The 72,089-nt window shown below is 37.0% G+C and overlaps 3 protein-coding genes across 4 annotated transcripts in view; 1 reads left to right on the forward strand and 2 right to left on the reverse strand.

Moving 5' to 3' along the window:
* Nucleotides 1-4,425, forward strand: part of sm (heterogeneous nuclear ribonucleoprotein L) — a 173,938-nt gene extending 169,513 nt beyond the window's left edge. For both annotated transcript variants that reach the window (XM_018540945.1, XM_018540946.1), the window contains 2 exons: nucleotides 958-1,217; nucleotides 1,893-4,425. In XM_018540945.1, coding sequence (XP_018396447.1) covers nucleotides 958-1,217; nucleotides 1,893-2,032 — 400 coding nt within the window. In that variant the 3' untranslated portion in view covers nucleotides 2,033-4,425. The remainder of the gene's footprint in view (nucleotides 1-957; nucleotides 1,218-1,892) is intronic.
* A 15,979-nt stretch (nucleotides 4,426-20,404) lies between these two features.
* Nucleotides 20,405-44,719, reverse strand: stum (mechanosensory transduction mediator stumble). The gene is made up of 10 exons (XM_018540865.1): nucleotides 44,432-44,719; nucleotides 43,239-43,532; nucleotides 41,745-42,114; nucleotides 41,169-41,358; nucleotides 39,615-41,069; nucleotides 23,299-23,573; nucleotides 22,312-22,529; nucleotides 21,472-21,598; nucleotides 21,127-21,321; nucleotides 20,405-20,532 (listed from the first exon to the last, which is right to left on the reverse strand). Exons 1-10 carry the CDS (start codon nucleotides 44,717-44,719, stop codon nucleotides 20,405-20,407), a joined length of 3,540 nt encoding a protein of 1,179 aa, XP_018396367.1.
* A 16,123-nt stretch (nucleotides 44,720-60,842) lies between these two features.
* LOC108774705 (uncharacterized) lies at nucleotides 60,843-65,416 on the reverse strand. The gene is made up of 4 exons (XM_018540866.1): nucleotides 65,399-65,416; nucleotides 64,211-64,606; nucleotides 63,955-64,038; nucleotides 60,843-63,258 (listed from the first exon to the last, which is right to left on the reverse strand). The coding sequence occupies exons 1-4, from the start codon at nucleotides 65,414-65,416 to the stop codon at nucleotides 61,249-61,251; spliced, it is 2,508 nt and encodes an 835-aa protein (XP_018396368.1). The 3' UTR covers nucleotides 60,843-61,248.
* Nucleotides 65,417-72,089: the final 6,673 nt, after the last annotated feature.

The raw sequence follows: 72,089 nt of genomic DNA on the forward strand, positions 1-72,089 counted from the left end.
TACTTCGTACACTAATAAAATTTATAATTGAAAAAGTACAAATCTTTGTACTGTAAATTCTAAAAGGAAAGTTTAATTAACTTTATTTATTAATACTGCAAATGCACAAAAGTTTAAATAATAAGCTTTTGTACATGGAAAATATTAATACAGATGATTAAACTTTCTTTTTAGAATTTACTGATACTCCAAATTTAGTGTATCTATACTATCCTATCTAATCATCGTAAAAGTTGGACGAAAATATTAAATGCGTTTTCTATTCTCTTTTTTAAACACTGATGAACGAATCAACTGACATATTGGCTATGATGATAATTTTTTTTATTCAGTTTTTATCAATAATATTTCCAGTTGACAAAAATTACAAAAAAAATATTTGCAACTCAGAAATTTAAATAAAATTTTGACGATAACTCAGTATCCTAAAATGTAATACGCTATTTTTTGTTATGTGAACTTACATTAAAAGGGTACAATTAATTCCTAAAAGTAACCTTGCTTTTGTTTATACATATTTTTAAATAATTTTTTAAACAATTGAAAAGTTTTTCAATATCAAATAAATAAATAGTTGACAAATTTTATTAAAAATTTTCTTTTCTGTGTAAATATTTTGTTTTACTTTGTTTTGTTAGGAAATAATAAAACACAAAAATGAAAATAAACCGACTTTTAAGGGTTTATTTTGTCTGTTTAAAATGCATTTAGTAGCCAATAGAAAATAGCACATAACATAACTAAAAAATAGCATCAGGACATCGTATAACGTATTCCCAAACATTCCTAATTTTTGAATGCTCAAGTTAGGGATCTTTCTTGTTAATCCAAAAATATATATATATATATATATCAACCGAAAAACCGTGTAATTTCTTGATGCAAACGTAATTATTCGATAGAAGCCGCTTTTTTCAATGAAGTCTACAATACCCGATCTTCAATATGTCGTTGCAGATTCCTGAATCCCGCGATGGCCAATAAGAACAGAATACAACCACCATCGAAGATAGTTCACTTCTTCAACACCCCACCGGATCTAACCGAGGAAACAGTGAATCGCGTGTTTGTGGAGCGCGGCATCGAGGCACCGACGACGATCAAGCTGTTCCCTCTCAAGTCTGAACGATCGTCGTCCGGTCTGATCGAGTTCAGCAGTGTTGGTATCGCGGTGGCCGCTATCATGGAATGCAATCACACGGCACTCGAGAACAGCAGTAAGTATCGACATACGATCGCGCACTATCATAAAACTCAGATTTCTCTGGCGCGGCGTTTCTTGGTGAGATAGTAGTCGTGAAAATTTTACGCGATTATGATATCCCGCAGTTGGTCCTGATGCGAATTTAGCGTTTACTCGTCCGATTTAGATTTGGATTTCACTTCTCTCGTTCAGGTTTACGATTCTCTTCGTGCTATAGAAGCTCGCTTAGTTTCCGTTTATACTCCTCTTATACAATTTTTAACGCGATTCGTTTTTATATCGAAAACTAAAGCTAAGGGAACGAATTATTGTGGACATAAAAGTTGTTGAAGAAGTATTGATTTTAAGAAAACTTTTTATATGCATGTATAATATGTATCAGTTTGTTATTCTCCCGAAATGTTTAACTCTCTAATCAATCCCTTGGTGAGAAATATAAACGAGATGATAGTCAAGATTAACAGCGACATCGTAATAATTAATGAATAGGATCACAAAACATAACTCATTCAAAGCTCTGATTTTCTCCAATAATTCTGCTAGCTAGCGAAAACTGTCAAACTCCAGGAACTTGAAAGGAATGTCGTTTGACACTTGAGCGATCTTGTCGTTTCGACAGTCCCTTCGCTAGCGAGTTTCGCAGCCAGACATTACAAGGCGATCCCCTCGCCGTGCTTATCTGTTACAGACGGCAAGTTCCCCTACATCATGAAACTCTGTTTCTCGTCATCGCGCACCATACCCACGAGCTTCCCTCCCAGCAGCGGCAGCGTGTCGAGCAATTCCGCTGGTAATGGCCATGCCAAAATGCAGCAGGACTCGGAATAGAACGGCGAGGTCCAGGGCCAGCAGCGTCAGCGTCAGCGCCAGCGCCCCTCACTCGCCGCCCTGCACCCGTTGTGTGCCCCCGCGACGGCGGGCACGGCCCTGCACCCCGCAGCCGCAGCGATAACGCTGTCCCCAGTCCTACCGCCGCCGCCACCAGTACCGCCACCATTGCCCCCACCCACCTGTCTCCTAATAGCCACTCCAACCCTCTATCCAACCGTACCTCCACCACCTCCGCCTCCATTGCCTACCTTCTGGCCCTACTAAATACGGCGGGCCCACAAATCAGGTGGGTGAGACGAATGCACGTGAGATCGGCCGAGAATGGACTCTCCAAAAATGAGAAGAACAATCGAGACACACATCCCGGCAGCGAGAAGGAAATGCATGTCGCAATGTCGTTTATTTTCGATCGAAAGCAACAGACGGTGAGACACAACCAGTCGTTCCGCGGCTGTCCGCCGAGGTCCACCGGGTTTGGAAAGAGTCGCGTGTATTCTTGGACGCGCTCTTAAAGTCTTCATTCCGACGTGGTCGAAGGCTTGGGACAGTTTTCGATGGTACAGTGTGTAACTTAACGCCTAATAGCACCGTGTTCCACTAGAGACACGTTGTCAACGCGGGTCGGACACGGGACTTGGCGTCTAACGGGAGGTGGGGTACAAGTGCAACGACACGTCGAAGGAAACATCGGAATAGCATTGGTACTGTTAAAGTCGCAGGGAAAATCCTTCGCGGCCGGCTGGTCACGATTTTCGCGGCGTGTCTCGTGGGGAAGAGCGAGACGGGATGACACGTACGCGCCGCGTTCCAATTTTGGAGACTCCTGTAAATAGCTCGGAGACTAGCAGCCTCCGACGCGCATACATATCAAAGGGCTTGGAAGTAAATCGGTACGTTTCACGAGGAACCATGCACGCGATTTTCGTAGAAACTTCTCACTCGACAACTCGGCGCTGATGCTGAACAATTTGAAAAAATGAGAACCGTCTGAAGCAATGCTGCGAAACCTTCTTACAAGAGGAAACGATTCGAAAAAAAAAAAAAAGAAAAAACGATCGGAGGATAAAAACTTGTTGGATGAGAGAAGAAGGTAATACTCCATTAGCAAAGAGAGAGATGGATCGAAAGAGATGGGAATGGCTCGACGATAGTAAAGCTGTCTTGGAAAAGAAGCAGCTCGCAGGAAGTTTAGTTCCTTCGTAAGAGAAATCGTTCAAGAAAGTTTGAAGACACCTCTCGGAAGAGAGTTAAAAATACGATCTATCAGAAAAGGAATGGTCGAGTGGTGATAGAGCTTTCGTAAAATGACTGAAACAAGATGGAATCCATTTCCGGATGGCCATCAAGAAGGTACCATTCTGTAAGATCTCTTTGGTGGTAGCAGAATAGCTCGAGGATGGTTCAACTCTTTCGGAAGAGGAATCGCTCAAGGAGAGGATCGAACCTTTCAGAAGAGGGGGGCAGCTGAGAAGATCGAGAAAATCCTCTCGGAAGAACGCGATTCGTGGAAACTGGAAGCCGTGCCGAGTGCGAAAAGTGCGGAATCTCTCGTGATTGCTCGCGAAGCAGACAGGTGGGCGCTGCTTCCGCGAAGCCCGGACGTATATATGACGTCTCGGCATTCTCACAACCGCGACGAGACGCTCTCTCGTTCGTTCGTTCGCGTCTCATAATCGACTCACCCAAACTCACGGCGTCGCGCGCGCGCGACGCCACGACATTTATTCTGAAGCCGAGCCACGCGCTCCTCGACGACCATACTCTGTGGGATCCAATAAATGAACCGGAGAATTTTTCAGCGACCACTTATTAAACACGGGAATAGAATTTTAGGAGAGTGTTCGAAGGAATCAATCTGATGATCAGAATCAATCGTGCTCCGAAAACTGCGCGCGACCTGCGAGAACGCAGCCAATCCGCTTTGAGTATCACTGCATAACGCATCGCTCTTATCATCGTGATAAGCTCCGGTCCGCGACAAGTGTCGCGCGACAATATTTTTCTCACCGTTTACTGTACATCCGTTTTTTTTTTTTTTTTTTACATTAACGCTAATGTTTTAACACTCATCCGGATAACCTGATTTTGTAATTCATATAATGATTACCCAGTAGAACTCTTTGACAGATTAACGTAGCGATATTTCATCCACTGAAAGGTTTGTCGCAACAATATTGTAATTCACATAAAGCAACTTTTGTACATAGTTCTTCTCTACAATTTTTGAACTTATTCTTTTACCTGTTGTTACTGAAGTTCTTTAATCTACTGTTACAGAACATCTAAAGAACGCGGAGATTTTTAATTAGGCCCATAATTGAATCTACGAACGAATTTAAGCTAAGCACTTACGTACATTACTTTTGCTTTGTGAGTTACCATGCTGTTGTACCAAGTAGTTATATAGAGATTACCGAATCTAATTTTATTTTAATTATGATACGATTGCGATTTTGCTCCGTATCAGAAAATAAAAAAGATTTAAGGATAATTATATAATTATACATATAATTTGTCAGTAATTGTTACATAAAATTATGTATATTTAACATGCATTCATATATTCTTTTGAACTTAAACTTTGTTGCGTTATAGTTTCAGAATTTATAATTTAAAGAGAAGAAAAATAAAACATCACCATTTTTTATAAATGACATTTTTAGTTGAAGAAAATGATATCGATTTTCTTTGCGGGGAAAAAAAAGTTTACCCGCGCGAGAATGTAATTATGTTGACTCCGGTTACCCGGATAAGAGTTAATTCCACGGTCGAACGTTACGTGAGGCAACGTAATTGTTCGTCACGTTGCTGACTTTTTACACTGGGTGACAACGCGAAAGTCTTTCAATTGCTCCTCGGTTCTCTTTCGTGCGAGGCTTTTCGCGGGTCTTAAATGCTATAAAATCGTGTAGACTGCTATCAATTAAGAGGATTAAATCGTTTCCACTGTCCTCACTTACATCTCCGCTTCTCAAATCGAATAAACGAAGGAATCCCCGACCCATCTTCCCTCCCCTCCCATATGAAGCTGTAGTGTTCAGGTTGCGACGAGACGACACGTATCGGTGCTCGCACGCTCGAACGAGCGCCGCGTGGCACTCGTACATTTTTGATCAGATTGTGGACTGCGAATTGAGAATTTTATATACTGAAGCGAAAAAAAAAAGAAGAATAAAAACATACATACACACGATAATAAAGAACAATGAACGTCGACGACACACACACAATATATTAGTGTCCCTCGGTAATATTTTGTCGGGCCGAGGGGCGTTTTTATAAGAATGGTTTTAGATCTCCGAACAAATTTTGCGAAGCGAACCAAACGACTCTATTACTAAACTAAAATAAATAGACTCTTTGACTTCTCGGCCATACGTAACGTAAGATAATAAGGGCCGAAACGCGCGCGCCCTTGAGAGATGCGTGAATATCAATACCCGCCGTTTTGTCCATTGTCCGTGAGAGAGAGAGAGAGAGAGAGAGAGAGAGAGAGGGAGAGAAAGAGTGGGAGAAATAGAGAGAGAAAGAGAGACCTAATGCAAATGAGATATAATTTAAATAAGGATACAAAGTTTATATTCGAGGCAATATTTGTTATAATACGATTAGGGAATAAACTGTGTGTACCATTTTAAGAAAAAAAAAAAAAAAAGGGCTTCGGCCAAGCGAACACCTACGGGGAGGATCCCCACGACGATCGCCGACGGCGAAGAGGATGGCTGAGACCGTTGTCCGTCATATAAGGGACGGCGTATCGGGGAGAAACGCGCGAATGCGAATGCAAAAATACAATGAGCAACCAAGAGGGTACTAAGCTAAAGCGACGCGCGCCACTTCACTTACACGTCGCGTTCGTCGTTTCGTTATCGCACTTGGACTCACGGTTGCGTTCGTGTCTCTAATGATATATAGATTATTTTATCTCGGGCGATACTCGTCTCTCCGGGGGAGAAGCGAAAAATTGTTTTACATCACACATTCTTATATTTTTATTATTATTAATATTACTTTTATTATTATTCTGTAATTGTATGTGTAAAATTTAGGCCGCTCGTAGAGAGTAAGCATCACATTTTATCCGAGGAGCCCTTCGAAATTTTAATTTAGTAAAACAGGACCTAAGACGTAAGGCAAATTAGATTTTAAGCAGATTAGGACGTGTAATCATATCATACAGTTTTGTAGATAAATATATATAAAAATATATATATATATATATTTATGTGATGCGAAGTACGGCGTTTAAATCAAGAGTGTTTGTCGCTGCGTACTCGATACTCATTCGATGAATATTCGAGATGAAATATTATTCTGTCATATAATTTCTCGAGGCTGCTTTCGAGTAAGAAATCCATTCGATTTCAACCTTACATATTTTAGAAAACAATTTATAAAATTCTTTTTAACCTCTCCTAAAGAAACTTGTCTTAAATATAAATCACACTAGTCAAAAATAATTAAGAAAATAGTTTTGTAATACTATTCGCGCAAATAAGTCTCTCTCTTTCCTTCTACTCAATTTAATATTAAAATTTCTCTCTCTTATATGTAACTTATTAATAGAATTTATTATTACTTTACTCGCATTTTTATCTTTACGTGTTTTCATATTTCTTTATTTATACGTAATAAATTAATAAAAAAAAAAAAAAAGCAAGGAAAGAGAGAACATGAAACCAATCGCATCTGTTTTCCCAACAGATACAAGTAGATGTATTTCCAGCTTACTCTTTTTTTTTTTTTTTTTTAGAAAAGAAAGAGAAAGAGGGAAACATATTTTCCTTTTTGAGAAATTGTATAGCAGCAATATCTCGCTTTCCGCGACATCTCGACGGAGCGACACTCTCATGCGATGAGGATTTTGCTCCGAATGGGCGCGCGTTTTAAGAAACGTTCGCTGAACCGAGAGATCGAGCACGTGCAACCGGACTATCGCTTATTTTCTGACACTTTACCCGCGCGCTAAGACTCCGGTAAAGCAAGGAACGTACGTAGAACGTATTTACAACGAACGCTCGCTTAACACGCACTCGTCCCGGTCGCCGCATTTTCGATCCGGTGCGAAAACGCGCAAACGGGGATGGAGTTCCATGTGTGTGTGTCCCCCCTCCTCCCCCTCTTCTCTATCACTTGACGATCGACCTTTTATATTTAATCCTTTTCTGCGTCAGTACATTAAGAACGGAATGCTAAATAAAGAGAAACCAAGAACCGCGGACCGAGTCCTAGACTTGGCGATTTGTAGACGAGGTTGATGATTAGGCATTAAACGAGAGTTACAGATTAGTTCGAAGTGGAGAAGAACAAGATAAGAACAAAAGGACGTAGATAATATCGTAGTTGACGAAAAATATCCTAAGGATAACCTTCTGTTTATGTCGCAATAGTGATTGGCCAGATGGAAAGGGGTTAAATCTAAAGAGATACGCGTAACGTAACATTTAAACAAATATATTGTATACTATATATCATTTCGAGTACTGTGCATCAGAAGATGACGAGCCTCGTGTAAAAAAGGGGGCGAGAAACTCGTGGCTTGCATATCAACCCTCGAACGGGAACACCTACGACGGGTGTTGCAGAACTGATGCCGCAGAATTCCCGGGGGATTATATATCGTACCGTACCGTGATTGCGCGCCGTATTGAAGGAATTACGATCGGGGAAAACGACGACAGATGTGTCCGCGGACGGACAAAACGTGAAGGACAATTCGATCGTTTTATATAACGTGTAACATCAGGGTTTGCGTTTTCGCGTAGTCATCATTGAGAGATTTAATCCTGTCGACGTGGGACGGAAAGTGACGATAGAGACGAACGTTCCTTTAACAGAATTAAATCTGTTTACGGTGCTTACTGAAGAAAAGATTACTGCGCTGTCGCCATAAGGGGGCCCGTCTGATTGATCGAAGCGGTGTAGACCACGAGAAATTTAAACTCGAGCGAATAATATATTCTAAATCCTCGTAATCCTCGGGAGTCTGCTGTTGCAGTTGAAGGCAGAAGGAGGGGAGGGGTAGCACGTAGATAGACATAGAAAAGACATACGTTTACGATATGTAAGATTAATCGCGCGTCTCTTTCTAGTGGACGAATGGATGTACATAGCTTACTCTTGTTTTTTTTTTTTCTTTTTTTTGGTACGAAGAGGACCCCCCCTATTAGTAAGTTCGTGTACTCTCTCTCTCGCGCTAAGTGTCGCGCTTATATAGTGAACCTAATTAAATAAAGCACTGTGGTGGATACACGAGGAACGTAATCGATGCGTTAATCGCGGAGTAAATAAAATACATTGCGTAAATACGATAGTGCGAGATAGATTTCTCGCGGTGACATCTTCTGGTGAACAGGTTCTAAACGTGTACAAAATCAAATTATAATTTGGTAGCCCGTAGTGATCCTGTAAACGGTACAGTATTCCAAGTAGAGAAGTTATACATAGCACTGTGTATGTAAGCACGACTACACGTTATTTCACACAGATACACGTGCGATACACGCGTACATACATAATACACTCACACCGAACTCGAGGTTGTAAAAAGTGAAGCCATCTGTGTCGATAATTAATTGTAACTTTGAGAGGAAGCTATGGATATAATAACTGGTTCTAGATCTTAATAATACATATCCTATCTATATGTATATATTTGCAATCGCATGAGAAATTCAATTGATTAATTATCTCGATAATGTAATTATCATTACCTTTATTATTAGTGTTAACGATTATTATTTATAGTCCTTCGGCCGCGTTGCGAGAGCCGGGGCTGAATAAGTATGTTAAATGGACGTTGCGTTTAAGGCGTTAGGTTAATGCTCGTTAGTTAGATACTTAGGTAGTTGATGCAGCGTAGGTACATATCGTTAATATTGTTATTAATTAATGGTATTGCGAAAAGGTATTAATACCGGTGCGCTTTGATTTCTTTTGTGCACGAAGAAAGTGCCCTTTTAGTTCCTCCAGATCGACCTTGTCTCTCGTTATCGGATTTATTTATTGTTTTGCTTGCAAATAGGGAGCGTTAAAATTTTGCAAACTTATCGATGAAAGCAAGAAGAATATTAGTCTAAATGATTGTTATGATCTGCAAAATGAATAAGAATGACAAACTCATCATTGAAAAGAATGACAGAATAGTTTTTTTTTTTTTTTTTTAAGAAAAAATTATTTTATGATCATAGCATCATGGATCTTAATCGTGTTTTTTGAACGACATATATAATAATTTTTTAAATTCTGTAAATAATTAGATCTTCTAATTATTTCTTTATATATTGCGAAGAATATCACATAATTTTGGCGTTTCGTCCCGGCTTCCACTACTGGACTCATCAGTAAGGCATTGTAGTGGAAGCCTATCTTAGACGCCTGGGTGAGTTATTAAATCGAGATTCTATGTGAAGAGATATACGCGTGTCTCAACACTTACGAGAATTTGCGAATATCGATGGACCTCTGATGGCTTAACGCTTATTTAACAAATATTAAAATCTTTACTAGCTATGATCATCGTTAAAAATCAAAAATTGTTAAAACAATTAAATTCGTGATATTACTGTGGCAGTATGTTTCCAGCTTTATGGCTATCTTCTTCTTGTTTGTGTTTATCACGGTCTTACAAAGATTTTATAAATTATTTTAATTGACGTAAAAATACCTGTAAATCTATAAAAATTTTATTTAATACGATTTTGAATGTCCGTTTTTTTTTAAACCGGATCTTCGGATACACGGCAGATGGTACAGAACAACTCAAAGCGCAGCGGTTTCTAGCCTTTCTAGCGATCCCCAACGAACCCAAGTATTACCGGTGACATATACCTGCTCCTACATATCAGGTTCTAGACACCCCGAGCACTACCATGCGCCATATCAATGTTTCTAAGTGTCCCTTTCCCACCCCTCGGTGTGTCCCTTCGTCCTTCTTTCTACTTTTCGATATCCCGTGTGAAAAAAAATTGGAGGCACGCCGATTATCGAACCACTTGTCTCTTATTACTCCCTGCTCCACCCTCTCTTTCGCGCCCCTTATCCTGTACCTCTTTTTACCCGTTTCCGCCCGACTTTCCCCACCTCGTTATTGTACTAATCGGAGCCGGAAGGGTCTCTAAGCTCTGTCTTCCCATCGCTGCGTGAAAAAAAAACAAAAAAGACAAATTAGATATAATAAGATTTGTTGACTGTGTACACGTATACACATTATTGTAACGCATCGATCATGTGCATCACCAGCATTATACACACGCATCCACTCGCACACGACACGCAGTTCACACCACAACGCGACGGGGAACGCGAAAACGACAGCCGCTGCGTCAAGATAGTCCACCCTGGATCGCCAATGCCGAGATCGCAATTCACGTCCGTTGGATTGATTGCACGTAACACCACGATTCGTCCGCCGTTTAATTTTAATTTTAGATCACGTCGCGGTAGACGACGCGATATTTTATTTAACAGAAGGTATCCCTTCTCTGCATCGTAACGCTCCAAATATGAACGCTATTTCGTCGAACGTTGTAAGTGTCACTTTTCAACAATAAGTGTAGAATTTTTTTCGCGACGAGCTTTTAAAATTCCGACGCGTTTCGCTGGAACGAGAAATGATCGAGTAATCTTATAATACGCAAATTGGATTTTAATTCGCATTAAAAATCATGAGTTAAGATTAGAATTACCTCTATTTTATTTTTAGTATTGTGTCACATATGTATGTGTGTGTGTGTGTTATACGTCGAAGTGTTCAGCAAAATTGTCTATACATGGCCAAACAACCTGCATAGAAAATCAGGCTATACTACTGTGATTACCGATTGAAATTTAAATTTGGTAACTAACCCCCTCATTCATTAGCTCCGTCATTCAATTGATACAGTACGGGTCGCGCTATTATTACATTCGAGGAAGCCACGGAAATTAGTACGGATGCGGGAGACTTAGATTGAACAAGTTTGCGAACTCCTGTTCCGGAAAGCTTGCGTTTAATTAATTTAATTAATTAAGTCCGACACGGAAAGGCGATCGCGGGAACCAAGGTGAGCCGAGACGGAATCTCGCAGCGTATCGGTTCTTCAGCTTGATTTGATTTAGTTGCTCATTCAGGGAATGTGCCCTGCCGTCACACGATATTCCCACGTATTGGCCATAATTTCGAGTCTGGCCACGTCAATCAAGCATTGACCGTCCATAATAGTCTGTCATGTCGCAGCGCGCCGTAACTGTCGTAAGCCACGTCGTGGAAAACGATCTATTCACACCAAAAGTACACGTACACATTCATGCTGAGAGGTACAATAACGTGCAACAATGCTGCCTGATGGACGTGTTCTTATCACATAGAAGAGTATCTCCTTCACTTTTGCATGAAGATGTTCTCACTGTATAAAAGTATTATGAAAATATAGACCTGAATTTTTATCTTCGTTCCCTCCTTTTATCGGTTGCTGTGTATATACAAGAAAAATCTAATAAAATATTCAAAAAGTACTTTATATCGCGAGCTACGATATTTAAATTTTAATCTGACATATATTGATTGCGGAAAAAAGCTCAGAGGAACAAAATTCCAAAACGTGAGAGAGTATCTTGCATCGGGCAACATGTCGGCACTTGTACACAAATTGACACGTACACTCTCAGACACACGGGACACGCTCCAAAAATGCGGTCGCTCCTGAAAAACGAAAACAAAAAAAAACGATGTAATGTGTATATTAATACTTGTATGTCGTACGCTCTAATGTTGTTTGAAGAGTTATTTGCGAGTCAATTATCTGTGCCTAGCAGCCCTGTGCACCCTATCAAATGTACCACCGTTCAGATGAAAAGGAAAAATGCCGAAACGGAAGGGAAAACGGAAGCGAACGGAAGGAGAACGTAAAACAAACACGAATATCAGGCAACACGGAAAGAGGAAAGATAATAAGAATAAATAAAAAAAAAAAAAAAATTACAGAAAGAGATGTGTATAGTATCGAGCAGAATACGACACGACACGTGTGTTTCTCACAAATTGCACCCTGTATACATAGTTCGCACAATGATCTGTTCCTATTTTGGAATCAGTTTTTTCGAATTTGCCAAGAATGTATATCTACAGATTCTATATGAGAATATATATAGAAAAAAAAAAAAAAAAAAAAAACTGGACATGAAATATAAAGTATTGAAATCTAGTTCTGGAATTGTTAACCCTTTCGACCAAGCGTGATTTTTCCGGGGGAGGGCCGAAAACGTGCGTCAGCTCTGTCGCGCCCCCCGGAAATTGATTTCCTTTTTCGGACCAGGTATAGCCTAATAAAAAAGCTTTTTGTTCTTTCACACGATCGGACAACGTGAATGTGCGATCTCTGCTCGTGTTTTGTGCATCGAGAAAAATAGAAATAGCTCCATTAGAGAGAATGGTTGTTACTTTTGTGGAAGAGAGGGAGAGAATGAAAGCGGAAGTGCGTAGAACACGCACGTGAGGGTGATAAACGCCTGGCGAGAGAATTCGACGGGGGAATGAATCGGGTTGAGATTTATCTTGGAGGTTTAAGGGTGTATTTGAAACCGCGGATGTACACCACATTATGTCTTTTATTACTTTTTTAAATAATATAATATTCCCCCCAAAAAATATGTTGAAATAAACACTTCAAGATGAACGAAATAAAATCGTGGATGTTGATTTGGACGCATCGCGTAATTTAAAGATCTATTAACAAGATCTAAATTACGTTGATAAATTCTTTCGCGCGTGAATAACTTTTAATAAGAATTAATATCCCATTGAGTTGTGTATTTCTATAACAACTTCAAATTAAGTAACTCGTAATTTTAATCCGATTTACTCTCTCCTCCGTCGTTTTACGACAAAGTAGAAACTCTCACCTTCACGTGACGAATGTACATCTCGAGGAAATAAACGAAAAAAAATAAATAAATAAATAAAGGCCGAACGATTCAGCGGAATTAATATTAAAAATGTAGACGACAAAGAGGTACGTCGACGCGAAAGACGCGTGGCGAGCATCGCGCGCGCGCTTCCTTTCCGACGCTCACCGCCGGCGGGAAGCAAGGAAAAAGACCGAACGACATTCAAAATCGCATGTACACGAGCTTCGCGACTCAGAACTCTGCTCGCAACGGAAATTATATAGATATAGGATATATATATATATATACACATATTATACCGTCACACACTGAACACAACAGCCACAACCACAACCACTACCACGACCCACGCACATCCATATATATATAAAATATATATATTTATACATATTAACATCTATTATATATATATAAACTTATATTACATCTCTACGAATACGAGAGGGAACTCTTCTCACTCACTCTTAATGTAACTATATCACACTGGTGTACACGCTGTAGGTGTATATGTGGGACGCCTGTATGTGTGTCTAGAAACTATCATCTGCTTCACAATTCTCTGTTCGAGAGGAACACACCAACGATCACGCCGCTTCTCGTCGTGGATTTGCGTCATCGTCCGTGTAATCGCGCCCTTTGTCCCATTGATGCGCTTTCATCCATTTGTACAAATCTCAGAACAATAATTCGCAAACTTGTCCCGGTCACGTCATAATTGTTTCGACGACAAAGCTGTTTGCCAGTTTGTTCCGACATAATTCAACACGATTAATTCCTTCAATGTTGATCTCCGTATTTAACACGATAGCGCTAAACGTGCACGCGAAAAAAAAAAAAAAAAAAAGAAACACGCGTTGAAGTCTCTAGAAGCACTTAAGGTCTCGTCGCAGCAATTTGAATCTTAGTGGATTCATTCGCGAGGAGGCTTTTATCAATTGAATTTTTATTAAGTCGATGTAACTTTCAATAAGCGCAACGAAGATGCATTTTCGAGCGGTCGAAGCAGCGAGCGTGAATCGGCAACATTAATCCTAGAAGTACTAAGCCTTTACTATTTACATTGCCAGAGGTAATATATTTTTTTCCATTCGGTAGTGAGATTGTTGACGAAGCGAGGCGCCCTTTTTCTTTAGAAATATCGAGGTTCGCTGTTACGTGTAAGAATATCGAAATACTTGGAGCGATAACGAGATCGAGCTACGAAAAGAAACTTTCCTCACGAGTTTTGCTTACGAACTTGGTACTTTTAGGATTGAGAGCGACAGATTTACAGGGGATATATAGATTACAGGGAAAGGAAATATATATAAGTGGGAGGAGAGAGTATAACAAAAACGATATACACACTCATCGAGCGCCGCTAGTAAAAGACATGGTAGGCTATTATTATCGCTAAATAGTCGCTAGCCGATAGTGATGTAGTTTATTCTTTAGAGTTTATTTTAAGTTCTTAATTATATTACGCGAGAGAAAAGAAAGGGGAAAAGAAGTGGTTACTATAAACCGACTACTATCGTATCACATTACACACTGTAACACGTCGATTATAATGACATGAATATTTACCTGTGCATATTTGACATATTATGAAGTCACATCATTAAACATATACTACTCAATATATATATTGACAGCGTCAGCGACTCGATTCATTGACACCCACACCATATACCATGGCATAATACCGATAACTCGGAAACAGAACAATCGATCTTAAAGACTTTTCTCAGGTAGTAACGTCATTCGTTGTTATTTTGACATCGAAATGACGTGAAACGTCATTTTGACGTCGAAGTAACAAAGTCCGTTACCTGAGTTTTGTGTACCCGATCTTTTTTGTCTTTTTATTATTTTGCAACTACACAACATGATTAGTTAGCAGAAAGTAACTTTGATGCCGACAATTTTTTTAATAACAGATTTTATGAGGAATATAAACGAATACAAGAGATGCACCACACTTTTTCGAATAAATGGATCAGTTCACGGACTATCTTATGTATAAACGCGTCCGAGGATCTACCGCGCTTTCTTTTGTGTACCGAAATCTTTAATCTTTCAAATTGTGTGTTTTTATGAAACGTTTTAATCTCTCTCTCAAATTGCTTCCTTTATTCTCCAACTTTTTAATATCGGGCATTTTTACCAGCGAGAACTTTTCCTCACAATTTTTTAAAATATATCGATTTGACACTAATTACCTTTAAAATCTGAAACGTTGAAATTTTTGCGAGAGCAGGTTCTGCTTAAAATTCATGATGATTGAGTTAACTCCCAAGATTTTTTATAGAGTAGCTGAATAAAGGGTTTTTGGATAAACCGCGTTAAAATTTAAAGGACTCGCTTCAATGGCTTATTTATTTTTAACGGTCGCCAAACAATTTGTATTGCATAGAAATACATATTGCGACCGATTGTATAATTGCGATTGTCGCAAAGTACGGCGATCGTTCTCCAGAAAAATCGATAATAAATCTACGCGATTCTATATCGGGTATCATTATGCATCTTGTATTACTTTTTCAACAAAATGCTTTTTATAGTTTACTGTATATTTGAACGATTATACGCTCTCGTGTGTAACGTAATTTCGTGCTAAAAAAAATAATTGCATACTTTGCACATTCTTTTTTTACCGTTGTACATCGTTTGATACTTTTATACGAGACTCTCATGTTTTCCATGCCACATTATCTAGTTTAATGAGATTTAATCGCAGGTTAATCGGTATACATGTATACTTTTTCCTTCTTCGAATCGAGATCTTACGAGAATTTCTTTTGTGATTCACGCGACTGAAATAAAATTATATACATCCTCCTCATTATATCTTTCTGCAATCGTATAACGATATTTGATACATTTTTTTCCGATCTTACATTCCGCTCTGAATTCCCTTTTTCTCGCTCGTTATTTGCGTTTGTCAATTATTATATAACAAAAGAATGCTTTTCCTCTTCGTAAGGAAGCACATAATGCGAGCCCGTAATCGATTACAAGTGCCGTATATATCCTCGCTCGATGCATTCGAGATACGAATCTTTGCGTCACATCCTGTACATTGGAGCGACTAAATTTTTCTCCGCGTTCGTGGCGACCGTGGCGAATTGATCGCGCGGCCGGCGTCGTGCTCGTGGCGAAATAACACCGGAGGCGCCGCGCAATTAAAGCCCAGCGATGGGATACTCCCGCACGTAAAACCGGCGCAGAAGTTTATTGCAACGTGCGATCGCGATAAATTGCAGCCGATAAGGCGCGGCGTATATCACCGCATATAGCGGTGCCAAACACGCGCTCCTCCGCGATTTTCACGAGCGAATGAACGAACTGCCGACATAATTGCCGCAAATTCGCGCAACCGTTACCGTGCATGCACTTGTGCATCCTCGCGCGCGTGTTGCACGTTGGATCGCGTCGAATTTCGCGAATTTTCCTTGATATATCCACGCCAGATAGGGATTGAGAGCCCGGGCATGAATAACGAACAACCGCGACACGGCGTTTATCCATGCTAAAGAGATATATTTAACACGACCGACGCACATTTGCGTAGAACGCGCTTTGTGACTCTGAAAATTGATCGCCAGAACGTAAAATATCAAAGGGAAAGAGTTTTGTGTGCACGCCGAAAAGAGAGATTATTTTCAATCTCTGTGAAAACAATGTTTCTAAAAAAAAAAGAGAAATAACGCAGTTTGATGACGCAATGTAATCGATCGCGCCTGGTTTTTTTTTTTTAATTTTTTTAATTTTTCTCCCTTTCATTCGCGATAGCGTTACGTTTTTCACTCCCTTTTGATGTTGATTTTGTTCGCGATAAGATGATGAAAATATATATTCTGTTATACTAATGTCTTCGTGCTGCGATATCTCTGAAGGAGACGATCTGGTACTAAACTCCATGCTAATAGAGTTTATACGACGAACACGATAAGAACGGTTTTAAATGAAGTATCTAAAAATTTAGCTAGATATAGATCTGAAAATTTTGTTGAATAATCTTGTTGAACCATCAAAGTAATTATGTAAGAAATTCGAAAAGGACGATAACGTTGCAAAAAGTTTTGACATTCCATGTAACCAGTTTGATGGTCCAACAAAATTTCTTTCTGTATTTAGATAAATATTTACATGCTTCAACAAAGAAATCGTTCTTTCTGTGCATCAATGACTGCGTTCAGCAAATAAAGCAATAAGTGCTCGATGGTGCTTCATTAGAATTGGTTTGGATGACACACTGAAAAAAAGTACTAAATTTTAATAAATATTTGTTTGAATAATTTTAAATAAATATTTATTAAATGTAATAAACACACATATTTATTTGATATACAAATTTGTTATTTTGATTTAAATAAATATGTATTAAGATTTACTAAATTTTTTTGGCATATTTATAAGTTCGGAGAAGAACTGAAGGCACGGACCAATTATACTAAAGAACCACACTAATTTGTCTGCTGAACACGCAGCCAATGTCACTACTTGTCGGCGCAACGAAATCTATTCCGAAAACTAACGAGACAATTGAACAGTTCCAGGATTCATATAGCTGAAAAGAATACCCGGAATCGGATCGACATACACACAGATCGATCAGAAACAGGCGGCTCGGTCGTCCATCTACACAGATCACACGGACTACATGGACCAACATCTTCACACACGCATGATCGAATTCACGCGTGAAACCGAAGCGCGAACCGGCGAATTCTGTTGGTTCGCGAGGCCTTTAAAAAAAAAAAAAAAGAAAATGACGCGATCTTGATAAGACCACAATTTCTTGCTTGAAATAGAGCTGCTACTTGGGCATGCGATCGATTTGCATGCTTATGTTATAGAAAGGCAGTAGTTTCGCCAGATCCTTCGTATTTCACGAGCATGCGCACGTTTCTCTGAACTTGAGCATCTTGTAACGTCATAATGCGCGAGACGATAACGAACAACAGCGAAACTCTGCCAAATGAGCTTTTCCTCGTAAATCCCAGCTTTCGTTTGCTGTCCTTTTTCCCTGCCACTTTAACTTGTTTCCTCTTCCATTTTAACCAGTTTGCACGTAGAAGGAGAGTTGAAAAATCCAACTGCGTGACGTCCCGTTTTAAAATTAAAAAATATATTGATAAATTTCGCTCGTTTTTTGCAATGCAAGTTAAAATAAATAAACGGTCTATGTCGAGTCTAAATGAATTATTCTCATTTATATTGTGAAATTTAAGATCAACACATTTAATTCATTTAGCTCGATTTAGACCGTTTATTTATTTCAAAAAATATATATATTTATATATTCATACGTGTGTATGTGTGTATATATATATATATATATATATATACAGGGTGTCCCGAATGACCGCAAAATATTTCATGTGCCGATAGAGCGAATTAAACTGAGTTGAAAAGTCTTTTACCATTTTCCAATTTTCGCAATAGTTAATAAGATATTATTGATGTTAGTTACTAAATATCGCCGAATTTTGGTCTTCAATAATTTTTTACTCAACTACTATCAACTTTATAAAAAAAAAAAATACAAGAGACAATTACTTATTTTCTTCTCGTAGAGCTCCAAGAATTTTTTCAGAATTTTTTGAAACCTCTTTTTCTCTCACGTTGGTAAAAATAACTACTGCGAAAATTGTAAAATGGTAGAGGACTTTTTAACTCAGTTTACTTCGCTCTATCGGCACACGAAATATTTTGCGGTCATTCTGGAACATCCTGTATATGTATACATACATATAGCTATGTAGCAGAGAGTAGATAAACAAAATGTACCAGCGAAAAATAATAGCGATCGTAGATATAGGAAGACGAAAGGGGAAGGCAAGAGAATTTCCAAAGGCACGCAGGTGTTACATTAAAAATTGACGTAAGTAATGTATTTTCATATTTACAAGAGTATAAGTCTAATTGGGGTAAGTCTCGAGTACTTGTACATAATGTGTATGTGTGTGTTGCGCTTGTAAAAATATAAAGCGCGTTTTTTCAAAACGTAATTATCCCATCGATATGTCGCTTCGAGACCGCCGTCTCCGGAGATTGCGGTAATCCCATCCCGAGGATCCCAAGCTTAGCTATCCGTACATAAGTCTAATATCCACTCGCGCGCACACCGGAATTCCAATTCGACACTGCGACAGTTTCCCGCCGTCGCCAAATACGATCTATTCCTCGGTAAATCATCCTCATCGACGCAACGAGTACATTTTGAAAGAACGCCTCGGGTTAATGATGCTTTCACTGAAAGCGATTAATCTTTAAGGACGTCTTCGGATTCTGATAGGCCGCGAGCATCACGCGCGGACAACCGCCAGTTTTTACGAGAAACTAAAACCTTTCGTCGACGAGAACGAAGGTTTCCGCTGCGTATAAAAATGCGAGGCACTCGCAAAGTCTCTGTTTATTTTGTAAAAGCATCGATCTTGATTCCTGCGAGAGCAAAATTTTCAGGAATAGCGCTGCAAGAGAATTGTAAAAAAAAAAGAGTCGAGATTCACAAAATCTTTTTAGATCGATGAAGAAGCTCTGAGCTTTTCTTTAACTTTGCTGAAATTACAGTATTTGCGTCGGTTAATTAAATCATTAAGAATGCCAATTATTTATTGAGAGCGAGAAATAATTTTTTACACTAAAAGAAAGATTTACTAAATTGTAATATATGTATCTCTTTGATGTGTACTAAATAAACTTTTACTTAATAAAAAATAATAGTTAAATCATCTGTTCCATCAAATAAATATATATTTACATTAGTAAATATTTACTCAGAACTGTGTTCAAATGAATATTTATTAATATTTATTAAAATTTAGTTTTTTTTTTCAGTGTGTAGAAATAAAACGCGACATAACATACCTTATTAAAATTTAAAAAGGCACAATATAAGCGCCGTAATGTTGACTTCGGATAAATAGAATAGAGACTTTACTAGCATCCTGCACTAGAATCTCGGCGATACTTCCTTACGAGAAAATTTCTCATTGAATTGAAGATTTTTTGATGCAATAACATGCTAAGCCACGCGAGAGAAAGAGTTTTTGTGCGGTACGAGATTCCCGGCTTATACTTACAGATTTTATTATTAGCTCCGATAAAAAGATTTCCCTTCCTTTTAAGAATAACGAAAAATAAATATGATGGAAGGAAAAAGGCACGAGACAGAAACAAAAGGTGCCATTTTAATAACTTGCAGCCTCTTTCGAACTTTACTTCGTATGGCTTGGCATATTATTGTCGCTTCTTAATTGATCTCCATCGCAGCCGAGGGAAGTTCTTATCGACTAATTGTCTTCACAAATATATATGTATATAACCGTTTTTTTTTTTTTTTGTACAAGATGCTTATATTCGCGTTAGTAATATAAATTTCGATTCGGAACAATCGGTATTAAGCAATACGCGAAGACACTTGTCGAACGAGATACAAAATATTTTTTGATAATCGGAGAACGATCGCGCTCTCCTCTTTGTTAAAAATGCGCATCATCGTGCCCTCTCCATCCCTCGCAGGGCTTGACTCGGCACGCCAGGCGGTAGAGCAGCTGGCTCGCCACCTCTGGCCTCGGGATCGTTGTTAGTGGCCTCCGAAATCTTGAACCGCTTATATTTCCCTGTAATTTAATGTCGCTTTATATGTCGCGTCAGGTGCTGTGGAATTTTATTACATTCTAGTCCATAGAATTCCAAAATTTTATCTATGAGATTGCAGAAAGCATAAATTAGCAACGATAATAATTCTTTGGAAATAATTCCCGATTAATTTTAAATAAATATGGCTTTTTTTCTCTCAATAAAAAAGTAATGTTTAAAAAATGTATTAATGCTTAAAATCTCTCATAATCGTAAACCAAATAGATAAACAAAATGAAATTTTATTACGTTCTAGTCTAGAGTTCCAAAATCTTATCTATCAGGTTGCAAGAAGCATAAATTAGCAACGATAATAATTCTTTGGCAATAATTCCCGATTAATTTTGAATAAATATGGCTTTTTTCTCTCGATAAAAAAGTAATGCTTAAGAAATATTAAATGCTTAAAATCACTCATAATCGTAAACAAAATAGATATATATAGAGTGTAATTTTATTTAAAGAAATAGTTTTAGACAATTCAATGCTTATTGTGAATAAATTCGAATACTTTTTTTTGACTAGTGATTCAGTAGTTAGATGGTTTTATTTAAGCTATACCACTGAATGCTTACTAGCTAAGCGGACCATGGTGACGCCCCACCAAATGCTCCAGCCCCATCCAACGAGACAGAACAGAACGGTAAACATTTGGCCCACGCCCACAATGAGATTGACAATCAATGCACCGAGTCGTGATCTCGCTCCGGCGACGGCAGAGAATCTCGGCTGTCCAGTGCACAGATTGAACAGGCCGCTCCAAACGGTTCCTAAACGAATTCGATTAAATTATCAGAGAGAGAATACCGATCGTAAGGGATAAACCACTCGAACATTTGTAGAAAATCGACAATTGCCTCTCGATAGAAGACTCTGCTTTCGAGAGACGGTGGTATCAATTAAATTTAAATTAACCGTACCAGTGCCGGGTAGTAGAAAATTCCACACAAGACAAAACCAAGCGAGGGGGACCGGCAGACAAGGAATGGCGCCTCGCATGACAGAATTGTGTTCCACCAAGACATCCGGTATTTTAGCCTTCGGTTCCTACGACATCGAGTTTTTGTACATAAATAAGAAAAACTGTCCAGAAATATTTTCTGAATCGTTGTCTCTGTCGTGAACCAATGTGTTGCACAAGATGTCTATTTTAAAAATATTGATTCACTCGGTTTAAAACTTTTTGTCTTCGTTTTATACAAGTCTCTGATGTAAAAAGTTTCTAAAAATAATGAAGTAAAAAAATATTTAAAAAAATTATTATATTATTAAAATTATAATTGCAATTTTTGTGACGTTCAAATAATTACAACTTTGCAGAAGAAATAATAGTACTCCAAACAATATTTCAAGAAAATTTCAATACTGAAACTAAACTTTCAAAATCGAATAAACGAGAAGACATAAAATGTTTAAAAAACAAAGAAATAAAAAGGCAATCAAGAGTCCAAAACATAAATGTGATCTAATAATAATGTTTTTAACTGTCAATTCTTTTTTAATTTTAATTTACTTGTATTGTTGTTGTGATTTATTTTACTTAATTTTATGTGATTTCGTTATGTTATATTAAATGATTTATTAGATCACATTTATGTTTTAGGCTCTTGATTGCCTTTTTATTTCTTTGTTTTTTAAATATTAAGAGTCCTGTATATTCTTTCTATTTATAAAACGTTTAGAAATTGAACGATGCAAAATGATGGCTCGTCTTCCTCAATGTAACGATTTTTATTTCAATAAGAAGTATATTCGTGTACCTCCGATAAAGGTGGCGGCGCCACGCTCGTAAGGCTGTGCTTGGCACGTGTGTTTCTTGTGCGTTGCTGTGCGTCCGCGCGTTTGCAGTTGCATTTGCAACAGCTGAATGCACGACGGCAGAGCACGCCGCATCTTCTCTCAGGCGGACAGCAAACGGTAGGCTCGGCAGGAGCGATCCTCGACTTTCTCGTACAACATTTCATCCCCCTGAATCTCTCTCGTAAAGATAAAGATTCTTGATCTCTCGTACGAGCGCATCTGTCAGTAAAATGTTTCACAACGCGATTAAAATTTTGCCAATTTTCAAAATTCTTACAAAGCTCACAGTGACTCTAATTCGATGACGTAACAATAAAAGTTAAAAAGAAATTTCAACGAGTATAATGGTCTCTTTTCTAATTATCGCGTCGCTTCTTGAAAGACATTTAAAAAATTAATGTCTCGTCTGGTGAATGTAAATTTTTACGAGAATATATAACGAGAAACACACGTTTGAATAAACTGAAACTGAAAGATTTCTAAAAACCGAAGTTGCAGAGTGATCCAAATGAAACTAGAAACCAATATGATGGAATATCTTCGCGTGTGATATTTTTACAAAGAATATTTTTTCTAATGCAAATTTTCTGTTGTCATTTTTATCTGACCTTAAAAATGTTCTACTCTTTCGATGTGTAATAATATTCTATACGTATTTATAGAATAAGATAATACGAATTTCTCAAATATAATTTTTAAAGAAATAAAGTTTGAATCGAATTTTCAAAGTTCAAGTTTTACTTCTTCCTCTTTGGTTCCGTTCAATACTCGTCACACAATGAGATCACAGTTGAACAACACCTTTAAAAAATTGAATTATTTTATTTTCTTCGGAATTGTGTACTATATATTATCCTGACACGACCTACGTGACGTGAATGTTATTATTATTCGATATGCGACAAGGACGTGGCGTTTAGACCGAAGTGAGATTCAAGTCTTCAAACGATACCTGCATCGTGCCTTTAATTTCGACCAGCACGACAACGCGTTTGTTGTAGCCGGTGGTGCGTCGAGTACGGGAGTTGCAACAGGCGACGAGATAGCGTTTATCACCGTCGTCCTGTCTTGCTTTCTAGTCCACAGGAGACCCTTGGGATCCCTGCGGCAAGCCAAGCACCTCATACTGGAACAGCACTTGCAGTATTGACTCAAGGATCTCCTCCAACGTGCCAACAATTTTTTACTCTCGCTTTGCTTCTCGTTACTGGATGTCAGGACACTACAACAAAATCGGCCCATGCAGTTGTTTATTATTTTTTTTTTTAGAGTAAAGCTGAAGAGTAAAACATGCATTTAATTTGAATAACTCTGATCACTTAAATCATATTTATTAAAATAATAATATAACATATATAAAAGCTCTATAGAAGTCGAAACGTACAATTTTCATCATAAGTTGATTACTGTTTATAATATAGTTCAAATTAATTTCGCAACATAATAATCTGCGTTTGACTCCTATAGCCTTTTATATATGTATATATTATATTATTATTTTATTGTGTTATATTAAAGAGTTCATAATTTATTGTTATTTATTTATTCACATTTATTAGTTTATATAATGGTATATATGTTCTTTCAAAATATTTAGGCAGGAGTGAATATAATATATGTAGGTACATACATAGATAATTCTTGATAGAGTACAAGATTATAGTATACATTTACAATAATCGATACAAATCAACAAGGGCGATGTAAGAGTCAAAAGATAAAAATTCATTTAAAAATAATAATGTAATGTTAAAAATTATAAAAAATAAGTATACTTTTTTCCCAGGTCAAAAAAACAATGAGCTAATTTTTATAATTTTTAATTTTATATGAGCTGAGAATATTTATTAATTATTGTAATGTTTTAAAGTTTGAAAAGTAATAAAATACAAATATAAAACTAAAAAATATATAATTATAAAAATTACTTAAAATTAATTACATGAGGAACGTAAGCGCTACCAGTTTCGGCTCTATATAGGTTTGAGCCCTCCTCAGACGTTAAACAACAGTGGACAAAATCGTATAGAAATTCGATCGTACAAGTCTTTATTTTACTCCTGTGAGTCTCCATCAGACTCACGCTTATGTTCCTCATGTAATTAATTTTAAGTAATTTTTATAATTATATATTTTTTTTAGTTTTATATTTGTATTTCATTACTTTTCAAATTTTAACAATGCATTATTATTTTTAAATGAATTTTTATCTTTTGACTCTTACATCGCCCTTGTTGATTTGTATCGATTATTGTTATATTAAGGGTCCTTGAATGTTTTCATCTTATATTTACATTTACAATTGCATGTTAAATAATTTTTCCTTAAAATAAGAAAGTGATGAGAAAAATAAGTATATTACTTATCGTTTAATTCACTTTATGCAGCGTTAATGTCGGACAAAATTTATTCCTGAAAGATTATTATCGATTTTACATTAGCTGCATAGACTATTAGCACCTACATACAACTGTATATACATACATATGAGTCATATGTAAAATGTATAGTAATATCAGAAAGAGAGAGAGAGTATTGATTACGTTAACTAGATTCTCAAGGAGCGAATTACTTTCGAGAAGTAATATTTAGATTTGGTTTCAAGGCGTAAATTCTGTACGAAAGACGTAGTCTTTTTTAAAATAATAACAAAATGTTGACTTACGTATTTTCGATATATTTTAAAACTAAACGGACAACAATGACAAGCCATTGTAAGTGCGCATTTAAGAGTGTAAATCCCTATTTACTGTGGCGAAACGTGATTTCGTGACTCCGAGTGGCCACCCGCGGGTCAAGCCGCAATCAACGAAGAACGGAAGATTCCTCACATGCGGGGCTAATCGTAACACAAAATCCTCACGCACACCAAAGCCGCGCAGGTCCCATCCCATTGTCCGCGCACGCAATCGCAATCGAGAGGGAAGCCCTTACCTGCACGCAACAGCTTCGCAGGATGGAGAAGCACTCTTCGGGAGCTTTCCCGGGGGCGAGCGGTGTACGTCGACGACGCGATCGCCGATCTCGAACTCGCGATAGGCACGCCGACGGCAGACCCGCGCGGAGACGAGCAGGAACATCCGGCGAGGATTTAAAAGCCGCTCGAGGACGATCGCGAGAATTTACGAGGGCGGAAATAGGACGGCGACAGGCGGTTCGTCAAAAAGTCAACGAGCGGCCATCGCCGGCGGCCGGTCTCCAATGACTTCGGTCAGTGATTGCGGCTGCCGCAGTCGCGGCAGGACACGTACAGCCGACGAGGGTGGCAGGGCGAGGGTGCGAGGCCGACCGCGCTGACCGGTCACGCGAAGATTTTCAACCTTCCCCCACGCGTTTCCAATCCCCGAGCCCGCGAGTTGGCCGACTAGCTGACCGCGAAATCGATACGCGCGACACGACAAGTTCTTTACCTTAACCGGCCGGTTTTCAAGGCGGCCGCGCGCGGTCGCGGCCGATTTTCTCTGCCTCTGGGGGGCGTAGCGTCGCGACGCGCGCGTGCCGGTGGCTGCACGGCATTAAAAGCCCCGCGCTTGTAATTCGTCGTCACCTTAACCCTTGGCGAGTACTTTCGCTGATCGAAAGGAGGGCGATTGCTGCTCGATTGGGTGCGAGCTTATTTTAGAGTTACGCTTGCAAAGTTCAAAGAGTCCCAAATGACAATACTATTTATCTTCCGTGATGAAAACAGTATAAAATAGTTTTTAATATATGCGTATTTCTTACTAATGACAGAGAAATGACGTTGAAAATATTTAGAGAAGAACTTTTGTAATCAAAAGATAATATTACATATCGTTCATAATAACTGTAAACATATATTTTTTAATTTTTACTCTGGATAGTGTTATAAATTATAATATATTTGCTTACACTGAAAAAATAATATATTTTAATAAATGCTTGTTTAAACAGTTCAAAGTAAATATTTGTTAAGTGTACACATTTATCCTATTTGGTACAAGAATCATTAATTTTATTGATTATCTTCTTTTATTGAAGAAATATTTATTTACCGTATTACATTTTTCAATTTTTCATTTTGTCTTTCTCAGTTAGTTATTTTACATTATTATATTCAATTTTTGACGTTTCATTTAAGTCGAAGAAACAAATTTACTCTTTCGAGGAACAAGATTTTTACCGACCGCCATGAGCGTTATAAACCGCGATCGTAAACTGATAGATATTGGTAAACAGTAAAATATTAACAACCAGCTTCGTCGCCAGTTCGCGACAAAGAATATTATACCATTATGCGTTGAGAAAATTGTGTGAAAAACGACGTTCAGCGTGCTCCGATAAATTTTGTTCCATCAGTCCAACGTATTTTTACGAGAAATTTTTCACGAGCACTTAAAAAAATCCACTTTTCACAACAGATTACAAGATATTTCATTATTTATAACACGTGAACTTATTTTCTATAATTATCTGCTTTTTTGTACATACACTTTGTTTATTGATCATTGAAATTTATTGTTCGCATAGAAACTTTTTTATATTAATATAACTAATATGAATACGAAGCCTATGACAGTCTAGCTTGGGATCTTAGTTGCTTACATATAATTTCACATGAATTTATATAGCCTTTCTAAACTGCGCGCCGAACAATTGTCGGTCTCGAAACGCAACTCTGATAAACTACCGCTTCTATATTTTACATTCCCGCAGCTTTAAGGAATTAAATATTAAAAGCTTCCTCGCCCATATAATTGACAAAAATAAACTGTCGCGCTCCTCCAAAGGGAGGCTTCAAAACTTATTCCACCTTAAAAAGATGGCGACTCAGTGGCGCATTAAAAGCACGCTGGTCGGACAATTATAATAGACGGCTGGATCACGATTCACGACACGCTCGGCAAAACCATTAAAAGTTGCACACGTCTGAAAGTTCGCGTTCCACCATTTGCGCCGCTGATTAAAGAGGCACGGCGGCGAACGGGAAGGGGGGAGAGGGGGGGGGGGGACAGCAAGAGCGGCGGAAAGTTTGCGTAAAATGCGATGTCATTAAAGCGCAAATACCGCGATCTACTTCGACGTAGGTAATTTTCGTGCCGTGCCGAAACACTTTCCCCTGTAATTGCGCCACTAACGAGAACGGAGCGAGCTCGGAAAAATCCGCGCGCGGATTATCTTGGGAATCAGAGCGTCTTCTTTCGGAGGTTTCCGGTCGGTCTTCGGAGACGTGCGTTGTATAAATGAATGAATTTCGCCTTAACTAAGCCCGTTGCCCGACGAGCGTTTCTCTGTGATTTAATTAATCGGCCAGATCGATCTCGCGCGCGTTCTCGCAACAACGCCGCACATCGTGTCGGGGAATAATGCGTGCTAATTCTCGTGCTATTCTTATTTCCTCACTTTCTCCGCTGAATCTCTAGCCTGTGGATCTGGATATAACGTCAGAGATCGTAACTTTTAACGAATCTAATGTTAGAACATTTAATTATAAGGTGTGAATTGTAGGATTAATGTTCCCAAGAATTTTTTAAGTTAGAGAATAATTTATAATATAATGCTGCATCACACAGTTAGATTAGAAACAGGACCGTTTTTGTACGAATAAAATTTGTCTACACTGTAAAAAATAAAATGTTAATTTTAACTCAGAAAGACGTTGAGTAGATTTTCTGAGACATGCAAAAATGTTAAAATTAACACTCAACGTCTTTGAGTTAAAATTAACATTTTACTTTTTACAGTATACAGACGAAAAATTTAAAACAAAACGCTTCGAAGGAATATGGATGATATCACTTATTTGCTACATTTTAATGACACAATTAAAAATTGTCACTATTAAGTTACGTACAAAATAAGAGACACAAAGAGAAAGAAAGGAAAAACATTTTTAAAGAACATACTTTTATAATTAATTATTACACTAAAATTATATTTTAAAATTAATATTACGAAATTTTAATAATTCAAAGCGTTGAAACATATTTTCTAGAAAATTTTGAGTTGTAGCGGAATGATAAAAATGAGCGATATAATAAAGAAAATCTGGCGTTGTATTTACTATTGGATTGCATGCAAATCGGCTTCTTCTAAAAGGCAGATTCGAACACAATGAAATGAACGCTACATTTCAGATTTACAGCAATTGTTTTGTGTCGCGCGAGTGGCATTATCACCCTAACAAATTTTAATAACTGTCGTAGTAATAAAGCTACACTGGCTCGTCGCATTGCCTTGTAAAACAGCGGCTACGTGCCGTGCTGTATAAATGTAACGGGAACACAACCCCTGAAATTTCTTTACGCACGTAAACAAAGTTCACGGAAGAGCGCGAAGGTGGATTAATCGGCGATTACGACGCACAACTGACCTCATTAGCACGTGTCTCAATAATACGAGCGAAATATCAATCACATATCAGAAATCTTTCGTCAAGGCAAGCAGATCGTTGTTGAATAAAAACTCACGATATTTCGTCTCACGAGCACAATTAATTTTTTCAGTTCGACAGAAATTGTATTAGAGAAATAAATTTTCTAGAAAATACGTTTGAACGCTTTGAATTATTAAAATTTCGTAATATTATAATTTTAAAATGTAATTTTGGTGTAATAATTAATTATAAGATAAAAGTATGTTCTTTTAAAATGTTTTTCCTTTCTTTCTCTTTGTGTTTCCGTTCTCATTTTATACGTAACTTAAAAGTGACAATAATTGCATTAAACTCATAGCAATAAAAATGTGTGACTTATGTTGTAGATTCCGCTACATTCGAGAAGTACATTTGAATTGCGATAGCAGCGTGACAAGCGAAATTAATAAATGAACAAGCGTGACAGATCGTTAGTAATAAAACGTTATACGCTTGTTCGCAATTTGGAGCATATTTTTCAATATTATATTGCGCTCGGAAATAACGCGAGAGAGCTTTTCCACATCGCTATCAGAATCGCTCGTGTTAATAAATATGCGTTAAAGGTCTAGAATGAATTTCCTTAACATGTTATTTTATATATATATATATATATATATAAGTGAAGCTTTCCCGTTTAACGATTCCACTGATAGATATGAATTTCTGACATTAATAAGAACGTAGGAAAAGGTAGCGCAGGACATTGATATGTTTAATAATCCTAACTCGAACGCATATTTATCAGTAATATAATCTACTCGTTACTCTCCGACAAAATTCACGGGTTATTTAATGCGAACGAATTAATAATGCAAACCGCCTGCAGTACCGTGCTCCTAACTGCCGCAGCATGCAAATATAAAAATGCGTGTGGTCTCTGTTTATTTATAGCTCGCGCGGTGGCGTTTACGTGTATTAAAAATAGTTTTTTTTATCGATTAATATTTACTTAATCAATGCTCACAAGAGGGATGTGACCGAAGAGGAACACGCGAGGAAGAAATTGAGGTGTTCAATTCTGTCGCGGAAGAGAGAGAGAGAGAGAGAGAGAGAGAGAGAGAGAGAGAGAGAGAGAGAGAGAGAGAGTATCTCTCAATATCTCAAGCACGTATATTAATGTTCTTAATTGTCAAATTTTAAACACCGCGCGTTTTAAATAATGAAGCCACGCGACATGCAAATTCGACCATTTAGTTCTGCTTATATGATTCGATTCACTGTAAAAAGTGCGATATTTGAAACGTTTACGTTTAAAACATTTTTGCGAAACAAACATTTAATGATAAAGGATACTTCAGTTTTTAACGTTTGGGGCCGGTTGTTCCGTCTTCAGATAAACTATGTGGTAATTTATTTATCTACTGAATAAACAAAGAGTAAAAGAGTAAGAGCATTAGAGAGTAAGTCAGTGAGCTGAAGTTTACCGAAAGGTGGAACAACAGCTTTTGTGTTTTCAATTCAAACATATAGTTTTGTTTATTAAAAGGTTTAAAAATAAACATTTTTAAGGGGATCCTCTAAAGTCGTCTGTATTACCGACTAAACCATTGTATCGTAAATACTTTGTTTGTCATTCGAAAATTTTTTTACAGGATTAAAATATACGCATTAATACGAGTGTCTGTGAGATAGAATCTATGCTGAAAGCAATAAAAAATTTTAAAATTGAGTTCTTTATCTTCTTTTAGTCCAACATGGCGCTCCAGTAATTAAACCGGAGCAAAGGTAACGAAAGAATGAGGATCAGAAGGAGGCAAATGTATATGCAAATCGCATTGAAATTTGTTTCGCTCGATCTTTAATAACGCATTCTCGCATCTAATATTCTTGAGCCGCACGATGTATACTGCGAACGTTTCCCGCGCGTTATCGAGGATCAACGGGTCAATTATGTCGAATTGTGGGAAATGGCCTGCTAGTTTACATAAAAAGAATGCAGGTGTGCGTTAGTAAAGCGAGGGCGAGTCACGTGCGATCGTATTGAAATTAATGGTTTACCTAAGGACGAAGTAATTGAATCACGTATGCATGCGATTATAAAGAAATGTATAATAAATATCAATTATACTAATCATAATAATTTAAAAGAAACGATACACTTTTTGCAAAATCTTTCGCTTTTTGTTTTTAAAAAAAAAAATAAAAAGGATTACTGCTTTTCTCGGAAAAATTACAATGTAATATAATTTCAGTAGAGAAGTCAACGCGATGTCAGACGGACGAAATCTGTCGGATTACATATTAAAATGCTATTCGTTGTCATAGCTCTTTTAATTAAAATTAGAAAAAAAATTGCAAACGAGTGTTTTCCAAAATCAAAATCTGAAAAAATATATATTAAATAGGGAATTAATAGCACAATAATAATCAGCCTGCCATTACACTTGCCGCACATTTCCATAAATACCTGCATTCGAAATGTATAAAAAGGTACTTGTGTGTCCGATTATTTCTCAACTTCGCGTATGACTCAAACGGATGCGGATCAGCCGACTAAATCGGATTATCGCGTGATGCGAAAGCACGTGCTGCCTCGCCGCATTCTTTAGAATCCATTAATCCTCCTATGCGGTTATTTAACACCGTCAGCTTCGATGAAGTCTTTCTTTTCACGAAACGGAGAAACTATTCTAAATACGTAATTAATATAATACATTGCAGGAGAGAGAGAAGATGACAGCTGAACGAACGATCAGTGCCTCGATTAAGTAAGACTCGCTTGTCATTTCCGCGAACGACGCAGATTGCCGCGACGGACAAATCGCAGGTGCCGAGGGAGAGGGCGGCATGGCCGAAAATCGACGTAACGTGGCAAGTGACCGGCGCGAGGCGTCGCGGCGCGGGGCGTCGCGTCGCGTCGCCTCGCGTCGCCTCGCGTGCGACCAAGGTCGAGCCGTGCCACCACCCGTATTTCACTCACTCCGCCTGGTGCGCTCTCGTTTTTCTTTATAGCCGCCACACGACACCCAAGCCCACCCTGCGCGTGAGCACTTTCCCTAATTCGCCAATTGTCGCTCTTATATAATAGAAGAAGAAGAAGAGAAATAGATCCGCGCGAAAAACTGAGCTGAGCAACGCATATTACGAGCCATTTTCACGAGAGTGAATCGCACGTCTTGGATTCAATACTCTGCAGATACTCGAGATGTGTGTGTGCGTTTTTTTTTTTTAGTGCGTTTCGTGTACTTCCTTGCTGTATTAAATATACGTAAAATAAAGAGGAATATGTTATACCAAATTATAATGCAATATAAATATCTTGTTGTTAGTAGCTGTAACTCTCTTGATTAACATACGAAAGTAATACCGTTTAAGAAGAAAAGAGGACTATTTTAATGTGAGGCATGTATTATTGATTGAATAAAAGTCAGGAGATATTATTTGATGCAATGAGAATATTTAATTGATGATTTAAATAATATTAATTAATGTCTTCAGTTTCTATTTTTGTAGAAGTTTATTTAAATTTTAGGTTACATTTCTTCGAAACACAATTTGTATGTAAGAGTACCACAGAAAGTGAATAAAAATTGCCGCGAGCGAACAATACCTAATCGCTTAGGCATCGCTATACATTATCAGTGAGATTTAGTATCTAGCGGCTATTATGCCATTAGTGTGCAAATTTCGTGGTCATCAGTTTACCTCACTACTCTCAATTAGACGAATCACTCCCCGATAAGTTGATTCTGCATTTTATTTCTTACCACCTCAAATTACCACCTCAAATCCCATCTTTCTTTAGATGTAATCTGACCTAAAAGCAATTCTTCTTATACAATGTAAAGTGGAGACACTCTTCCTGTTACTGTTAAAACTTCCATGATCGATTCTTATTTGTGGAAGTCTAATCGATTGTATAAAAGAAGGTATTTGTTTTTTAAACGTTAACTGTTTCCAAAAGAGTTATATTAATTGTTGATTGAAAAATTACAAACAAAAATGAAAAGCATAATGAAACTATGATGCAAATGCGCATTTAACAGTCGTTAAAAAATGATCTTCGTGATGATGGGAAATTTGAACAATTAATTAATTAAGAAAAACATACAGTAAGGTGACCAACTCTTTGAGAAGGCAAAGGACATTTAAACAATTCAATATTAATTATTGTAATAAAGTTTTAATAAACATTTTTTTAATGTTTATTGATAATTGTTAACAACTATATAAATAATATTAGGAGTATACACAAATTAGTTCGATCCGTTTTCCAAAATTGGATCGCCTCCAAAGACGAGTCATTTTTTCGAGATGAAATTCGAAAATTGCCTGATGCCATTTTCTATGACATGACGTATATCTTCATAACAAAAAGAGATTTTAGCGTTCCACAAAACAAAAGTCAACGAGAGATTGTGAACGAGTTGGCTCGCGTGCGAGATCAATTGTTAGATACAAAGATGGACCTTCGTGCTTACATCCTTGACTTTTTATGTAACGAATTCTTTGGGCAAAATTATATTTCTTTGAAAAGAAAAAAGATTACTGATTTTTCAAAGCGAAATGAAAGTATATTCGTTTCTTTTATTTTTTTATATTTTTATATATTGCTTAGAATAACTCTAGAAAAAATTTTCTACATTTCTTTTGAGATAGTTCAGAATTAAAATATGAATTTGAAAAATATATCATATTTTAAATGTACATTAAAAGTTATTGATTAAATAAATAATAAATTAAAAAATTGAAATATGATTATTGTTCTCACTTTTGCGTAAAACAATATTGATAAGCATAGAGGGCTAAGAGCAATGGGTTCCATTTGCTAATCTTTAATAATCTTAATATAAATTACTAACTGATAAAACTATAGAAAATATACTACAATTAGCAATAATAAAATTACGGAAATTGCATTCTAAAGTACAAATACAACAAATTCGAAATAATTCACAACTTTCGTAATTTATTTTTTTCTCGACTTAAAATATTTCTCTCATATCGAAATAAGGCGTTCCTGCAAAATATGCACGTACACATCGCAGCAGAAGTAAAACATATTCTTCCACACGTGAGAAAAGAATTTAAAAAAATGTAATAGAGAAATTTTGTGACTCTTCGTATAATTCGTGACCTCAAAATTCATTCATAAACCGAAAGGACACAATTTTGTTGAAATATTAAAAATTATAGATAGATACAAATATAAAAATAATTTTATTAAAAGTAATTCTAGGAAATTCAAGCATGATAAGCAATATTGCAAAAAATTTTACATTCTGGTAACTTAATTATCTTAATAGTCCAACAAAATAACAAAAGTTATTTTTAGGCTTTTATCTTTAGCAAAATCGTTCTTTCCGTGTAGGAGACTATTTTGATAGCAAATTCCACCTGTGTTCTCAAGATTATTATGCTTCAAATGTCGCGAATCAGCCAGATCTCAAATTGAAGTGATTTAAAAAAAAAACGGAATTTGTCTTGCAAGTCATACTCATTAATATAACTATAGTGCTTACAGCACCGTCACGCTATTGCGCTCTTGTGAATCATTCGAACGTAACGTGGCTAGTAATAATATTACACGAAATTACGGGCGTGAGATTTTCTCGCGCAGAAAGAATTTAATCTCTATGCAATTACGAGAATAACAATCGTCCGCAATGATTGTGCAACGCAAAACTCGCTCGAGTTCGACGCTTTCGCGACTTTAAGGAGCTGATCGCTGCTGATGTCCTAATTGATCGACGCACGCACAGATGGATGTATAACGTGTGGATATAATAAATAATGAATGAGGTGCAACGTACCTTCCGATCTAGCGCAGCTTCATTAATTATTCATCAGCACCTTATTTAAAAGATGAGGGGACGGAAAGGCTAAATAAGCTGATTATATTCAGAAAAGTGAAATTGAGTTCTGCAAACCCCTTATCGCAGGATCGATTTAACGTAAATGGATTTTAACAATAAAATTTATCGATGAAAAAGCATTTAACGTTTTTCCACGATATAAATCTTCTTCATATCATAAAAAAAAATAGTCGACATTTTCTAAATCTTGCGTCTTTTAGCGAAATTTAGTAAAATAATTTCTTAAATTCTTAAATTCCAGAGACATTGTAATATTTCACGATCGATGCAATTTTTATTTTAATATCTAAAATTAATCGAGCACAATTACGTTGTAATTTCATGATACGGTGATTTTGAAATTAAATTTCTCAAATATTTGTGTGATTATCGCGGAATAACGATAATCAACATTAACATCAACACATTGAATTCGCGATATTTCGAGCGCTGACAGACGGATGAATATCGAAGGTATTTTCATTATCAAAACGCCCTCGTCCCGGGAAGGGCAGCCATATTGACGGCGAAGAAGGATGGTTCGGGGATTCTAATTTATTATCCCCTTGAGCTAGCCCACGGTCTCGTCGATGTAAATCCCAGCACGATCGATAGACACACCTCGACCGCTTCGACCAAAGGTGGAGGTTTATAACTAACTGGGGTGAAGGAACTCTTGAATCTCGCGCGACTGTAGATAGAACGGGAACTTCCTCGGCCTGTTCGTGTCTTAGCTGGCGGAGCGAAAACTTTCCGCGGAAGCGCGTACGTCTTTTCACGCTCATATATATTCCGCAATAATAAAATCGCGTGCTAGTCGATCTGCGCAGGACTTTGGAATTATATCTTCTAATAAAAAAATAGTTCAATTTTTTTTTTTTACTAAACGACGTTTCGTTTAATTTTCTGATTCGATTTCGAATTGGCATTTGAGTGGATATTTGTAAACACTCTGTTACAACGTGTGTTTTATAAAGAGGATTAGCAACCTCGAAATTTGCGTTATTTACGCGCCGGGGAAAAAATAGCTCTTCAAATTTGTTTTAAATAAACGATGCTGCATTTAATCTCCTGATCCAATTTCGAGTCGACGTTCATTTGATATAACATTGCAAATACAAAGTATCTATAAACGTATGTTTTTTATAAAGAGGATTTAGCAACTGCGAAATTTACATTTACAAAAATGATACAGATCTGAACATCGAGAAAGTCTCGAAAAAGGGCAAAAAATCGAGAGATTCTTCATTATTTAAAAGTTTTTATCATTTGAGCGAATGACTTATGTTAACTAATCGTTATATGTATATCATAGTACATTCATTGTTATATGTATCGTTAGTGTAAATAATGTCTAACAAAAGTGGCACAAAAAAGAGCAGAGAGCACTTAAAATTATTATATTAACTTGATAATTTCATAATTTATAGGAGGCGGATCCGTCCATGTGGTATAATTTTTAATTCGAGTGTCTCTCATATTTTGTGTTAATTTTAATCCCGGTCAGAATAACCGAGATTACTGTAGAAATTGCTGCTTTTTACGTGTACAGTACAATCTGCTCGGTCTTTAGCTTTCTAAGAAGAGAAAAAAGATTGATTAATTGCGACGACGTGCAAAACACGTTTGCAGCCGTATGAGATGAATTAACAGACCAACTGTCAAAATTAATTATCTCGCCAAGAGTCGCTCAGAATCACCGAAATCACGCGATCGCAATTAAGTTCAACGGTAAGTTTGTCTTGAGAAGCACTAACAGGGAAACGTACTCCTGAAAGCGTCGTAAAACGATGAATAAATAACTGCGCAGTAACGCAGCGACCCTGCGATTTGCTTTAAGATATCCGCGAAATTACTGCAATACTACACTAAAACGAATGACGCGATCTTCCATATACATTCATCAGAAATTCGATATACGATCATCGTAATAAGACACTTGATCAATGCATGAGACGCTGGTAGATTAAAAGGTGATAAATTGTTGTACAGAATTATAGCAACATTGAATCAAAGAAGAAAATTTTATAATCTATAAGTTTTGTCTATGTATAGAAGATACATTTAATTAAGTACAGTACAAACACCTATTTGGTATTCCATATATAGGCCGATTAATCTGACCGAATTGAATTTATACATGGTGGTCGGGGGTCACACAATGAAGGTAAACTGTCTTACTCTTTCGATACTTATTAATATCAAGCCGAAAGTACTATTAAAAGACGTTAAGAAACATGTTAAATATATCATAGTTTTCTCAAATTTGGATTAATGTTACGATAATTATCCATATATGTACATAGATAAGACATATATATAATTTTAATGTCATCGAGATTTAAGATTTTTGCATTAAGAACAATTGAGTATGGATTATTCTAAAAACTAGTATGTATAAGTTGAATTGCAACTAAAACTCCAGTTTTATTATAATCTGTACGTGATGGTACTCATTTGTGATGATAAAAAGTTAAAAAGTATGATAGGAGTATGTCTTAAGCACCGAAAAATCATATTTTAATGTTAATATTAAGTGTACTATTTGCTCCTGTGCTTTTTTCATTTCACAAAATATAACCTGTACATATTGAAAGTATAGATACGATCATAGCTCTATACATTGAGAGAAGAGGTCAGAATGACTAGTTTATTATGTTACAATGTAATCAGAATATTTTGATTTCAAATGTCTCATCTCGAGTATGTGTTTGATGTGATACTTTTATATATGAAAAGATTGTCTGTTGAGCTCTTGAATTATAGTTAAACTCATGTTTAACTACATATTCTTTTTATATCACGTAAAAATTGTATTATGTCTTATTTTTATGAAACTAAGGTAAAATCGAACATGTTTGTACTGTATGAATACTGTATGTATTCTTTGTATTAAATTTTCATTGTAATAGTTATTCATTGAGAATTGGACACAAGTTGGAACTCTTTATTTTCTCACTGCAGTGATATTGAATTGAAGGAAGAGGCCTATAGACGTCCTATGCTCCACATAAGGAGATAAAAGGAGTCGTATAATAAATTTATAAATATATTTAACAACCATTATTGCTCAATTTATTTCTTGACCTGGGACGTTTATTGTTTAATTTTAATTTGTTAATTTTTTTATTTGAGCTGATTGTAATTCAATTTTAATTTTTTTCCAATTTTTTTATTTTAAGTAGAAGATACGTAATTTTTTATATGTACTCCACTAAAATACAAAATAGACTTGTATTGCTATAAATACTGTGTTTTAAATAAAAGTATTTCAAATACATGCCCAGCTCTGCTGATAGTGTATTGCAATAAAAGTACTCAATGTGCTTCAGGCTAAAACTGTATGTAGTGTAACAATGTGAGAGGCCTGTTTGTCAGAGTGAGATTTCATTTATGCGTTTTCGTCCTACGACAAATTTTTCAGGTTTTTATTGGTTGGTTATAAAATAAAGAGATTCGAGGACCTCTCTTTCCTACGAACACTTGTCATACAACAAGAATACAGAAATGAAATAGCGGCCTAATGTTGTTATTACGACGCGATGAAATACGCGACTAATCATTTCGTGTCATAGAACCACACTTTAAAACAATCTCAGATTTATATCAAAAGAAATTTCACTCGAGCAATTGTGAGTAAAAGCGAATATAATTTGAAAGCTGAACCTGGTAATCGTCTAATCTAAATGGAGAAAGAAATCTAATTCTATACTTACAGAAATAAAGGTTCGAGCTTAGAAATAAATTAAAAAATAGCTTATACAGCCGCCTTAGCAGAGAACGCTATATATGTATATGTATTGTCTTGTAGAAAATTTCGGAAAAACTTTGAGCAATCAAATAAGTAGCTCGCTTGAACGCCTCAAGCGAAAAATTAGAATCGAGTCGGAGTAATTACACGTGAAAGTTGAAAAGTTTCAGAGAGTGATGCAATTCCGGTCACTGCTATTCTCTTCGATGTAAAACAGCCACGTCTCACGAAAGTTTTTCATTCGTTTAATAGAGAGTGATGCCTCGTTTCCGTGTCGTTCGAACCGAAAGAATTTCATCTTCTAATCTGATTCGAAGCTCAACCCAAATCACGCTCCCGCAATACAAATAGCTTTAATTTTTATCGATCACATGAGCAAAAATAACGCGAATTGGCAAACACACTCGCGTGTGTGTTCAATCAGCGAAACAAAGAACTTGATAAATTCACCAGTCTGCTTTTTCATTGAAGATTCGTGTATGATGTATTTAATACGCTTAACAATGCATACCTAATTATCATACAATGAATTGACGTTATTAATCACCTGTGCATTAAATGTATACATTTTTAGCTGCGCGCTATTAATCTCTCTGACACCGATTGTGCTTAATTACAGTTCAAACAAAACAAACTGACGCCACGGTAGGAAAAAGAGAGGGATGGGAAGGAAGAAAGGGAAGAAAAAGGTTCGGATGGAAATGGGGAAACGCAGTTAAAAAGCGCATTTATACATTTTTGTTGAAACTTTAAACTCTGATATATAACTGATGAGGATTACTTTTTAACAAAATATTTCGTAAAATAACTAAACAAGAATTATAAGATATTTATTTGAAATTTCTATCGCAAAAATTCCATATATCGGATAAAATAAAAAAAAAAAAAAAAAAAAGATCTATAATTATTTGGAGCTGGTTTTGAAAATTATTTTTAAGGAAGATATAATTTGAGAACAATACGAGACAATAATTAGCTGGCAAATAATCGACGCACAGTATAGCATCTGTTCTTTTTAACTAAAGTTCCTGCACGGTTCATCTCTTTTCCTTTTCTCTCTATGTTGGAGAAAGGAAAAAAGAGACAAGTTGAACCGTGTAAACAGTTCAGCTAAAAAGAAACATGCCTATTGCTTGAACTGGAAACTGTATAAATTTACAAGAAATATATATTATTAGGCGCAAAAACCTTGAGTGGCAGTTTTCACTCATGCACGTTTAACCTCACCGGTCGATTTTCACTCACAATCAGTATTAAAGAGAGAGAGAGAGAGAGAGCGCAAGATGTATCAAATTTTTCACGCATAATGCCGTAATTGAGCGGAATAAAATCGAGACTCACGCTGGTTCTCCGTTCTGCTCGACGCGGACGATGTTACCGCTGAGCGTCTCGATCTCCTGCGGCCGCTTCACCGTGTGCACCCCCGTTTTCTCCCTCGGCGAGGACACCCCTCTGACCGTGTTCACGCTCACCCCCGTGTCCGTCGACCTCACGCTCCCGATCGAGTCCGTGGACGACTTCAGGGACGCGTCGCTACCGCGATTCACGTTCCTCGTTCGAACGGCCGCGGTATCACCGTTCACTCCTGCGTTCACTGCACCGACCGCGGGACTCATACTGTTACTCTTCGCCACGTTATTCGTCATCGTACTGTTGCTCATCGCCGTCGCGTTGTTCACCGTCCTCGCCTCCTCGGCCGCCTTGACCTTGGAATCGTTTTCCATCACCGTGGGCATCTTGTCGTTGGTTGGAACGTCACGAGTCACGGTCGTCCTGCTGTTCGCGGAAGCGCTCTTGATCTCCGTCGTCGATGCGGTTCTCGATTCTTCCGTAGCCTTTCCGTCGCTCGGCCTGGACCCGCGAGCGTTCTGACTGTTTCTTACGGAACGCTGATTCGCGGAGGACTGATTACTGGAACGCGATTCATCGTTCATTCTGACGGTCTTCGTAGATTGATTAACGCTACCGCTCTTCGAGTGACCTCCGGTGGTGCTACCACCCTCCGCACCACCGACGGGAGAGTCCTTCTTATCGTTACCAGAATTAGCCGCTTGAGTTGCCTTGACCGACTGATTTTCGACGAACGGCGAGGATTTCTGGCTCGTCGACGCCGCTGCGTTCGGTGTCGACGGCGATTCGCTTTTGGACATGGGAGAGGATTTGAGCGCTCCGTCGGACCGTTCCTTCTGCTGATTCGTCGTCGAGCCGTCGTTGCGCTCCACGTGAAGCGTGTTCGCGTCGATGTGCAGTGGTTGCACCGCTGTGGTCGTCGTAGTATTCACCAAACGCTCGCTGGACGTGCCGGTCGCCTGCGAAGTCTGCTTCAGAAGATCTATAAGATCCACGTCGTCCGCATTGGCCGTGGGATTCCCGTTCGATTCATCCTCCTTCGAATTTAATTCACTCGTTAATTGGCTTGCCTGTTTATCGCTCTTGCTTTCTTTCGCGAACCTTTCCGCCTTGCCGGTGCTCTGCTCCCGCATCGAGATGAACCTGCCGGTGCTCGACGTACCGTTCGCCTTGTTCGCCTTCAGAGGAATCTTCGATGGCGAAAGGAGACATTCCTTGCTGGGACTCCTGCTCTGATTGTCCTTTCGAGCGGCGGCGTTGCTCTTCTGCGGCGACGTCGTTCTTCTCGTTGTCTTCGTGGGAGATTGTTTCGTGGCGTCCTTTTCTCTTACGTTCGATCGAGGGGTCGTCTTCTCTGGTTTCGTCGGGGTGCCTTGGATCGGCGAGAGTCGCGTCGTGCCTTTCGTCGGCTGTCGACGCGTCGCCGTCGAATTGTTGTTAACGTTACTAGTGGAATTGGAGATGAAACGGGTCTTCGTCTCGGTCAGATTCGTATGACTCCGGGAATTGGATTTGTTTAAACGCGCCTTCGAGTCGTTCAGCCGCGACTTCGAATCGGCCGCGTTCAATCGATTTCGCGAGTCCGTGGCATTCAGTCGCGTCCTCGAGTCGACGCGGCGACCAATCTTCGGTGACGGCGAACGCTCGTTATCCTTCGTCAGGGAGGTGGACCGCTGACGATAAGTCGGCTGCGGTATTAGACTTCTTCTGGGGCTGTTCTGTTGCGACAACGACACTGCAAGACATAAATGAATGATTACAAGAAGTATCGTTGACCAGATTTTGATGGTAGTAACATTGAGATGAAAGTTTTTAGTTGAGTAAAACGAAATTGTGTATTAAAGATTAAAAGCGATAATATATTCAATGTAATTAATTACAATTAATGCAAGAGTGTGTTTTTCATATAAAAAATTTGATAATTTTTATTAACTCATACAAATTACTCCATTCTACTCTATTTGTGACTATAATTATACATTGCTGTAATTATGATTATTATTACACTATAATTTTATTAATAATACATATATAATTGGCAACCCCCAAAATAACTATAATCACTTTCGGTATTGGATACTTTTGCAGCTTATTATTTCCGATAATAATTCGCTAACTCACCCCTTCGTTCGACTTTACGTCGACGTCCGTCTACGGCGACTTCCGGCGACTGCGGCCTCGACATCGAGCGAGGAGGTGGCCCTTTGAAGCCACGTCCGCGAAAGGGCGAGACCCTCCCGGTCGGCAAGGTGGACGACGCATCGCCAGTTTCTGGACTCGCCGGCCTGGACTCAGCGAGTATCACGAAGCTGGAACGACGATGTGCCCTGCCGAGGGACGTCGACGTCGGGGCGACCTTGTAGGGCTCGGGGGCGCGCGGGGGCGGTGGCGACAGGTACATGTTGTCGGGGACGGCCAGCACCCGGAAGGGCGGTGGGCCCTGCCGCGCGACCTGGCCATCACGATCGCTCCGCCTCATTCTTACCAGGCCCTATCTTTTTCGTTGGAAAATCACGACGTTAGTTCACAACAGTTAATCTGCGCTTGCGTTAATTTTTTAATTCGTCTGTTATATAAAATATTCAGAAACAATTATGACTCCATATTGCCTTAATATTTTAGTAATAACAAAATTTTGCAAAATTGGTAATCTACTAATTCTTACAATTATTGTATCCAATATATATTTATTTAAATTATTTAAATAATATTCAACGAGTACTGTATAATTTATAATTATTAAATTGTAAAATATAATTAGTAAATAATTAATTTTTGTATCCGGATTCCTTTAATATAATATTAATTTAACGTATGCAATAAAATTATTTGTACTTTATTCGATTTCATTAATTAATATATTATTTTATTTAATTAATTTTAACAATTTATATGTTATATTCAGTATGTCTTTTATTTCTATATAATCGAAAAACGAACGTTCGTACCTGGTACCCTTCATGTAGATCGCCAAAGTGAGAGGGACGCCGTGATCCGCCGTTGCTCCCACCTACACAGAATAGAAATCTCTACTGAGAAAGAAAGAGTGCGTGACGGTCGTTAAAAAAATAAGGAGAAATTTTTATTTCGATATAAAAGTCGAGATAGCGTAAGATTGCGGTTCCGCGACCGGCAGACGGAAAAACACACACAATTGCAGAAATGGAAACGTCCTCCATCCCGATCGATATCTTGCGCGCAGCGCGAAAAGTTGAAACAAATTTTACACGTTATACATTTTTCTGCACTTTTTATTTCATCCGTGAATGTCCTTCGTTCATTATTTTCGTTATCAAATTGTTTTCACTCGCCAGTCGATGCATCGGGAAATTATATTAATAATACATAGATCAATACGGCCTCTCGAATTTCCATATAATTACCGTTCCGTCGATGGCGGATTCTTTGCGATTCACTCTATATCTGCGGAAAGTTTGTCGAATCCTCGATTACAGGCGATACTTCTACGAGACGTTCATAGACGATACTTCTTTCTTTGCGGACTCGGAAGAAAGGATCTGACTCGGGTGCAGTTAGCAATTAACGAACGCGCACGTATAATCATTCGTTCTGTGTGGCTTGGCACGTGTCCGAGGGTATCCAGTCAGCGGATACAAGGAGCAACGCTTTATTCACGCTCTCGCAAACGATCGCCTGAGCAAATTCATCACGCTTACTGCTGAGCCACATTCTCGGCGTGGCCGGTGGGTCGCAACGTTCCCGTCTCGTCGCGCAACGCTGCGTCGCCGTGAGTATAATAAAGAGGTGCCGCGCTCCGATAATACTTTCCAAATCTGACGGCTCACCAAATAATTCCACGATCGTCGAAATGTTCTCGACTAAGACGATTCGTAGTCCACGATAACCAGGGCTTTTCATTATCTCGATAAAATTATCTAGATAAATCATCTAGAATGAAGAAATGAATTTATCTTTATCTATAGATTATTAAGAGTATGGATTATCTTCATCTTCTCTTAGATAAAAGTAATGTTATCTTTTTCAAACTATCTAAGATTGTATAAGAGTATTATAAGAAATTAACTTCCAGTGTAGTAGTGATGAGGATTTTTTTCGTTCTATAGACAAAAGACTGAGATCAGTGGGAATAGTCTCATTCTATAGTGATGAATTTCTCTATGTGCGTCATTGAAGTTCAATGTGCAAAATTTCCCGAATAAAAAATATAAAATTCAATGTAACGATTGTACGATGCTTCTTATGTCGGACAAACGGGAAGGCAATTAAGAAGTAGAATTAACGAACATCGAAAGCAAACGAAAATTCCAACTGAGCAAGCGTGAGCAAACGATGAGCAAACGAATGCATGAAGAAAAATATCGATTTTTTAATATTGGGGGGGGGGGCCAGCTTCACACGGGTAATAAAATCTCATTATCAAACCTTTGACAAACGTTCTCCACGTTTATTTTTTTAGATTTTTATATACTTTGGAACAGCAAAAAAATTTGCTTGGTTTCTTGAAAACTCCTAACTATTGCTAACGAAATTAAAATTCATGTTGCCGACAAAGAATTAATTCTACTTCTATAATGTTCGTTTCTATCGATGTAGATTAACTTTAATTTCGGTTTAACTTATTATAATAAACTTAACTTTTTATAATTATCAGAAAAAGACAAAGAGTAAATTATAAATCGAGATTAAAATTAATTTATATTGGCAAAAATGGACATAATTTGACTAAACTTTAACTTGCTTTCCTTTTTTATGCAATAAAAATGACGTATAAATATAATACATTGAAAATATTTTATACTCTGTACGCGATCAGGAAGGAAAGGCACCTGCAGGAACACCCACCAGCCTGCGCTGGATCTCGCGATCCGATAATAATAAGTTCGCGATTTCCATAATTCTTCACATCCGCTTATGCACTGATGCACCGTGCACTCTATGTAATTACCGTCGTATGTCAATAACTGCGCTTGAAGAAGACGGCAGAATAGGAGCCAGAAGTAACACGGATATCTAGGCGCGTACTTTCGCCCATCATGACAGCTTCTAATTGTCTCATTAGAAACAACGAGTTGTCTGCCGTTATCATTACTAAGATTGCGACTTAAGATTTCCATCGTTACGGCGGCTATGCCGTATTTAACGAACGGAAATTTAAAACTGAGAGAAGAGTATAGAAATTTAAGTCGTAATTATGTTTCTCGTTATCAATCGGACACGGTGCCATTTATTCCGTTCATTGTTCAGTAATTATTATAGAAATAATCGTAGAAGCGTGAAATTGTTATACCGTTATTCTTTATGGTTTGCGTTTAATGCCTGCTCTCTAAAAGTGAATCCAGTGTCTTATTACTGACTCACTATATGCACTACACTTATAATTGATGCAAATATGTAATCACATCGGCGAATATTTACTGTTTTCCAGTAATAATACAGCAATTCACTGTTAGAGATTACGATTTTCTACATATAATTTTCAATAAAAATGAATTAGTGTATTATTACTGAAAAGCAGTAAATATTCGCTGATGATTTCGTCAGTTATAAGTGACTGATTCATTTTAGAGAGTTTTTGAAAGACGGAAATTGATTTTATCACGTTGCGATATGAAAAACTTTCGCTCAATTAAGCCTCGCTTCTTTATTTAATAACGCATTAAGCGCCGAGCACGGCCAATTCCAAGTCCTTGTTACCTAATGTAAGAATTTGTATACTTCACGGCGTTGCATCGGCGGGAAATGAAAATTAAGCACAGTTGCACTCTGCGTTAAATGTACGAAGAGATCAGAGGTCAACATAGCTCATTTCGTGCCTTTAATTTATTCTGCGCGACAGGTTGCATATTTGTAAATTCATATTGCATGTGTGCGCACTATTATCATTTAATCCACACTGATTATCTCATTCATAGATATAGGCAGGTTCGTATACTTCCGGTATAGATACCCAACGTAAGGCGTTTATTTTACTCAACTCAATAAAATTTGTAACATATTTTCTTGTCATATATTTTCTAAAGTATTATTATATATTTTATTAATATTTCATTAATATATTATTATACATTTTTATTAATATTTTCTATTGCCGCTTATAATTTCACTTCTCAAAAGAACCTCCGATCCGCAAAATTTCACGACGGCAGTCATGTAATGTACTATATACCGTGTACATTTACGAAACTTGCTCTTCTGATATCGCTTATCATGCAACATTTACTTTCATTTCGTTATCCGAATAACATACCTACAATATGCAAAACGTAAAGCCGACCTATAAAGTTTGTTTGAATACCGTACTTCTCTACGTAACGCGCAAATTTGACCTTTAGTCACTGTTTGAATACCCTAATCGATCACGAGGCCGACGCTTAAATTTAAATAAGAACATCGCGCGTGTAGAAGTGACCACCGCCGCGATCTCGAGCGTGAATTACGAGGCATGTAAAACAAGTTATATCCGAATACCCAATCGTGCTATCAATCGCGATTGCGAGCGCAGTAAGACTTCCGTGTTATACGAATATATTCGAAAATTGCGAATATATCCGTTACGATTGAATGAAAGTCTCAAGAGGAAATTCAGATTCGAATCCTGACTGAGGAAATATTTTTCACAATAAATTATTGACAGACTTAAGATTCTCATCAACGTTAAATTATTAATGTTCCTATAAAGATGCTCGTTGGCACAAAAAATTATTAAATTGCTTGTCAATTTAATAAGTTTTATATTACGACTATGGTTCTGTTCGTAATTTTGATCGAGAATAACATAGAAATATTTAAACATTAAGATCCGCTTTGACGAATATAAGATTTCTATTATTTAATTTGATTTATTCTAATCAATTCAAATTCATATCATAATTGTATAAAAATCTCAAATATTTTATAAAGCAAAATGTTTTATAAAATCTACAAAAATTATTATTATGCGAAATATGCATAGGCCTAAAAATAATGCAGAATAGAAAGGCCATTTTCACAGGATAATTTATGTTTGAATGTGCCAAAATCATATCAAGCAACTGCAGAAATTATAATTCATATCTCGAAAAAATTTTTTTAATTATTCTTAAAGTATAAAAAAAAAGTTATTAAATTATTCTACAATTTGTTTGGTGATCGATGACATTCATTTATTCGAAGTTTTGCTTGTAAATATTATGATCTAAATATTTTATGACAAATTAATATACATTTGAATTTAGAAGTTTACAATTTCAATATACTGCAGCAATCAATCATGCTCTGGTCGTTTCCACGAAGAAATGAGTTCCGGAATAGAGAATATACTATAATTCTATCCTGACAACTTTACTTCCGCAATACAGCAGGAAAGCTTTTCTTCTCACGTTCTAGTGACCAGTATAAAGCGTAAACAGTTCGTCATGACGAAACTGCGGGCGACAGCCGTCAATTTGCTGTGACAAAGTCGAGGAAGAGGCACGCCGAGCTCGAGTCCTTAATTAGTATATCCATCGCGTAACACTTAATTAAATTGTCCGCCGATGCTTCGCTTTCCAGACAGGCAGCGGCCAAGAATGTTACCGTTGTTGCAATCGCGTGTATCATGCAGTTAACTGATCGGTGAATCGGCTAATGCCGCCCGAAGGAGAATACAGATCGCGGCGTATCCTGGAGGGTCACCGACCTCGTTTACATCTGCGTTTAGCAATCAGGAGGTTCCGTACAGCGGGACATTTGCGTAACAATCGATTCTTCCGTGAAACGCTTTGATCGTTGGATGCAAAAACGGCTGAAATGATTCCTTCAACCATTAAATATTCTTAAATATCTTTCACAATCATAAATTAAGAGAAACATACTTTTATTTATTATATTACAATCTGCGCAAAAACATTGATTTTCTTTCTTAGATGTTTTTTTTTTTTTTTTTTTTATAATTAGAAATGATTCCTACTTTTTTTTAGGTTTAAGTGTTTAAGATAGCAAATGTTATCTTCTTAAAATTTTTTTAATTTTGTGTATTTTTACATCCAAAAAAGAATATTCTGTCGTTTAGCGGTTCCGTGTTAATGTCACAGGATTTTCCATTTATATATGACCGAGGATACTCTCCAAAGTATTGTAGATGAATTTCGTATAATCATGACATTAAGATTGCAATCCTCTTGATAATAGAAGAATCTCCTCTTCTTGTACATCTAATATTATTCTTATTTAGATCATTTTTAACGATACTTTAAGAGTAATATTTTCTACTTTCAGTCTTACTGATTGTAATTGTAAGACACTAATAAACTTCAACATGCTAAACATGCAAACACGCATCTATAATATTTAGGAAAATGGGAACCTAGGGAGGGGGGGGGGCGCAAAGATAGCTAGTTACGGCACTGAAGAAATGCTAAGAGGAATTCCCCGCTTATCGGTAGAATAATTTTTTTTTGGTGTATTTGTGATTTATTATTAATTGTTAGATTTATTTATTTTATAAAAACATATTAAAAGTATTCCACCGAAGTATGAATTATAATTTTTGATCCTTTCCTTTGCTGTATTTTATCTCTTCACAAACTTAAATTATCTTGTAAAAATCTCCTTTCTTCTATTGTGTAACATTATTTTGACACCTATAGGTATGTCTACTCCACTTCTATACTAAATTAAAGTTTTTCTCGCAAAACGGGTACCGATCGTATACGTTCTTGGATCTAATGAGCTCCTGTTGTCGCAATGTCGTAACGACAATGCAACATGTAGCCTTCGTTTCGAAATAGGGAAATTTCTGACGATCTGGAGCCTCGTTCACGCACCGTCCGCACCAGAAACGATATACCTTTGCTGTTCAATAATTAATACAAGGCCGTAATGACCGTTTACTTGAAATAATCGGGTATTACGCGAACGTTACACACCGCGTCCGGAACTTCCTCGCTCTATATATTCCGGCGTACCGGTTTTTCGACCGCGTCTTCTGCGAGAGCGATTTCTCGCGTGAAACCCTCGACAATAAACACGTATAATGCATGCACGTGTTAGATAACTCACGGAGTTGCGCAAATCCATCGCTCGTGCGATTTTCGAAAGCGCCGCTCCCAGTTCCCACCCTCGATCTCGGGGATTATGATTCAGGGAGCGTGACTAGTGATATAGGAATAATGAGCTTGAATAAAGATATTTTTCAAAACGTTAAAGAAGAACTGTACATATAAGTTCGAAGCAATTAATGCGCAAAATCTTCAATATACATAAAATTGCCTTTAATTAAATTTCATAATAATTATTCATGATAATTTAATGAAAACCAATGAAAACATGCCGTAACGGTCAAGTTGGATCTCGGTAGGGTCCTATAGATTTATCAAAGAAGCGTGATCGGTGTTAAGTGGTTCTAATTAGTGTTCTAATTGGCAGCCAATTATGACATTCATGCATTCATTCATTCATTAAAAACGGCTGACTAATAGGACTGGCAGATTTCATATAAAGGTGCCATGGTGTACCATGGGTCATTTCTAAATATTTCTTTTTCGATTTTTATTTAAAAAACAAATTATTTTGTTTTTGAAAAATGATACATTATCCCTTAATTATAATAAGTATATTTAAAAAATTGAGACCAAAAATCTTACATTTTAATGCATTCTTTACTATTTGAATTTTTGTGACTCATGGTGTCCCGGTCTCGCCTACTACAAATGTAGATTTTTAATTGAGTACCAAATTTTTCAGACTTGAAACGTAAGCTTTACTAAACTACTGCAGTAATATCGCGAGTTGATTAATTTAACAATTTTTGGTGGTCTTCGCACATCTCAGACTTTAATAATATTTAACGATATATTAAAATCTGTAAATAATTAATTTTTCATTGTGAAAAATATTACCTCGAACTTGGAAGTCGAACCTGGATCTCATTTCGTGCGAGTGTCCTATAAGTCTTTAAACTACCGAATATTTCGACTTTATTTTAAATCATCGTCAATTTTTAGAGTTTACAAATAAAAAAGCGCGGATTATCTCACACGTTCTTAGAAAAACCAGAGAGCCCTCTTTCATTGCCAGTGTTATCTTGTAGAAATTGATATCGGTCCAAAAATCACTTTCTTTTTAGAGACCATAATGGAGAATGTGACTCGTGAAATTCCATTCGTTTCTTGCTCGTCTGGATTTCACGTGACAAGAGAAGTTTACTCGAGAAAATCGACGCAAACGTATAACGACTCGCGAGGCCGAATGCAATTTTATATCTGCTTTGTCTAAATAAGAGCATTTATTGCTAATTCAAGTATTGTAAAATACAAATATTCGCCCGCATGTGGACAAACGCGTCGTACTTCTCGCGTGCAAGTCACTATCACGATTACACTTCAAGATGATTATTGAAGAGAATATTCAAGGCCACGTAGTCATCGATAAACGCAACCTTGTAGTGAAAAATAATGCTTAAAATGTGTCTCGTAAGCTCGACGTCATTTAGTTCAATCGATTTAGTGAATCGTTAATTTTGTAGTTTCAAAGAACATAATCTCTGTCACGTCTTATCTTTTTCCTTCATGACGCTTGATTATATTTATCATTAATTGTTGCTCAGAATTACAGAAATTAAATTCAATGCTGTCTAATTTACTAAAAGTTACTTTTTTAAGTACCTATTAAACTAAACAACAATATTTTGATATTTAAAGGAAGAAATTTATCACTATCTCTGTCAAGTATTACAATTTTGTAAGCAAAAATATTGCGCAAACTTCTTGTTATTATAAAAATATTCACGAAAACAACGGTTTTTCAAAAATATCTAAGTTTATATATCTAAAAATTTAGTTATAGATACAGATCTGAAAATAATGTTATTGGACTATCAAAATAATTACATAAAATTGCAAAAAATTTTTACATTCTTTCCACACAATGTGAGATTAACTTTAATCTCGGTTCAATTTACTCTCCGTCTCTTTCTAATTCTAAAAATTAAAAAAGGATGAATACAGTAAGTTAAACCGAGATTAAAGTTAATCTACATTACATAATTATTTTGATGGTCGAAAAAGCTAATATAATACTTGAGCAAAACTGTTTTGTCTGTATATCTTCTGTTTATATAGACTTGTTAGAATAAATTATACTTCAGATTACATGGCAAGGTGAGCAAATATATCATGAAGACTCGATTGACAATGTAAGTAAAAAAGAAGAGTTAATAGTCTTAAAACAGTCCGGTATCACGAGGATCGATACTTTCCTAAGAAGATTTTTCGTTCATACGAGGCGCCGCCTCCTACATCGATTTGATTCAAATTCAAGTACATAGACCGCGAGCTGGGCCGGCCGTGTAAAACTTTCTCAGCTGAATGAACGGACCGGTTCACGCAATTTTTTTAATCTGATTCAGCGAATTCTCTTCCCCCGTTATGACTTCCGCGAGGAGAACTGTGTCGATCTCAATCGCTCAAGGCCAATTAACTCGCCGGTGTGGCGATTAGAATGGCGACCGAACGCCAATAATCACATTATTTTACACATGAAATTACGTTCGGAATTAGGGCAACACGTTGCTCGAGCGGTTCGTAAAAAGACGAGTGAAACGAAGGGGCGCAGTCAAATAAAAGGCAGTAAACAGATCATTTAAAACTGCACACTCGAGTACCTGATATTTAATAGACAACTCCAAGTCTTTATCTTGCAATTAATTCCATTAATTTACCGCGTTCAGCAATCCTGTGATTAAATACGCAGACCGATAAAAATCAGAGCGATCGATCAGTCTAACCATTATATACGATAGTTGCATCGTGTAAAACGAAACGTTGCAGAATGAGTTTCTTATCGCCAAAGAGAATTTCTATTATGTTATGGAACTGAAATACTATGCGCAAATTACTTTTGCAAGTTTCTTTAATTGTTCCTTCTTCTATAAAGATTATAGTAATCTTTTTGGTAATCCAGATACGAATTATTAAAAGTCAGGTCATAAAAATGAAACATAATATATTATAAATATGTAGACGAAGAATTGCAAAAGTGAAATTTCATCAAGTTTCGCGTTCTGTGACAGTGCAATTAAAAAGGGAAATAGATTCTCCCGCTGTTTTTTCCATCCGTTTGCACGCGAACGTTTCCGTGTCTTGCTATCGCCATTAATTAGCATACACCACCATTAAGCGACATAAATCACTCGGACGAATCACACGTACTCTCTTTCGATCCGATTCGCGATTTGTTCCGTATATACTCATTTAGAGAACACGCACATACGAATCTCCGATGGTTTCGAGATCTCGAAACGCTGGAGAAAATTTCTCCGTCATATTACTGAAAGTCATCGAGCACGCATCACGCGCGATCGATCAACGAAAGATCGTTCTTCAGATTCGATGCAATGCACAACTCTGACTGCATCTCGCACAGGAATGGTAGAATGAACTTGCGATTGTGACTTTCTCAAAGTTACTTCAAGACCTCTTCGACGTTTCACGAACGTAAAGTGTTTATCGATAAAAAAAAATCGCACTGATTCCTCTCACACATTCTTTTCATACATTCGGGGATTATTCACAAAGAAATCGAGTGGTAATTGATTTCTTGCCACATAGATCACTTTATTTGATGGACGTCTTTAAGGTAGAGGACATCTTCTGAACATTTTCTTTAGAACGTTTGTAGTCCGTTTTTATTTCAAAACCGCTTTAAGTAAGTACGAATATTTTCAGACGCTGATACGATTCTATATGGCTATATTCATAGTTGACTCTTATGTTTAAGACCATCTTAAGTGCAATCTCAAAATATCATATAAGCACAGAACATCCTAAGACATTATTCTCTTTTTGATTTGAAAGATTTTTAGAGCGAAATTTAATTCTAAATAGTAACAAGGATAACAGTTGAGTTGATGAAAAAAAAGAAAGTACTTAAGATAAGAACGGACTATGAATATCAATCTGTGATGATTTACGACATCTTAAGACTGTACTTAAGAAAGTCTTAAATACAATATAAGAACTGACTATGAATACCGGCCTTCCACCCAATGTAGATTAACTTCGATCTCGATTCAACTTATACACTTAATCTTTTTTTAATTCTTATATCCATTTCTACAAATGTAATTTTTACAAATGTGTACAAATGTAGATTAGGTTTAATCTCGATTTAATTTACTGTGTTTGTCTTTTTCTTCATTCTTAGAATTGAAGAAGAAAAAGTGAGTTAAATCGGGATTAGAATAAATCTACATTAGTGGAAATAGACATTAGAGGTCTGCATTGATAGAGAAGTTGAAAACTAAATTGAACTGAGATTGAAGTTAATCTACATTAATGGAAACAGGCATCAGAAGTCTGTCCCAGTAAGCAAGAAACATTTCGAAACATTCCAGCAACATTGCAGTAACATTGTAACGTTCTTGCAATGTAACGGAATGTTTCAATACTCTTCGAAATTTTTTAAGTGAACTGTCACCCTCTGAAAAGTAAAATCTCATTTTTGAAAATTGAGTCATTCTTTCTCGAGACTTTCTTCTTTTACAAGTGAGATTCCACTTCAAATGACGTAGATAGTAAACTACGCACAACAATTAGGAGATCACTTTAAAACCTACAAATTTTGTCGACATTAAAGAAACTGTATCTCTGCCTCCAGAGATCGTAGGACAATTATTCTGGGCGCGTTTTAAAGGGCGAAACTTCTTCTTTAAAACAATTAATATAATTTGATGGGACGACAAATAACTGTTTTAAAGAATTAAGTTTCACCTTTTAAAACGCGCTCAGAAAAATCGCCCTACGATCTCTGGAAGCAGAGATATGCAGTTTCTTTAATGTCGACAAAATTTCTAGATTTTAAAAGCGATCCCCTAAACTGTTGTGCGTAGTGTATACATTTCTCGTTAAGCTAAGATCCTACGCGAAACTTCACTTCTTCGGCAAAAGACAATCAGAGAGAGAGAAACGTCCACCCGCTCAACCCGCCATTCTACTCTCGCGCCTTGCGACTCCGGGGGGGGGCGGTCGCAACATGTCTTACCTGTCTCGCGGGTGGTGGGCTCGCGGGGTCGCGGGGTCGCAGGGCTCGGCACCATTTACGGCGGCAACCCCCACGGCGGTGGCGGTGGCGACGGTATGCACACGATGCGCGCACGAGGGTGTGGGAGTCCGGGGGAGGATCGCGGCTCTCTCTCTCTCTCTCTCTCACACACACACACGCGCGCGCGCGCGCGCACGCACCCTCTCTCTCTCTCTCTCTCGTCCGCCCGTCGCCTCGGCCTCGAATCTCAGCACCGCGCGTCCTCGCGCGAACACGAACGCGTCCTCACTGGCGTTGCTTCGCCTGCCGCGACTTATAGCGCCCGCCGGCCGCGGGATACGCGCCGAAGGTGGTCACTCGGGGAGGCGCGGGCGCGTTGACCAACACGCGTTCTCCACCGTGGAAAGGTACAGCCGGATCCACCGGGCGCTCCTCGACCCGTCTCGCAGGGAGTCACTCAGAATGAGACAGTGGAAAGCGCGCTGTCGTCCCTCGTGAAAATGTAATCAGTGTCTACGGTTCCCTTTCCGTGGAGTCTCTTGAGAAATCCACGAAGTATGACACCTTCGTATAATGTAAAAACAGAATTGATATACTAGATCGAATAAACGACGTTCCATTATTTCGCTTTTCCTTTCATCTCTGACGTTCAGTCTGCGAAAAAAAGATAACTTCTTCCAATGGATCCCGAGTGGCAATTTAAAACCTACTGTGAGAATCTTATAAATGTCCACTTGTTCTTCAACCTAGTGTGCTTTCTTCGCTTGCAAAGTCTTCTCTTTAATTCTGCACAAGAAGCAGAGGCATTTGTGTTCACATGGCACATTGCACAGAATCGTTCTTATAATATTCATATAATTTAAATACACACACACACACACACACTCCAAATTTTATATTAAATTTTCTTTTTAATCTGACACTTTCTGGTTAGAGTTGCAGAGAGATTCAATCCTGATTGTAGTGACAGAGATACAATACCTCGGATATCCCTTATTCGAATTCTCAAATCTTTCGCATTCGATTGCTACAACGATTGCTTCTGGAATGCATCAGGAACTCTGAAACTCTTAAAGTACCCACAGACGTTATTAATTATAAGAAAAGTTCTAAAGATGCGACAGTTTAACAATAAAAACGGAGAAGGAGAGAGAAAGGAAAAGCTCGCTCGAGCTTTCGCACGCAACACCTACGTTTTTGCCTACGTCCACCCACGTGTTCTCCACCCTTTCGCCCTCGACCTCCGGGGCTGCGCAGACCTTGCCGATAGTGCGGCCAGGCAACGTCGGAATACGCAGCTCGGTACGTAAAAGCCGTCGCATTTATAATCGAAGCCTCTCGGTCGAGGCTGTTCGTTCATTTGTTAAGCGGTTGGCCCCGAATTATTGAAACATTAGCTTGATTGAACTGAGCTGGGCACGGCCTGTGTAATACACGAGATCCACGTTGCCTCGCTTATGTCATCGTCATAACGCGAAGCGGAAACGCCGCCGCCGTTCTTACACGCGAGCGGCACCGAAATCGAATGTTCGAGGACTGGAAACGTTTCGGGAATGTCTACATACTTTGGATATTCCAGTCCTTGAGAATTTTCAGATTCCTCGAGGTACAAACCTCAACGATAAATCTTTAGAATATCAAGCTTCTAAGGCAGAACAATATCTTTTGCAAACAATATAAAGAAACACGAACTAACGGTAATATAACATCAATGTTTCACTTTCGTATTTAACATAAATGACTGCGTTCTGCAGTAGAAAAAGCGGCTTTGCAACTCTTGTAAGATCCTTTAATAGCTACAATTGGTTCTTAATTTCTTTCACTGCATTTAAATGCATAGACCAATCATATTAAAGAATCTCTGAACGTAGTTAATGTGACTATTCACGTACAACATATGTTATATTTTTATATTGATTTATATTATTGTGTATAAATATTGATGTTACTGTTAGTTGGTGTTTACTGGAAAATTGACATAAAATTAGAACTCTCGAATACGTGAAATCGGAATACATAAATGGAATATAAACGTTTTTATAATACATATCTACTATTTGCAAGATGTGTAATCGGAGAAAAATGCATCGCACGCCAAATACGGTTCCCACGTTTGCACGTATCGTTTTTTAAATATATTTTATTTATATTTATATATATATATATATTTACAGAGTTTACGTAATAATCGTCACGTTGAATATGATACATTCGACTGTGAATAAATGGTACGACTGTTATACACGGATTATTTTATTGCGAGGACTCGCGTTTCCTGACTGGATCTCGACGATCTTGGCCTCGGAAACTGCCGATTCTTCTTATCTACGATTTAAAGATCGTTCACATACGAATTGCTTACACGAGAAATCTCACGATCTTTACGTCAGTGACAATCGGGACGCACAAAGTGATTATACCCAGTGAGAAATGACATCGATGTCGATTCTATTGTCACTGGGCAGTACGCACTTTAATTAATGTCGTTCTCACACGGTTCGGTATTACATGGGATCGGTAATCGCAGATCTGATTGACTAATGCCCGTTTCTATCAATATAGATTAACTTTGATCTTGGTTTAACCCATGATATTTTCTAGTTCTAAGAATTTGAAAAAGATAAAAAGTTAAACTTCGATTTAAGTTAATCTACATTGTTAGAAATTCACACAATGCCTATTTCTATAAATGTAGATTCACTTTAATCTTGTTCAATATATTCTTTATATCGATTTTTAATTCTTAAATCAACAAAAAGATTAAAAGTAGGTTGAACTAAGATTAAAGTTACACATTGGTAGAAATTGACGTGTAATGCCTGTTACTATAAATGTAAATTAACTTCAATCTCGTTTAATATATTCTTTATCCATTTCTAATCCTTAAATTTGCGAACAGATTAAAAGTAGGCTAAACTAAGATTGAAGTTAATCTACGATACATCGGTAAAAACAGGCATAGATACGCATTGCTTCGAAAATTTCGAAGACGGCGCAATCCAAGCGAAGTATTATAAATCAGGACACTCGAATAAAGAACCTTTTTTTTATAATCTTGAATTGAATTCTTTAATTTCTGAAGAAACGGTATCCGAATTATTTTCGTTATTATTTGTTCTAAATTTAACTAGAACTTTGACATAACAGAGAGTATCATAAAATAAGATACTCGTCATAATTTTGCCGTAGGAAGAACATTTATAATTTTATAGTCAAGAATGAACGATGTGCAAAGAATAAGACCAAAGAAATATAGATCTAGCCTTTATAGTATAATCGAGAAACTGTAAGATAAAAGAAAGTGAATTTCGTGCTCCATTAATTTGATCGATCACTATTTGCGCATTTTTCAATTGATCGCACATGCAGAGAACGACTGATAAAAGTACCATTCATAAGAAATATACGGAAGAAACCGCGTACCTTCTTCGCGTGACGTGCTGTTGACCGTTTTCGTCCACTTAACGAGTGAATCGGCCGCGTTTCACAATCTCCAACTTTCGCGCGACGCATGTCTCTCTCTCTCTCTCTCTCTCTCTCGGCGGCTCGCTCGGTCCTTAATTTAAATTACATTTACAAAAAAGAATTGCGAGTTAGTATTGCGCGGTACTTTTGAGAAGCCATGAGGTATATATTGTCACACACACTTTGTATCTGCGTACCATCTGTAATAAACGCAGTTTACGCCCCTCGGTCGTCGGCGCGTGTTCGATTAATACTGAAAGCGCGCCTGTTTAAGTTATTAAATCGAGATTCTATATATACAGATATACGCGTATCAAAGCGCTTGCGAGAATTTTTGCGACTATCTATAGACCTCCGAAGGCGGGTCGACGTAGTAATATTCTTCGCAATATTTATTTAAAGTAATATATTTTAATTTACGCGGGCGAAATCAACGCGTTTAAAATTACAAGTATATTAAGGGGACGTTATTTCAGATTATTTGAGCTGCGTTTCAAGACCGAAGATAGTTCGGCGCGCAATTTGGGGGGAATTTTCAGAGTTGCGTTTCAAGACCGACGATTGTTCGGCGCGCAAGTTTTGGGTGAGAGGGGAATACATATATCACTTTAAATAAATATTGCGAAGAATATTACTACGTCGACCCGCCTTCAGAGGTCTATAGATAGTCGCAAAAATTCTCGCAGGTGCTTTGATACGCGTATATCTGTATATATAGAATCTCGATTTACTAACTTAAACAGGCGCGAGTGGGCAAAAAAGTTCACTTTTTGGACAAAAATCTACCGACGCTCTAATTCTTAACCGATTTTGATCTTTTTTTTTTTTTAAACTTTTCGTTACAAAATTTCCTACATGATAGAACTGCTAACTTTTTGATATAAAGGTAAAATTCATAATGGCCGTTAAATATAGTCGTTAAAAATATTAAAATTCGCCATTATTGCACCGAAACAAGTATATACAAGTATATAAATTCACATAATATAATAAACATTAACGTCTTGTTTTCAAGACTCGATTAGGCTTTACACTTGCTGAGATTTTTAAATCATACGAGTCAATTATTATTATCTTTCAAGTATATACACTTGTCCTATGATTGAAATAAATATATTCACTAGTCTTTCGATTTGAACGAGACGTATCATGTCGCTTCTTAACGATTTTCTGTCGCATCAATCTGGGTCAGATATATCTGGGTCAAAGAATATTAATAAATAAATATTTTTATGAAGAGTTGTTAATTGTAAAGCAAAAGTTACGTAAAAAAAAAAACTCCCCTTTTGATGGCTGATACCGTGACGAGGTAAAAGGGCTTAACTATTGCATTATTAGTATTTAATAAGGCAATATATCCAAATTCAGTCTATTCAAGTTCAATTTTGAAAAATGAAGTAATTTATAAAGAATTTTTCATTTATTGCATTCCCGTAGATGATATGAATGCATTTCAAAACAGTACAATAAATTTTTCCATTACTTTTCGTGTTATAAGACTTAAATTGACAACTTATAACAATTAACAACTCTCTCCATAAAAATATTTATTTATTAATATTCTTTGACCTGGATATATCTAAGAACAATGTAAAGCATCGATTATAACTTTAATTCCTTTTAACTATAAATTCAATTGATGCGACAGAAAATCGTTAAGAAGCGACATGATACGTCTCGTTCAAATCGAAAGACTAGTGAATATATTTATTTCAATCATAGGACAAGTGTATATACTTGTTTCGGTGCAATAATGGCGAGTTTTAATATTTTTAACGACTATATTTAACGGCCATTATGAATTTTACCTTTACATCAAAAAGTTAGCAGTTCTATGACGTAGGAAATTTTATAACGAAAAGTTTAAAAAAAAAAAGATCAAAATCGATTAAGAATTAGAGCGTCGGTAGATTTTTGTCCAAAAAGTGAACCTTTTTGCCTACTGTGCGTCGATGTGCATTGACTCTAGTCATTCAGCGGCGTGGCCGTTAATCCGTGCGACTCGCTGAGAATCGATTTGCTGAAAGGCCCAATTCTAAAGTCGTCGAGGTTCATCATCAACGAGTCGTATCAGGTCACCCTGACATTGGCGATCACTTTAGAGAGAGTCGTTCTGCGACTGTATAACTCGCCAACTACCCTGAGACTGTGGGAATCTTTTTACTTCAAGCTTCTCTTTACAGCGATATTCTGGGAAGCAGTAACCAGGGCGCGCCTTCTCTGGCGAATCTTCGAGAAAAAATCTTCTTGAAAAATTCGAGAACTCCCGCTTTTGGCAATTTTCTACAATCGATCCATTTAGCAGTACCATTTTCTTCTCCATTCCTTTCCCGAGTGAGGATCGATAGAAATTCATTTAATTATAAATAGAATTTTTTCTTCTAAATTGTTCAACTAAATTTTATTGTTCTATTATGAGTGAGATCATAACAAGGGAAGGACGAGATTAATCAGAGTTAATTAACCCGCGATTGCTCATATAACTGAAGCTAAGTTACTTATAGTTGTACGAAATATCGCAACGAGGTACGATTACGTATCCGCGAGTAACATGCAAGCGGAACAACGAGCTTAGACCAAAGTTATAAATCAGGCGAATGCTTTCATTGAACTATTGCACAATATTCTTGTCGAGTATATCGTAGAGTGAGGCTACGATCACTGAAGTTACTGAAGCTTGGAAGCAATTCTCCGCTGTACAAATCAGTCTAAATTAAATTTACGCGAAGTAACAGATCTTAATTTGTTGAGCCCGTCACATTGACAAATCAGATATGTGATTTTGTTCTTCCTCGTACAATGATCTTAAACTTAATGCAACTTCTGCCCAAGACGGCGCATGTTGTCGCTAAATTTTATGAAATTACAGATATTCGCAATATTAGCAAAGTGGCGATAAATTATGTTTATACTCGTGGCACTAATAGACGATCTAAAAAGACTACTGACTTTAATCCTTTGTACCCTAATATCATTCATAGCACAGCTGCGCGAGAGATCTTGCTGCGACGTCATATAAAAGCTGAGTATATTAGGAATTACTTATCTTAAATATTTTGCGTATGTTTGCGTCGCGAGATAGTTCGACGACAGTCGACAATCGTTTCGGGCGCAAGGAATTAAAGTGTCTTTTTCGCAATTGACCTATATAGCTTTGGTATGGCGTAAACGTGGATACTTAATACATTTTACGAGATGAAATCAACACGATGGACTTCCTAAAATAATGCCTGCGGGAACAATATTCTCCGGTGTATCGTAAGTTATCATTCTGTGTAGGTACATAATATTGTCGTTTTTAATCGCGCGTGTATTCGCGACTGCGGTGAAAGACTGCAACAAATTATACACATATTAACTATATATTCATATTCTCACCACAAAATCAAATTACTGAATACATTTACTGGCTGTATATGTAGGATTTATGCACATTTGATCTCCAATAGTAAATTTGACTGCAACACGGCACGTTTTAATATCATTTACTGTAATAATTGCTCTCAAATATTTCAACTCTATTTACAACTCTAGAAATTAATTAGCCTAATACAAGGTGAAATAAATTAATATTAAAAAATATTTATTAATATTTAAAATAAATATATTTCAAAGAAGCTAAGAAAACTATACGTATACTTACGTACGTACATTACAAAAATGATTAATTATTATACAATACTAGCCAACATGTAACAAGGACGATTACGCGAACTAACATAAAGGATAACAAATCAACATTGAGATTCAATATTCTTGTTCTCATGACTGTGAAATGATTGTTGATAAAAAAAAATGCAATATCTTAAAATATAACGGCAGTTTTTTGCGTGATTTAGTATGTGTTGTATTGCACTCCAAAAAGTTCCAGAATCATTAATTACATAATTGACGTGTTACACGACCAAACCATACCGTGTTGCATTTAATGTTATCTAAACCTTTTTTTGCCAGTACAGACGTCACGCTTTAAAATTAATCTGTAGATCTCGCTCGCAAACGCAAACGAAACCAATTTATCTGCAGCGACGCGTAGGAATTTTTTCCCCTATACTACTCGTGTTGGTACAACCTTACTTTAATATATAATAGTTACAAAAAATAATGCTCTGTTATATCTTTAAAGGAACTCCCTGCTTGATATAATCAATTGTCTTCGAAGAATTCGCTGAGATACACGTTAAGCTTTTGATCCCGTCTTATCTTGAACTCTCTGCATCTGCAGCCTCTTGTGATCCTTCCTGTACTTCTCGATCGTTAATTCGGCATTATTGGTACTCGACAAGCTCAATGTTACCGGATCCAGACTCGCCGCTAGTTTCAGATACGTTTCCTCCATTTCTTTCGTGACTTTTACCTCGTAATCTAAATCCTTGCAAGAATCCTTCGACAGATGATCGTCCTCGAATGTTATGAGATTTTTACTCTCATCTATGTGTTCAGACAAGGTATTGATATCAATGGGTTCATTATTTACATTTCTCTCGCTGTAATCCTCAATGTTTTTCGGTACATCTCGGATGTTGCGAATGAAGCCTTTCTCTTGCTCCGAGGATTTGCGTTTTACAAGAGAAACGTTCGGATACACGGATGAAGAATTGTTGTTCACGGCGTTCTCTACACGCTCGATCTTATTGCTGTCGTGCGACGCGGAATTCTCTACGCACGATGATTGCACCCATTCAGCCACTCGTTGCAACTGATTGTCCTGAAGCAATACCGGCGGTGGCGAATTATCATCGCTACCGGTCGAAGTCGAACGCTCGGAACCAGCTCGAGACGTCTTTTTCGCGTGTACTAAGATGGTGTTAATTTTACCGTTACTGCCACCATTGCTGCTGTACATCTTGTAATGACCGGCGTTGTCCAAGAGAATGTTTTTGGAGCCGGGCGTGACCCGGACCAGACAATTCCGCGGACCGATCACGCGATTCTGACTCGAATTGGACTTGGCGGTTGAATTGAAGGCACCACCGGTCAGCGATTGCGCGACATCGCTGCAACTGCTAGACGGATCGGAACTAGAGATAACCATGCTATCGCTGCTGAAACTCGGGCTGGTCGTCACCTCAGTCTGACTGCCGTCGTTATGATTCGCTACGTTATTGTCCGGACTCTTCACCTCGATCACAGTAAATTGCGCGGCATTCTGCACGTCCAGTCGCTCCGCTGACCTGTCATTCTTCCAATCGCGATCGTTGATAATATCAAGTTCAATATCACGATTCGCCTTGTTCTTATTCTCCCTCGAAGGATCTATCTCGGATTTTAACTTGGTCCATTTATTCTTCCATATCCTATCGTTAATAATATCGATGTGCGCCTGTTCCTTATCAGAGAACCGATTGTCCGCACGTATCAAATTGCCGTAATCGAAATGTCCGAAGGAGTTCCTGTCGCTCCAGTACTTCGCAGATCTATCGATTGGAGAATCGCACTTGTTGACCCTGAGCGATTTTAGCGATAACGCCTTATCGACATTTATTCTATTAAGATCGTTCAATCTCGAGAACGAATGTTTGTTTTCATGATTCTGAAACGAGTTCTTTTTGTTCAAACCAGCTCTCATAATGACACCGTTTTCCTCCATCGTATAATCTTGCCCGTTCCTGCTGCTCCGGCCGACGAACTTGTCTTCGATGCACGAAACTTGCGAGGCGTACTTGACACAATCGCCGTTCATGTGATGACGGATCTTGTTGCCGTTCTCGTTGATCTCATAAAAGACCGTGTGTGTCGCGAGATTCGATTGAAGTTTGTCTTTACTTTGATACTTATCGTCATTCAGCGTGCCTTCTGACGTTTGTTTCTCAACGTTATACGTATAACCTTCCGAAATAGGAAACGTATCGGACACACACGTTTGCGTTTCCGTGTCTACTGTGAGGATGCTTCTGTGACACGTGCATGTATCGCAATGCTTGGCAAAGATTCTCTCCTTCTCGCGATCTTCCAACACCTTCGCCATAATTGCCGCCGACACTATATCCATCGGCGGCTTGCTGTCGTCGCTATCGTCGTCACTGTGCTTTTCCACCGTGGGCTTAGTGATGTTGTACACCATCGCTGTCGGTGGAAATGTGGATATCGGCACGGTGATACTCTTTATGTCCGGTTGTGTCGTGTCTTGCGTGGAGCATCGCTTCTGCGTAACGTATGTTCGCACTTTAGCCTGCACCTCAGAAGGCAGCTGCAATAACAAACAAAAAAAAAGTTAAGTCTTGAAACTTAATTTTTATTTTGAATGTCGATAACAGACGCATATTATGCATTTTAAATGCTCTTTGCTTCTGTTTATTGCTCCTTATCTCTTGCCTTTTTCCTATTTGCAACTATTTTATATAATTGTTTCTTGGTTCTTCTGAAGATCGTCAATTTTTATTCCGACAGAAAATGAAACAAGAAACAAAGAGCACATTTAACACAGATTAGTCCCAAATGCTACTGGCTGCTACTTAATAAACATCAATTTGCCTGTGTCAAGTTCAGAAAGGCATTCTTAAATCCATGATAAATAATATTCTTTTTTAATATAAAGTATCCAAACATTTCTGTCAAATCATTGTAATCTCTTAATAAATTCATAAATACTTATAGATGTGTAAATATAAACGAGATGCGAAAGTTTATGCGCGCGCATGTATGAAGTCGTTGGTGCGAAAAATAAAAATAAGACGCTGACACAATGTTATATAAATACAAGTAAAATGTCATTGTAACATTTAAGTTTACAATAATACCAACGCATAAAATTTATGTAGAAACTAAAGAGTGAATAATAATAAATAAATAAATGAGAGAGACAAAAAATTATATAGTGCCAAAATATAACTCTTTTAAGTTAATAGTAGTATAAAATTTATATTTGACAAAAACCATATCTTACCGAATCATATTTCTGACCTACGAAATTGGAAGGTTTGCATTGAAGCAACTGAATAGCCAAACTAACATCGTTTCTATATTTTTCCTAAAAAAGAGAAAATATAAATTTTTCATATAGAGAGAATGTATAGATATAATTTGATTACGTGAGTGGCATTTCTTTATTTATAAAATAAAACTCGACAAAAAATGTCAAATAAAAGATCATTAAAAAATGTAAATATACTTTAGAACATACATTAAAATGAAATACTTGCATTATCTTGAGTTAATCGATGTATCGTATAATTCGCATCGGCCAATCTGTGAGACAGAGTCGCTATATCCTTCGTGAAGGTGCTTTTCTCTGTCTCGCATTTGTCCACTATTCGCAGCAGTTTATCCTCCAGATTTTGATTGACCTTTTGAACCCTCTTGTGTGCTTCGTGCAAGCGTGCATATTTCTCCTGCCATATCAGTAATTCCTCCTTCATAGAAGCTAGTTCTCCGTTTGGAAATTTATCGGCCTCGTTCAAGAATTGCGTCTCCATTGTCACAATGTGATTATCTCTCTCGAGTAGTCGTTGGCGCAGGTTCTCTATCTCCGCATGCAGATGCATGTCACAGTGCTGCTGATTATCCTGGCTGCAAGTGCTACACTTACAACCGCATTCCTGTTGACAATGGTTGCAATATAAGTTGACCAAATAGATAATTATTTTATATATACATATATATATATATATATGTATAAAATATTAAGATCCTCTATTGAAAGAAACAGTTTTATTATCTCAATCACAATTCAAATATTGTCATTCAAATGTAGCGAATCAGCTGTTACAAAGTTACAACCATTACAACTACATTACAATATAAATCAGCAAATAACTTATAAATTAAAATCAAAGACATGAAAGTGCTCTCCATTTGGTGACACACCTAGATACAATTGTTGTTCTTTGTTCTATCTTTGTTAATCAATAAAACGTCAAGAAGAATAGAATAATGTATCGTTTTGTGTCACTGGAAAATGGAAATGGAAAGCTATACAACTTTTATCAGCTTGATAATTTTAAACGAAATGTACCGAGAGACGTAAAGCGAGGTACCTTTACGAATGCAAAGATACACGCGAGATTTTAACGCATTCCCAGGGAAAAATGCATTTCACAAGTAATCACGCGTAGCACACGTGTGTGGGTGCGTAGAAAAAAAAAAAATTACTTCCAATGAAAATCTCACTCGAGGATGACACGAGAGAGATCAAAGCGGATCGCACACGAAAGTCAATGAGAACGTTCTCCCGTCGCTTATCCGAGAGGAGATCTCTCTCCGGGTCGAGTCATCCGCCTCGCAGTCAGCTGTCCGTCGCCACGTTGGCGATCTCTCTCCGCACAGCCCAGCTGTCATCTCGCGGCGCGGGAATTCTCCGCGCCGCGTTCGCGCGGCCTTTGAGCACGTACCTTGCACTTCTCCGCCATGGTGGCCCGCCACGCTGATGGGATCGGTAATAATGCAAAAATATCGTCTAATGGCGCGAGCACTGCGATTCCGTTGGCGCCTCATAACCCTTTCCCGTTGGCGTCCGCGACGTGTGGCGAGAAACGACAGGGCCGCCGCGAGCCGGACACGGGTGGGGACTCGCTCATTCACAGCCGCGAATAAAGCGCGACGCGGTGCATGTCCTTCGTCTTTCCTCTTCCTACCTTTATCGCGAGAAGACCGACGACGTCGCGAAAAGAGATATCCCCGCTCGTCGTCGTCCGTCGTCACTCGTGCCGTCAGTGCCGTCCAGTGCCGTCGGTCGACACGAGCCAGCACGAACGTCTCCAAAGCAGTGCCGTGACTGCTGGCGTCGAGTTTCCGATCCAAATTCAGATCCAGGGATGTATCCACGACGATAAAAGTGACTTCGAGCTCTGATTAATTTATTATGCCTGTTTCCACAAATGTAAATCAACTTGAATTTCGATTCAACTTAGGTTTTATCATCTCCGATTATTCCATTGAAATTGACCGATCATTTATTATAGTATAGGGTCGTCGACATCTAGAATGATTTAGAATGGACCGCTGATGGTAGTGGTGGGGGTAGAAAGACGAGTAGAGTGAGAGGCAGAAATAATATGTTCTTTCTCTGCTGTTGGATTAACAACAACCAATCAGGTAAGCTTCAGTAAACAGAGAAAGAACGATCATATTATTTCTGCCTCTCACTCTACTCGTCTCTCTACCCCCCCATCACTATCATCAGCGGTCCATTATGTCGATGAGTAGGATTGATGAATGTCCATGAATGCTCATCGTGATGTTATCTATTTCTACCAATTAATTTTGGTATTTGATATTTAATAAAGATTAATTTTTATAAATTTAATTTATACTCTTTAATTCTTTTCTTAGAACTGCGAAATAAAGTAAAATTAAATAAAGATTAAATATCATCTACATTGTATAGTAAAAACGAGTATTATGGGCTTAATTCTATCTATATATGTAAGATTAACTTTAATCATGGTTGAATTTGCTGATTACACGTTTTCTAATTCTTAAAAAAGATAAAGGTAAATTTACAGTAAGATTAACTTGAATGTCGATTCAATTTACTCTGTTACAAGAAGTCGCAATAACGACGATATTGCAAGACATTTAATAATTCGATGCATAAAAAAACCAAGGAAATACATTAAAATACATACGAATAGAAAATATTCGAAAAAACGTGTGCAGGCGTAATATCGATATTGATATAGGCTTAAATTTTATTAATGTTTTACATAATTAATTAATATATTAACATTATACCACGAAGAGATAAACAAAAATCTGTCTTTACAAAAATTCCAACACCAAATTACACGCTATTACAAAGAAATAAAAATGTTTGTGTAAAAATTATGTAGACAAATAACTTTTTTGTATTAAATGGTATAGATCGCATAAAAACGGATATAACATATATGACGCAGCGCACACTGATTTGCAAAAGTATTTATTAAATGTGTGTTACATCCCCATACATGATTTATTTAATTATAAGACGTTAATGGCGTTAATACAATTATAATAACATTAAATGTTCACGGTATTATGTCAAATAGAATACTTGAGAAATCGTCGAATCAAAGTGTATCTGTGCTTGAACTTTATAGAAAAAAAAAACTGCCACATCTCGAAACAGGACCGCGAGTACACGTCGGTCGGGATTTCATAATGCAGTTGAAGTTAACTGTGTCTAAATGCAATTACTGGATAAGCTAATTTTTATGCTTTTATTGATCATCAGCACGTTGACCAATGTTGCTTTCTTTCTGATTTGAGAAATACATACGGGATTGCCAGAAGTGGTTAATAGTTTTTTTATATATATATATATATATATATATATATGTATAGATTTATATATAATATATATATATATATATATATAGAACAATCAAATATTATCCGATTTCTTTTGCAAACAGAAGAAAAGTGATGCCATATGTTCAAATACAGTGTATCTTTGCTACTCGGCTGCACAGAAAATTCTGCGCTAACAATCACTATAATTTCATGCTAGTTTTAATTAAAATATAAGTCGCGTATTGTGACAAAAATCAAGTGTATCGAGTATAAAGCCATATCTAAACAGTCGTTTTAAATACGAGTAAGTCATATTAGTCATATCTATCGTAAAATACTATCATAAAAAATGTAGACGTCGAATAAATAAATTAAATTAAATTAATTAAATTCGATATGACAGAAATGCAGATTACAAAACGGATGTGCGATTAAATTTCCAAGAGTAAAAAGTATATATTACTTGCAGCGAATAATTACTCGTAAACATCTTCCTGGAACAATCCTGTGTATGCATGTATAACATTCATATAATATTTATGTATATATACAGAGTACGACAATGGTTGACGCTTGTTCTGATCAGACAATAATCACTACTTGACAACAATGTTAAAACTCTGGTGCGGGCTACGAAAACAGAGGCATCACAAACGTGGCTGAAAATAATCCTCTCTCTCATCGCATATAAATAAGATTATTTTATTCGCTATGTAAAAGAATCTCCGCAAATATAAATATATATACATTGTATATGTACATATAGATATATTTACGTATTTATAAAATCTTAAAAATAAAAAGCAGTAAATGTTCAATAGATTTAGCGGTAGCGCCGTCAATACCGTATTACGATATTTTCAAACGATGAGAAAAATTAACAGCAATAAAATTAATATGATAATAAAACTAACATATAATAATATATAATTTAAGTCAATAATATCTTATCATATCTCATAAGTATTTCATATGTACGCATTAAATAAATTATCAGTAATTTCTTTGATGACTACGAGAAATATCTATTAAGCCCATCTTGGAAAATATCGCAGCGCTGCATTCCCAGCGATGAACGTCAGTCGTGTAATCTTTTTTCTCCAGAGTGAAAACGTAAAATGTGAAAACTGTTTATGTGTGTAAAAATGTATATCACGTACATACGACAGATTTTAATTTTTCACGTTTTCACCCTAAAGAAAAATTACACGATTAACATCTCTGATCTCGAAAAGAAAATTCAGTTCTTCTCCCTCTCTCTATTTTTTTTTTTTTTTTTCTTTCTTCAAATCGCGACGCCGTTTGTATCACCTTTGATTTCGCAGGCCGCATTAGCAACTTACGCTATATTATATAAAACTACGTACGACAGAGGAAACTCCTACTTATTTGCTGTGCAAGTAGCATCGGCCGAGGGTCCTACGCGACCCCGATCGGTGATCGTTATTTCGCGTTTACAGTACGAACACGAAGCGTCGACGTGTCCTAATCGAGACATTTGAAAAGCGCTACGTCTGGCCTGGCCACGCATTCGAAGATAAAATTTGATTGATTAAGCACGACGGAGCTGTACATTCTCGTTAGCCTCGATTGCAAATGTATAAGGACGTAGTATTTGTCGTGTGAAGTACAAGATATGGGTATTACCGAAAGTATGCTAATAAGAAATTGTTGCTGAGACGTACGATATTACAGATAAACGCATAAAACGAAGTGTATCGAACGTAACCATATATTGTATTAAAAAATGCGCAAAGACAGAATGAGTAGAACAGCAGTGGTTTCCCTTCCTTCCTTCCTTCCTTCAATCGTCATTCTAATTATTCAACATCACGTAATTTTCCTTCGAAATTAACGCAATCCATTTTCATGAAAAAAAGAACGATTTTAATGAAGTACCTATTACAAAATAAAAATTTAACCAAATACCTACAAATCTGAAATTAATTTTGGGATATTAAAATAATTACGTAGAAAGTATACTCGCATAATAAGCAATGTTGCAAAAGATTTTGATATTATAGCAAACAGTTTTAAGTTCTGTAATTATTTTAATTTTCAAATCTGTATCTAGCTAAATTTCTAGATACCTCAGCAAAACCATTCTTTCCATGTTAAGATAAAATTTGTCCTTTTTTAAATATAACTGCAATATTAACAACAAATTTTTTTAAGTATTCTACAAATAAATGTACATTCTTTCACCCCACACACATGTTCAAAATTTACTACAAAACATGACAAAATTGCGTATTTTTTTTTTTTTTTTAATTTACTACTTACAAATTAAGTTAACAGAATTTGTTCCGTGATGTTAAGATAATTTTCCACAGATCAATAAAATATTTAAAATATAAAAATCTTGTTAAAATATAATAAATTATCTCAAATTCTTCAGAATGCATTGACTCCGTTCCAATTAAAATGGACAATCGACATATTTATAGTTTACTACTTTCTCTCGAAGTTACGTTAGAAGAAAATCGAACCGTTTCTCTCGACATTCGTCCAGTATTATCGCAATATATCAGGAGACGCGGTAGTTATTATAGCTATGCAAGAAGAAATATTTCTACAACGTATATATGACATAGCATTAAAGAAGAAATATATATATATATATGTATACTTTTTTTTATGATGTTTTATTATACCCTACAATCGAAATGATCCAAACATTAATACGTTCTTAGATAGTTGTCTCATCGACGTTTCGTTAATGGAGAACTCGGCGTGTCATGAAAAATGTGAAATACGATTTCGCCTCCGTCAGTAAATGTACGACAGGAAACGTGGTGTACAAATCGACGAAATCACGTAAATACCTCTTGGCACTTTTCTTTTTCTTTTTTTTTTCACAGAAAAAAAGGCACCGATACTCGTGCTCCTGTAACGTGATTTAACACTTTGAATTCACCGATCGCGCGACACGTGGCATCAATTACGACTCGCGCCTCGCGACCGAGATTCTTTTATAATCTATTATTCGTTTCATCGACTGTTCTCTTTCAATACTACATCGTATATGAATGCAGTCCCATTTAGATGCACAAACCTCGATAAACCGAGCCGAAAATAAAACGCAAAATAGAGCCGCCCGATTCAAAGTGCTAAAACGTCCGGCGAAAGTAGGATAAGTACAAAGTGGTTTCGTGGATTGCAAACCGTCGTGATCTGTCTATCTGTATTAATATTCATTCTGATCACCTCACGCACATCGCATTACAAATTTTCTATTACAAAAGTTTTTTTTTCACGCAAGTACACCTGTTTACTGCGTTTTACCGTTTGATCACGCAAAGCGCGCAATAAGTGTGTGTCTGGCTCGTATAAAATAATTGACTACCTATACTTATCGTTAAGAAAAGGTACGTTGTTGTCGGTTTCTTCCTACATGAACACAGTTATAGAAAGTTTGGAACATTTCAAATGTTGAGCGCTTTTCCCTCTCTTATTGATATATACATATACATATACTTTTTTTATGCGCGTACATATGGGCATGTGTGCGTGTGCGCGTGCGTGCGCCCACGTATTCACGCGTGTATATATACATGTATATATTAGAATATATATATATATATATATATGTGTATATATAATATCTACATAGACTTTCCATATATTTCTACATAACAACAACATAACTTCTCCGAATAAGGTTTTAACAAATTGAACACAAAGTTCCTACACTAGGGCAGATTGCGTTGTGTATTTAGCGAACAGCGCTAACTATAAAACTGAAAGTTGCGGAATTGCACTACATACGGGACGACCCGGTTCACCCCGGCTTCCCTTCATCGTAACAAAGGCACCGTTTCATCGTGTACAAGCTGTCTCGATTTTATCTCTATTACATGAATCAAATTATTTCGAGATCAGTACATTGTTAAATGTAGCTCTTCCAACATTATTAATGAATTTATCTAACGTTACAATTAAGTCACGCGAGCAAAAGAGTTGCAATCTATATTCGTGAAAAAGAAAACCAATTCATTTCGCTGAATGCTAGCCAATCATTGATAATCGTTGAAATGATATTGTGGCACCTTCCGTTACGTGAAACAAGGCCGTGAGAAGATATTACGACTAATCATTCTATTCCTTGATTAAAATGTCATCTAATAATGTAGTCTATCTTTTTACGATACACATCTATATATTAATCTTCGTCATTCGCGTATCTGGCAATAGTAATATACCAGTCCGCATATATCTAGCTATAAATTCTCTTTCTCTATCATGCGACATTAAATATAACGGATTTTCCGCTCCCCATAATTCTACCGTGTTATCGAAACAATTATTTAAAAGTGTGTTAATCCTGTTATCAGTTAGTGCGTAGTAGGAATGCACCTCGTGCTTCTCAGAGATGTTTTATCTCGAAATTACAAACACATTCGCAATGTCGTTTGTTCACGTAACACAAATTGTTCCTTCGAGAAGATTCATTCTTATTTATTGTTCAACAAATATTACAATGTTAATTGCATATCTCAGATTAGGTCCGTCGAATTCTCGGTGTTTCAGATAGAATATCAAAAAATCGGAAAGTAACGAGTTAAGATAGTGAGGTGATTTTACAAGATAAATTGCAGATTTAATTTTTAACACTTTTGTAATCTGTCTCAAATTCTACAAAAAAATAAACATAAAAAATATTTTTATCAAGAGTTTGATGAATTTGGCTCTTTTAAACGTACGATATAAACATAAACGCGCGCGCGCGTATGAAAACTTATCAAACAAAATACGTAATAAATTGTACATTTCTATACTACTTCATGTGTTAATTATAATTCAAAATAT

Source organism: Cyphomyrmex costatus, unplaced genomic scaffold (assembly GCF_001594065.2).
Source record: "Cyphomyrmex costatus isolate MS0001 unplaced genomic scaffold, Ccosl1.0 scaffold273, whole genome shotgun sequence".
Lineage (NCBI taxonomy): Eukaryota > Metazoa > Arthropoda > Insecta > Hymenoptera > Formicidae > Cyphomyrmex > Cyphomyrmex costatus.

What these genes read in the sequence shown, in the direction of transcription:
- stum (XM_018540865.1), bottom strand. Translation starts at nt 44,719, where the DNA reads ATGGAAATCTTAAGTCGCAATCTTAGTAATGATAACGGCAGACAACTC. An exon ending in GCTGGTGGGTGTTCCTGCAG is followed by an intron (nt 43,533 to 44,431) that starts GTGCCTTTCCTT and finishes TCTTCATTCTAG; the next exon opens with ATGATTTATCTAGATAATTT. An exon ending in AACGCGGCCGATTCGAAGTC is followed by an intron (nt 41,070 to 41,168) that starts GCGGCTGAACGA and finishes CAATTCCACTAG; the next exon opens with TAACGTTAACAACAATTCGA.
- LOC108774705 (XM_018540866.1), bottom strand. An exon ending in ATCGATTAACTCAAGATAAT is followed by an intron (nt 64,039 to 64,210) that starts GCAAGTATTTCA and finishes TCTCTTTTTTAG; the next exon opens with GAAAAATATAGAAACGATGT. An exon ending in TAGGTCAGAAATATGATTCG is followed by an intron (nt 63,259 to 63,954) that starts GTAAGATATGGT and finishes TTGTTATTGCAG; the next exon opens with CTGCCTTCTGAGGTGCAGGC.